The sequence below is a fragment of the Engraulis encrasicolus genome, chromosome 12 (assembly GCF_034702125.1).
Source record: "Engraulis encrasicolus isolate BLACKSEA-1 chromosome 12, IST_EnEncr_1.0, whole genome shotgun sequence".
NCBI classification, from domain to species: domain Eukaryota; kingdom Metazoa; phylum Chordata; class Actinopteri; order Clupeiformes; family Engraulidae; genus Engraulis; species Engraulis encrasicolus.
This window is the reverse complement of record NC_085868.1, coordinates 43,032,836-43,104,924: the sequence shown is the minus strand read 5'-3', so window position 1 is coordinate 43,104,924 and position 72,089 is coordinate 43,032,836. Positions and strand designations below refer to the sequence as shown.

The window sequence follows — 72,089 nt, the reverse complement described above, 5'->3', positions numbered from 1 at the left end:
CAAACAAGGTTTCCTATGGCTGAGGCTGCCACAGAATGATGCTTCCACCACCATGTTTAATTGTGGAAACCATGTTATAAAGTTTTACGGACTATCACTGTCTTTACCTGACAGAGGCAGAATTCATGCATCAAAGCAGGTGCAATTGAATCTCATAAGATGAAAGCAGAGACTTTCAAAACTCATTTTTGACTTTCAAATGTTCATAGGCAAAGCTCAATAACACTCTGATATGCACCGCCTTTAGTAAAAGGGTTCTTCTGTGATGATGGCCCCAAAGCCCAATATGATGACAAGCCCTAACAGCTGTCTGTCTTGAAATAAAAACTCCAGGTGAGGCCAGGTCAATAACAATCATCTAGGCAGGTGCTCAATGCTTCTTTGGTCTAATGAGACTAAGCAGTTTCCACAGTTACACATAGTGGTGGGGGCATCAAGTTTGTAGACTGTTATTCAGCCTCAGACACGGGGAGTCTCGGTCTGGATCTGGATTGCTGGGTCCTCCAACAACATTGTAACCCAAAGTAAACATTTAAATTAGTTCAGAGGTTCTTCAAGGACACTAAAACCATGATACTGGAATGACCTGCTCATAGTCCAGTCCTCAATCCCACTGAGAGTCTGTGGCAAATGTCTATGCTCAGCATCCATGTAATTTGGACCAGCTAGAACACATTGCAGTGAAGAAATGGGCCAAAATCCCTAGTGGGGCATGTGCCAACCTAGGTAACAACTGATCAAAGTCCCTGTTGTCAGTTTTGGTTCATAAATGGCGTCATATTGACTATTAATGATCAGGGGGCTAATAATTTTGTCCCTGTCATTTTTGCCCTTTTTTTGTTTAAACTCATTGTAACGATAGAAAAATGCAAATTCAACTCATTGGACATTATCTCCATCACTGTATTTGTTTCCAGAATAACAGAAATGGTTCATAATTGTCATTCTCACTGAGAAATCAAGAGAAATGTCTAATTTCAGGAGGGAGGCTAATAATATCGTCCTCAACTGTAGAACAGATGCTGTTTAGAATAGAGGAATATGAGAGGGGAGAAAGACGATAAAAAGAAGCAAAAAACTGGAGAAGGAGAGCAAAAAAGAACGGAAACCAAGGAGGAAGAGGAGATGGAAAGAAAGACGACAGGCCTAGTAGTACTACTGACAGGTCTTAACCATCCCTCGACCCCTCAAGTGTAGTGACATACCCTTCTGCTGTCTGCCTGACAAGTGCAGCTTCCTGCCAGCTATTGATCTGGATTGGACAATTCCCATGATTGCACTCACTCCCCCAGCATCCGGGACGTGTCAAGTCACCTAACACCCTGCCTCACAGGAGAAAGAGGGAAGATCGGAAAGTGCAGAAGGGAGAAGAAAAAAGGAGAAGAGGAAGAAAAAGTAGCGTAAGAAAGGGAGGATATATTGTATGGTGCTGGCAGGCTCAGTGTCAAGACCATTACATGGATGGAATCCAGGTGAATAGCAAACCATTAGGATGCCACTGTGGATATACAAACCCCAACTCCGATGAAGTTGGGACGTTTGGTAAACAGTGAATAAAATCAAAATGCTATCATTTTCAAAACATTCAATCTATTCATTAGATGGAGAATAGTAAAAAGACAACATATTAAGTGTTAAAACCAAGAAAAAATATTGTTTTGGGGGACATATGTACTCATTTCTAATTTGATAAATCCAACATGTCTCAAAAGAGTTGGGACGGGGACAATAAATGGCAGCAAATGTCGAGGAAGACTAAAAACAAAACAAAAGACAACACTTAACAGTTAAATACATTAACCGATGAGATGATTTTATATAAAAAACAGTGCTAATTCCTATCTTGTAAATTATTTCACCAGCTTAAATGGTGGGTGTATTCGTTGTCATGTTTTGCAATGTTTTCCTTTCTGTAGTGCTTACAGTGTGACAGGTCTTGACCAAAAACCCACCATTTTATCACCTGCTGGTCCTTATGATGGAGCCAAACTGTTAAAACATAGTAGAGAATGCAATTTGACCTTACTATGTGGCAGTAATCGAAGATCTCCCTTCAAAATATAATGCATGAGTGGCTTTTCATGCTGTTTAAAACCCATTTATACCATTCAGCACTGTATTTAACTCTACAGATGAGTGAGAACATCTTAACCAATGCACTACTGCACCCGCACGCCATCATGGAGGCTGACTTTTGAAGCTAGCACTAACACAAGTTGGATGGTCCATTTTCACTGTAGCACAGGATGTGCAATGCTCTATTATTGTCAAAAAGAATGGACTTCTACAACTTCTGCTGACTTCTGTAAGCAAAGGACAGTTTCCCATGTCTTCTGGGTCTATTTCAAGTGAGCTCAGGTGCTTAGGAGAATGTTACACCCCTGTCTCATTTTCATGCATTAAGCATTCTTAATATGGTCAATTTTCAATAGCTCTAATTCCTGGAGTGCTAGAGTGAGACTACAGCCAATATATATTTCATAATGTCATGAACCTATACAATGATTTTATTAACAAAAATATGTCTTATATACACTCAATCGTGGTAAATCAAAGGGAATTCAAAAATGTATGTAATAACTATGGTAATTATTCCCTTTGCATCTTTAATTCTGAGTGACTCAGCCTCTCTGTGATGATCTTATACCTGGACACCTATATTGTCCGTCAGTACAATTCATTTTGAAATGTTCTTCTTTGTTGTTTTATATTATTTGGATGTTTACTAAATTTCACTGGTCCCCGTCCCAACTCTTTTGAGACGTGTTGGATTTATCAAATTAGAAATGAGTACATATGTCCCCCAAAACAATATTTTTTCTCGGTTTTAACACTTAATACGTTGTCTTTTCACTATTCTCCATCTAATGAATAGATTGAATGTTTTGAAAATGATAGCATTTTGATTTTATTCACTGTTTACCAAACGTCCCAACTTCATCGGAGTTGGGGTTTGTATGTCGTATACCCACAGGGTGTCTCTTGCTCTCTGCCTTTCTCTCTCTCTCCGTCCAGTCAGATGATTTAAGTTGTTTCACCTTCCACTGTCAGTGGCTGTTCAGGGGCTTAGAGGTCTACCAGATAATTAGTTGTTTACCCACCCCTTTAAGCTCCCTACATCAGGACCAAGAACATGCTCATATCCATTTTAGATCCAGAGCCAACAGCTACTCAGAAGAAAACAAAAACAATGCCAGAGATGATACAAGTGGAAATTTACAGAGAAAAGGAAACATCCAGCTGCGTAACTATAGCAGATTTGGCAGGTGCGGCTGCATCTGACCCTGTGACCTCCCCGGGATCCGTCATGATTGCCGGAATTAAAATAAAGTTAAACTTAATCAAATTCTGATTTGGTTGTGAAAACAAGTCACCTGTCTCAACTATAGCTTTTCAGAATTTCAGGCTGAATTTCCTTCTTTTCCTTCCTTCTTGTGTGTGTTGGTGAACTGTCCATTCATATATTAAATAAATAAGTGAAGGATTTTGAAGGAAGTGCCAACTTTGCCAACTTACAGAAACAAAACCCAACAGGCCATTTTATTTTTCTCTCTCATAAATGTGGTCATTCTCTACCCATGGGGAAGTAGAAGCTCTAACAAGCCAAAAGGAAATAAGAAAAAAGGAATATGAGATAGCAGATCAAAATTGCTTAAACAGAGCAAAGGTCTGGCAGAGATTGGAATAGAATATGATAGTGGTGTAGATTGGCACTGCCGTCACGATCCGATTCGATCACGATTCGGGAGGTAGCAATTCGATTCGATTCGATTCTCTGCGATTTGATCCGATCCGATTCAATTCTAAAATGCATTGCAATGCATTTACTTTTCTACTGAAAGCAAAGCAAATGTTTCATCAGTCATGATGAGGCAATACAAGTAGTCAGATACTGAGCAACAATGTATTGGCTATTTTCCGTATCAGTCTGCATCAGTCTGTATCAGTCTTGCAATGCTGTGAAGTACTTTTATTTAATTTAACATTCATTTGCTCCCGAAATATCCACGGAAGTAATTGAAATTTAAAAAAATGTCAGCATCGATTGTTGAACTTGCCGCATTGAATTGGATCGTCCATGCCCCGCATTGGATTGAATCGCCGGATCAATCATTGTTGACACCACTAGAACATGAGAGGAAAACAAAAAGATAGCCTGTCAGAAAGTACCGGAATGTATAGAAAGACGATAGTGAGTGAGTAGAATGAGTGACTGAGTGAGGTAAGGTGTCATAAAAATAGAATAGAAATAAAAGGTAAAAAGCAGGGAAGTTACAGAAAGAGAAGAGAAAGCAAGAGATAGAGAAAGAGATAGACAGAATGAGAGGCTGAAGGAGTGAGTGTGAGGTGTCATAAACACATCTATCGCTCCTGCAGCTGACAGATGCAGCTGGATGTCAAGCACAGTCCACATGTGACTTCATCCCCTTCACCATATACGGGACACTGACAGGGCCTGATACTGTCACCGTCCGCACGTCAACACCTACTATATTTGGAGCACACTGTCCGGTTCAGGCAAGATAGAGAAACACTTTGCCAAACACCATTAATCCATAGCTATCAATCTCGACCACGCCACGGTGATGTGAGGATTGTCAATCAAGTACCAAGGGGGAGAGAAACTGTGACACAAAGCGCACATGTATCAACACTGTCTGTCACGAGTCTGCTGAGCATGGCCGCTGACAGCTTTCACTGGGCCTGGGACAAAGACATCTGAAAGGGCCCCAAACCTCCAAAAAATTACAATGTAGTGAGGATTAAATTCTGGGCTCCATCTCTCCCTGGGCCTGGGGCAAGTGACCCCTTTGTCGCATTGCCTGCTGCTGATTGCACCACTGCTTGGGTAATATTCCACCACACTCTGCCTGCTATCCTATGATGTCACACTCACACTGTCTCATTATTTGTTTCATTTGTTACATTGCCAAGTCGTTTGACTGGATCTAAGTTCTGCATAATAAGTTTACATCCCCTTTTGTCCAGAGCCCTCTCAGTTACAGCACAGCCATGTCTATTATATTGCCTTGAGTACACTCTAACGAGATCAGGGGTATTGTCCTGAAGTATGGGGACACAACTTGATCAGATTGCTATGGCAGACAAAGAAGATCTTTAGGGGCAGACACATCATTTTATCCCCAACATTTTCACCATACACTCGGGAAGAAGTTAAATAAAAGAGTTGCAAATGAAGTTGAGCAAAATGAACATGATGCAGCCTGCTGCTCTGATTGCCTGAGAGTTGCTGACACAGACACCTGTCTCATTAAAGCTTGGCAATCTGGTATACAGTACGTAAATCCTCCTTTTGGTCCCAGTCCATCTATTTTTATGTTCCTCTCGTGTTTTCCAGTTGGCTTCCCTTATATTCTCAATGCATGGTTTGGAGTTCATCTTTGCAGAGCAAGCAAAGTTCAAGACAAATCTCCAACCAAATATCAAAGTCCTCACCCTTAATGGCTTGTTTAGTGTACAGTATCTGAGTGATTACCCAAGTGCAAGTGAGGGAGAGGGGAAGACAGACAAGACAAATACAGTTCTTTTATCAGGTGCTGCAGTAAGAAGATCCTTGCAATTTGGAAGGCCTTCAGAAGGAACAACAGTGGGAAGCACTCTCGCATGCACGCATGCACACACGCACGCACGCACGCACACACACACACACACACACACACACAGACACACACACACACACACACACACACACACACACACACACACACACACACACACACACACACACACACACACACACACACACACACACACACACACACACACACACACACACACACACACACACAATTTTGGTGCCAATGAGCCTAAAGTGGCATCCTGTGATGCTGGTCTTGTTCTACATTTAACATTCCACCCAGCAACACTCACACAGACCAAGTGCTTGGGGACATCACAATGTGAGAGCATTAACATTCCACAGCTGACACTGTGGGATGAAAGGGGAAGGGGGCAGAGAGAGAGAGAGAGAGAGAGAGAGAGAGAGAGAGAGAGAGAGAGAGAGAGAGAGAGAGAGAGAGAGAGAGAGAGAGAGAGAGAGAGATAGATGAATAGATTAATTATTGAGCGAAAATGAGGGAGAGCGAGTTTCACCTTCCTACACACACACACACACACTTGCTATCATCCATGCACATGGTGCACATGAGCACAAACACATACAGACACAGATGAACAAACACGCATTTACAGCAGATATTGTGTTGGCGAAAAACAAAACAACATTTTCTCAGTGAGACAGGTCTCTTTTGTCTTGTGCTCCCCTTTCTCTTTGTGTGAAAGGAAGTAGTGTGGGGTTGGGAGCAGTGGTAGCGGCGTCAACACAGAGTGTGTGTGTGGTCGATAATGCAGCACGTAAGCGCTCACCATTAAACAACGGTTAATTACTCTGCACAAGGATATGAAATGCTCATTTGTGAAATGGCCTCCAATCCCCACAATGAGCAGCGGCAAACAGAAACAACGCTTTCAAAGTTTACAGAGAAAAGCAGAATGTGAGGTGGAAATGGCGGAAAAAGAGAAAGGAGTTTGGGAGTTATTATCTCTCTGTGCGTATGTTTTCAGTAGAATCTGAAACATTGCGATGTGAATACCAGCACACGTCACGTCACTGCCCAGCGCGGTTCAACTCGGGTGCTGCACGAGCACAGAAGCTCAAGTTATTTGTGATTGTGGGGAGGACTTGTTTATGTTAATGGCCCAATCTTTACAAAGGGAATAGGAAACAAAGTATAAAAAGATGTGTTGATGTAGTAAGCATGAATAATGTATGTATACTTGTTATAGTATATTGACTTCTTTTTTTATACCTGGTGAAGCTGAATTTTAGAGATAACGTCTCTATTACTGATACCAGGGTGATTGATTGCTGATCAGTCGATTGCAGGGACTCTGATGTAGAAGGGTGGCAGCACAAACCCTAACAGAATCCAAAGTAGAGGACACAACATAGCTATGGATGTTACCTGGCCTTTTGGATGGGTTTTATTGTTTGACCGCATGTATTCAAGGTCAACAAAGTTCTGGCTTCTCATACACCATACAAATCCATGATACGTGATGATATAGGTGATGATACTGGGCATGTTGACATGGTTGACCCTGAGCTGAAATGATGAAAAAGAATAGTGATGTGGTTTTACCAGCAAATAGAGTAGAATATCATTTATTGATCCCGAGGGAAATTAAGGTGTCAAGTAGCATACATATTAAACATTGTACCAAAGACAAATATTGCAATATGTACTGTATGTTGGTATGTGTGAATTTCTGTATTTATTGAGCGAATAGAGTGTGATGGGTGATTCATTTGAGCCATGAGGAATTAAGTATGACAAATGAACAAATAAATGCCTTGTTTCCATGGCAACATAATCACACGCAGGGTGCCACAAAAGACCATCAAGATAAAGGTTTATGTGTGTCCGGGCACAATATGCACACGGTTGTGTTTGTTTTGAGCTTGTTAAATGGTAGTTGGGTGTCAAAATGTGGTCCGGAGATTTTGAAGATTACACAGTGACACTTTATGGAGGCTCTTTTTTTTCTCGGGGAGCCTCCAGCTAAGTGGGATTTGATTATTAAGATTTCTCCATTCAGATATGTTAGTTTTGTTGTTGTGATGACTTGCAAGAATTGGATGCCAGTCATTCATTGTCACAACTATTGAGTTCAAATGTTACATGTAATTTGCTGACCATTGGTATCGTGCAGAGAGAGACATGTTTTGATGCGGTAAGAGAAACAAATTCAAGACATCTCATTAAAAATCAGGTTTTGAGGTGGCAGGATACGATGAGATGGTGAGATTGTTCTTTCTCTTCTGCTCTCTCTCTCTCACGCACACACAATCTATCCCTCTCACTCTGTCGTGTGTGTGTGTGTGTGTGTGTGTGTGTGTGTGTGTGTGTGTGTGTGTGTGTGTGTGTGTGTGTGTGTGTGTGTGTGTGTGTGTGTGTGTGTGTGTGTGTGTGCGTGTGCGTGTACGTGTGTGTGTGTTTGCACTCCATTTCTTTGTTTGTTTATTTGTCTGTGAGTGTGGTGTGAATGGTGGAATCACCCCCCACCTCCCCTAACTCTCTCTCTCCTCCCTTCCCTTTCTCTCTCTTTCCCCTCTTGTCAACCTGCCCCACTGAATCCAAATCAGCCCTATTAGTAATCCATCAGTGTTATTTCCAGACAGGGTGCGCTTGCAGGGGGGTGGGGGGTATGTAAGCTAAACAAAACATTTCTAAATGTTTGAAATGATGAATATTATTTACGGAAGTTAAAATGATTAGATAAAAATGCAGAGAGCATAATTTACACAAGGACTAGGAACGTAGGATATTATCCCAGTGGTGTTGTCATTCAAGTGTAAAGAAATCCTGCACACTGTCCATTCCACCAACAAACTTTAATACAACATGAAGAAGGTCGGATGACCGAAACAATGTATTAAAGTTTGTTGGTCGAATGGACAGTGTGCAGGATTTCTTTGCTCTTAAAATAATGAATTCATAGACAAAACCTTAGCAGGTGAGCTGGAAAAATTTCAGCGCGGGCTGCACGCGCATTTTCTTCCTCTGGGGCTAAGCCCCCCCTGTCTCTCAAACCTAGTGATACCTGCAAGGAACAGTGTGAGAACAATACAGGAAAATACCATTGGAATTCCATAGAAATAGCCTATATTGAGGGAAGACAATGGGCGAGGAGAAAGAAAGGCATATTTGTGTGTGTGTGTGTGTGTGTGTGTGTGTGTGTGTGTGTGTGTGTGTGTGTGTGTGTGTGTGTGTGTGTGTGTGTGTGTGTGTGTGTGTGTGTGTGTGTGTGTGTGTGTGTGTGTGCGTGCGTGCGTGTGTGTGTGCTTGCTACATTGTTTTAGTGCTTCTTCACCTGACACATCAGGGCTTGTTAGGTGTGAAACAGCCAGTGTGTAAGAGAGTGAGGCAGGAAGGGAGACTAGCAAGAGACTAGCAGGAAGGGAGAAGGAGTGGGTGATGTGTGCACTGTGAGCTGCTGCTCTGAGAGCTGTTACCCACCAGCCTGGCAGCATCCACATTTACAGTATATCCTGACAATTATGCCTCTTTTCCACTGCTGTTTTCTGGTAGGCCTACAGCTCGACACAGTCTGACTCGGCAGCCAATTTTTGCTTTACATTTGAGCTGTGTCATGCCTATTCGAAAAGCAAAATAGTGGTGACCGAGTCGCGCCATCTGAAGCTGCCTACCAGAAAAACAGCAGTGGAAAAGAGGCATTAGTTTCTTGAGAATATGCTCCCTTGTCTTAATTGAAATTAATGAATTGGGGCAGGGAAAGGGCAGCATATTGCTGTGTGTTTGAGGGTTATAGCATGGCTATAACTTCTTGAAGCATACCAAAACATTTTGGACAATTACATGCTCCCAACATTGTAGGAACAGTTTGGAGCGCGCTTCATAAGGACATGGAGGACAGAGTGTGGTATGGATGAACTTGACTGGCCTGCACACAGTCTTAAACTGAAGCCAATGGAACACCTTTGGGATGAATTAGGGCGAAGACTGGGAGCCAGGCGACACAGGCATCCCATGCCAAGAGCCGATTTAAGGGACCGTGGCATGGGATTGACGTTGACATGACATGACATGCTGTACAGATTACTGCCATGACAGAGAAGAAAGAAGAAGAGGGGTAGAGGGTGAAGAAGAACAGAGGAGAGAGAGAGAGAGAGAGAGAGAGAGAGAGAGAGAGAGAGAGAGAAAGAGAGAGAGAGAGAGACTAATGCATTTAACATCCTTCCTTTCTTTCTCTGCACTCAGTGCTCTGTGAAATGTTCTTAGAGTTTAACTCTCTGTGTTTTATTTTGTTCCGTAAGAGGTTTAAAAAAGAAAAAGAAGAAAGAGAACACCATGAGCTCATTTTCAAGCCTCATTTTCTGTGCGCTTATACAAAGACTTTTCCCATAAGTCCCTTCACTTGGCTGCCATCTTGGCGACACCTTAGGGCAGCTATGCTTCAGATTAGAAAAACCAATAATTTATTACAAGATGAGAAAAAAGTTGTTACGAAATGCGTTCAAGAAATGTATTACGAAATGGGTAAATAATTACATAATGTGGAAATTGTCACCGCTTTATGTAATATTTCTTTACACTATTACATATTGCACCATTATTACATAATGCGGTGTAACAGCATCTCAACATGAATTGGCAAACCAGCAATGGGACAACTGAGTCATACACAAACCTTATGGTTGGAATCGTAATGAAAACCACGTTATGATGGTTATGTAGGATTGACCTATAGCCTAGTTCTCAACAAATGGTGTGTGTGTGTGTGTGTATCTCCAGAGCCCCCTGGTGGAGTGGAGCTAGACACACTTCCGTCTGGTACACAGCCAGAGAGCACGCAATGGCTCCAGCCAGAAAAAAAGATGAATCATTTATTGCTTCTGCGCGGACTCATCACCAACAAACTCCAACTAGGTAACTGGGAGTGGCTTGATTGGCAACACCTGACCCTTCAATCAAGCCCTATAAAAGCGGCAAGGTCCAGTTGCTCATGGGAGGCAACTACTGGCTGTTGCGTCTCCAGCCTTGGGATTGTGGCGTTTGCGTATGACTTAGGGGTGCAAATGATCGATTAATTTATTAATCATTAGTTGATAGCCTTATCGATCGACTTATGATTAATTGATAAGTGGCGTTTCCCCCCCGAAATCTCAATGTTTCTCGAAAAAAACTACTACATTTAAAAAATGTAATGAAAAATTGAGATAAAATCCACATTTAAATCAATTCTATTTCAATTCTTTAATCCAAAGGCGATATAAATATTCCCACTATTCACTCCCCTCTTCACACACACTCTTCACATGCCCATTTCGCCTGGGTCTCTTGTCAGTTGAATTGTCGATTAATTGCGATTTATGGTTTTTAATCGATCAACGCATTGATCGATTAAAGATGAATCGATTAATCGTTTGCATCCCTAGTATGACTTGAATTTTGGTTTTGGTGGAGTTAATGTCCTTGTTAATTTGCACAATTAAAATCCAACTGGTTGGGCGGTACTTTTAAAAGGTGTTGGGATATTTTTAAAAGTTAAGATTGGTTTTATGGTTCACTCCATAAGGGCCATACTGTGTTGGAGCGTAACATGGGGGCTCGTCCAGGATCTGAACCCAGGACCTCTCCCCCTCTGGTACTGTATGGGTACAGGAGGCCCAGCCAAGCTAAGTAGTTAATAAGTCCTCGCTCGCTGGCTGCCCAGTGCAGTGTTACGAGTTAGTTGTCGAGCTGAGCTGCTACTCCATTGTAATGTGCATCAGGCTAGGATTGGGTTATGTTAACAGCCTACATTTGTTAACAGCCTATTGTTACCTCATCTCGATGAAACAGCCCATATCGACACGACACCGGTTCTTCTGGACTGGAGGGGTTAATGACTCACTGGCTGCCCAGGCCAGGCCCCGTCTGCTCATTAATCTTCATTTCGTTTGTGCCGTAATCCAAGGCTGCTTAATTATAAATCTGCTCAGCTGTCATGGTCCACTGAGGGGCTGAGGTGGTGGTGATGGTGGAACTGGTAGTGCTAGTGCTGAGCCATTTTTGGGGCGATTATAATCATCATATCAATGTATATGTAACGGTGTGTGTGAAGGTGAAAGCATATGCATGTGTTTATATGTGTGTAATGGTGCATTCTTTCAAAACTCGGTTGTCGAAAACTTTGGCTTCCGCCTCGGGAAAGTGCAATAGAATGGGTACTCAAATCGGGGTTCTGAAACACAAACTCGGAGCAGCTTTGAGTTCATTTAATATTGGTGTTTTCAGACATGTGTATTGTCCTGAACTGTTGCAATAGAACGTATTTACAACGGTTGTCGGTACAACAAACTCAGGTCTACCGACAGCCGAGTTTCAACAGAATGAGCCATAAGTCTATGGCTGCATACAGTATGTGTGGCTTGCATGCATTTGTGGTTGTGTATGCGTGGGTGCATACAGTACATTCATGCATGTTGGTATTTTTGTGTGCATGCTTGTGTGCTTATTTCACACCCCTTTCTCAGTGGACAAGTGGACAATCACCCACATTGGGAAGTTGTAAGTTGAACGGTTGATGTCACAGGGATTTTTCTTTGTTTCTCTTGTACATTAAACATAAATGCTTCACCTCCCTCTTTCACACACACGCAAGCATGCACGCACGCAGGCATGCACGCACACTCACAGAGAGACTCACTGGAGAGTCCTGGTGTTTTTATATTGTTTATGACTTGATTGTCCACTCCTGCCCTGTTGAATTACCACTTGCACTCCCACACACACACACACACACACACACACAATCTCTATCCCTCGATCGCACACACATGCGCACACACGGCTGCATACGCTATTTCTCTACCTACCTCTCTCTCGCTTCGGTCCCTTTCTCTCTCTCTCTCTCTCTCTCTCTCTCTCTCCCTCTCTCTCTCCCTCTCTCTCTCTCGCACAGACACACACAGACACACAAACTGATCCTTGTGCTTAGTGCACAGACTTTTGATGTCGCTGTAATTCTCCTCACTTGGTGAGGGTAATTAAATGTTTCAGTGGTCCCACAAAGCTTGGCAAGCGAGACCCTATCACGTCCATCTCGTTACCTTGGAATTTCACAATCCCTCCCCTCCCCTCTCACTCTCTCTTCTTTATACTTTAAGAGAAATGCCTGTGGGCAACGCGTGGTAATTAAATCTGTCCTCTTTGCTCACAAGCCCATTCGATGGTCTATTCAAACACATAGAGGAGAGAGAGAGAGAGAGAGAGAGAGAGACTTTCAGAAAAAATGAGAGAAATAGAGAGATGGACAGACAGCGTGAGGTAAAATAGCCTGAGAGAGAGAGAGAAAGAAAGACACATAGAATGAATGGAGGTGAGATGAAAAAGTGTTTCAGTTGTAAAGCAGCTAGTGTCCCAGGCTGTCAGTTGGAGACAGTGGGGACTGTTTGACAGTCGGGGAGAGTTGGGGAACGGGGGCAGAAATAAGGGGAAAAGGTGATTCAAAGATGGATGAAACAAGAGAACCGAGTGATGTGAGAAGAAAAGAAAATGAGGAAAAGAGGAAAATGAGAAAAGTGAATTATTGGCTTTTTTGTTCTTGGTGTCACTCAAAATAATTAATTTGGATTGTTAATCATTTCTGTTGGACATTTTCAAATGTAAAAAATCAACCTTAAATAAGAGTTAATTTTACCTTGAATAGCACATAGGATTATCTGTCATTTTCAACTGATTTCCACTAATTTTACAGTGAGCAGCTCAGATACATCAACCCCCACGTTTCTTTACCAACTTTAATGAATAGACTGACATGTTCAAAGTAAATTAGAAAAAAAGAGACTGGCGCAGATCAAGAGTCCTAGAAAATATTTTTAATCACAAATGTATGTACCAGTCTGTGTGTGTGTGTGTGTGTGTGTGTGTGTGTGTGTGTGTGTGTGTGTGTGTGTGTGTGTGTGTGTGTGTGTGTGTGTGTGTGTGTGTGTGTGTGTGTGTGTGTGTGTGTGTGTGTGTGTGTGTCTGTGTGTGTACGCATGCGCATAAGTGCATGGAGGGAGAGAGAGAGAGACAGGGAGAGACGGAGAGAGATTCTGTCTCTACTCCCCCCTCCTTGCCATGCTCGCGTCCCAGATGCCTTTGGCATGTTTGCCACATCAAAAGGACAGGAGACAGGAGACAAACTACAAACAGGTAACAGTGAAATGGTTGCAGATATACACAAAGCTTCAAACAGACCACAGGCCACAGGCTCCTCGGGGGCCTGGACAGGAGGGGCCACACCGCTTAGGCTGGTGCCAACATTACAACTCCCACCCCACCGCTACCGCCACCGCCACCGCCACCGCCACTGGCCCTCCTTCCACACTCCAACACCACCGCCATGATGGAGGGACAGCAGGGGGGAGAGTGGAGGAGGACGAACCACTGACCCTTCATCATGACCCTGGAACAGGCATCTGAAAACACATGCAGACATGTCAGCACACATTCACACAACAGTCTGACACATACAGCACTGGAGACAAACTCACAAAACACTCTCCTGAGGACTGGCTTAGCCAGCGGTCAAACATCAAGCTGAGCTTTACATGAGTGGAGGTGTGAAGGGAAGTAGGGTGAGGTGAAGTGACGTGAAGTGTATGTGTGTATCTGTGTACATGTGTGCTTCTCTCTCTGTCTCTGTCTCTCTCTCTCTCTTTCTCCCTCTCAGCCCTTATCTGTCAGTCAAAGACCATGTGCATGTCTTCTTTGTAAGCCTGTGTATGTGACTCTAAAGCCGAAATCAAACTACATGTGCTTAAGTGCTTAGATATTTAATACAATCATTTACATAGAAACAATTGCCAAAAAAATCCATCCAGGAATAAATAGCATAAACATCAATATGAGTTGTTTACATCTTTCAGTATAAAAACAGGATGATGACCACATGTTGGTTGTCACTAAGGTCAGTGGGAGCACACTCCACATGTTCTCTGTTTGTCATCTAAAGAGAGGGAATGAGAAAGGTGTTGGTATAAAAAAAAATCCTGATAAATTCAGTGATTTCTTAAGGTATGACGTACAAATTCACACCTTGACGAATCTTGAATGAGAGCCTATTGTCTTTCTGTTCATCTTTCCACATCTCTCTCTCCCTGTCTGCAGGTGAGGTGTCTGCTTCACTGATAACAGTCTGGCGCACTCATGCAAACAAGGGAATTATGCCGTGCGGTTAAACATGGGCCAAGGCCTTGAGGGACCATTTGTCTGGCGCACCCGACAGCTGGCGAGTTTCTACTAGCCCCTGGACAATACACCACATCCCTCCCTCTGTCTCTCCCTCCCTCCCTGGCAGGTGACATCAACATCACTATAATGTTGGATCTATGCTGTTCCACACGTATTCAAGCCCACCTAACAAACACCACAACCCCACGCTCCAAGATTAACTACTGAGGGAGGGGAAGGAAAGGCGCTCGGGGAAAAGGGTGAAGAAAGAGTCCATAGGGAAATTGGGAAGCAATTGGATCTGTGTGCACGTGTGTTCGTGCCTGTGTCGTCAGCATAGGTGTGCACAGATAGGAACAAGGTGGTACTAAATTACCTTCCCCATTTCCCTATTGGACAAAAAGTGCCCTTTTTTGATGTTCTTTTTTGAACGCTTTTTGTCAAAAGTTACTGTGGTTCATGTTGCCATGATAATCTACAAATGCAGCACGATCAAAAGCATGTTACAATAATGTTACAATATAATATATAGCCTCTATCAAGGCAGCCGGAAGTCCCCAACACCCCCCCCTCAGCACCTGCCCCCCAAAATGTCTGTGCACGCCACTGGTCATCAGATGCCTGCATGACAAATCCATAAAGCATTTCTTAAAGCAGACAGCAGAACTCCCTTGCTGTTATGGAGGACTAACCCATTTGCAACCTGTTCACTAGTGTTATGCAGATGCCTATGCATTCGAGTCTAGGGAAAGTGCGAGCCCAGCATCATAATAATTACTGTGAGATTACAGGTGAAGGAGAATGTACCCTGAGATCTGGGAGCATTGGCATGATTGAGGAGGTGAGCAGACTAAGTGTCCCACATTTGAGGGTATAGCTAGGAGGGCAAAAAGTGAACCACAAGGTGTTATAATGCAAGATGTGTCATAATCGTCCCACCACCGGCCTCTATTACGCATTGGGGAAGGTGATAGAGCAGCTTGGCTCTCCTGGAAAATAGCCTGGTTCTCTCTACCCTGTGATGGATGTAAGGACCCTGGCGGTTGCCAATTGGTGAGCCGGTTCAGTGGCTGATCAGGTGGTGGGGGGTGTTTATACACATATATATTCAACCGTATCTCACTCATTTCGTGAAGTATTCACGAAAAAAATAGAGTAATTTTCGTGGTGCATTCACGTTATTGCTCGCATTTCGTAAAGTCTTCATGAAAATAATAGATTAATTTTCACGTTGCCTATTCACTTGAATTGCCCCCTAGCGACCCACTAGTTTGATGCCCTTTCGGTAGCCTACCGTCACATGTTAATCAAACATTTCAAACAAGCAATTTAGGGTTAGGTTTAGGGTCAAGGTTAGGGTTAAGGTTAGGGTTAGGGTTAGGGTTAGGTTTAGGGTTAAGTAGGGTTAAGGTTAGGGTTAGGTTTAGGTTTAGGGGACATAAGGCGTAAGTTCCGAAAGGGCGTCGAATTAGTGAGTCCCGAGTGTATCAGCAGAGTTCTGTCAGCACCCCCTCCCCGTCCCTGCAGACGTTTGGATAACCATAGCAGCAGTGGGGCAATTCAAGTGAATAGGCAGCGTGAAAATTAATCTATTATTTTCGTGAAGATATTACGAAAGGCGGGCAATAACGTGAATGCACCACGAAAATTACTCTATTTTTTTCGTAAATACTTCACGAAATGAGTGAGATACGGTTGGGCTAGCGCCTTCTGTAACAGGGCTTGCTGGGAATTGTAGTTAAGCTATCGCTGCAACCCGCGATCGGCCTGTTTTATGAAAAAAAGGGTCACATCTAGCGTTAATCTCGCGATAAAAAAAATATCGCAGTTAAAGAGGGGTTGAGTTAACGCGATAATAACGCTATAATTTTGACAGCATTAATTTGTATTTGATGTTGAATGATTATGTCCTCTTTTGAAAGTCGCTTTGGTTATAAAGTGTCTGCCAAATGTAATGTAATGCAATGTAATGTAGATCAGAGGGTCGCAGGTTTGAATCCCACTCTTCCACTCCCTATCTCACTCCATGGCTGCTGGTGTCCTTGAGCCTGACACCTAACCCCACATGGCTCCAGGGACTGTAACCAGTACCCTGTAGAATAACTTGTTAGTCGCTTTGGATTTAAAAAAAAAAGTGTCAGCTAAGTGTAATGTAATAATAATAATGATACTTGTACAAAAAGGCGGGGATGGGGGGGGGGATTAGAAGCTTTGGGCTGTATGGTTTAATATCCTGGGATTGTTTATAAATGTCCTCCAGTGGGGTGCATTGAGACTTGTCGATTTGTCACGGTCAAAGGAGCGGTTAAGTGATACTTCCCATGCCGACATCCGCCCTCACAGCTGGAAAATAGGATGTCGTGCTGATTGCACACAATCACTCTGTTGGGGATCTCAGATGCCTTTTGGGGGGATCATAAGTGGAGCACAGGGTGGGGTAGAGAAAAGGAACACTGCTGCACAATAGGGCTGTTAGAGTACACCAAACTCTGAATTCGGTTCGCATCACGATTTTTGACCTACGGTTCGATACACCTCACGATTTCTGAAATGTATCTCATTTGAAGCTTGGAAGCATTATCACATAGAATCATATGGTTGTTTTCCAGACTGAAGGATTAAAAAAAAACTTTGAAAGGGCGTATCACAATACTGCCTCCCTACATCACGATACAGTATTGTGAGTATCACGATTTCCCGGTTCCATCCATTATCGTTACAGCCCTTGTACACAAGATGGAGAAGTTGAACAATAAAAGGCAACAGTTTAAAAGAGGTCTGTTGCAAACCTTCCTCTGTGTATAGGTCTGAGGACAAGGGAGAAAGAGCAAAGAGAAAAAGAACGAGGAGCGAGAGATTAATGCGCAACAGTGATGTTAGCACTCACAAATCCCTTAGAGCAGGACTTCACCACCACGCTTTCCCCTGAGGTAAGATCTTCACCGGCTCAAGTTGAAGAGTAGACAGACGAGAGAGAGGGAGAGGGAGAGAGGAAGAAGGAGAGCAAGCGAGAGATCTTCACCAGCTGAAGTTGAGGAATAGACAGAAGGAGAAAGAGAGACAGACAGAGAGGGAGAGAGGGAGAGAGAGAACAGAACAGTGCTGTGAGTGCACACACAATGGATGGATGTGGTGGAGGGCAGCCAAGACATGGCCCATTATCTTCAGCCTACAGTAGGCCTCTCTGAGAGTGGTCCCTGCCCATATTGCTCCATCAGCCTACAGCAGGCCCCTCTGAGAGTGGTCCCTGCCCGTCTGCCTCCTTCAGCCTACATGTGGGGACACAGCACTCCAGAGAAGGAAGCCCTTTGGGACATGGGAACCATTTATTGCCTCTTTTCCACTGCCGGTCTTGGGGTAGGCCTACAGCTCGACACAGCCGCCACTTTTTGCTTTTCGATTGAGCTATGTTGTGTCTATTCGCCGAGTCATGCTGTGTCGCGCTGTCGAGCTGTAGGCCTGCCAGAAAACCGTCAATGGAGAAGAGCCATGTGTCTGTTTGTGTGTGTGTGTGTGTGTGTGTGTGTGTGTGTGTGTGTGTGTGTGTGTGTGTGTGTGTGTGTGTGTGTGTGTGTGTGTGTGTGTGTGTGTCTAAACCAGTCACAAACCATCCTCAAAAAAACATCAAAACCATGAATAACCATGATCCATGGTTAGTTTTCATAGTAAAACGGTGGTTAAACCACAATCATGAAGCACTGTTTTCATGGTTACCCCAAAAAACATGGATAAGCCATAGTAATATGGTTGGTTCATAGTACTTAACCATGGTAAAACATGGTTACTACATAAAAACCATGGCCGATTTTCGTAGGGGTTTTCTGACGATGATTAGGACACTGTTCCCTAAAATGATCTTTGTCACACTATAAATGCAATTACAAAGGGACACTGCGCTTGTAGTGGCTATGATTACTTATCCTGCCACAGAAAATGAAAAGGTGCCATTAGGAATAAGAAGTTAATGCTTAAAAGGCAGATGGGGGAAATTGCCTTGGGATGCTTAACAAGAGCCTGATTCAAGATGGTTTCTGTTTTTAATGTAATGAAATTTCAATCTAGCATTACATTCACTTTCCTTTGGATCTAAAAAAGTGCAAAGAAAATGGCCATATTGAGTATAATGCAACCAAATTAACATTAGGAATAATTTCATTCAGATGCACTGTACTAAGAGGTGAAGGAACATTTAAATAAAGGCCAATGGAATCAAATGTTGTTGGAGATGTAAATCCATTGCCTTAGTGTGGGGAATAGCTGGTGGCACTCTCACTCTTACTCTGTGTTTTCATTTGAATATCAAATCTATTCCCTCGATAAAAAAACATTTTAAAAGGTGTTGAGGTCTGGCCGGCCGTTCCAGGACCCCCAATTAACCAGCAGTCTGTATATGCAAGAGGAAATACTGGCATCAATTAGACACCTCTTTAGCAATCTCAGGAGACAGTAGTAGCCATAGTAGCTGCATACACTTTTTTAAAACTTTCATGTCTGTATAATCCGAATACTGAAACCCCTAAAGTACAGACCCATGGCACACACCATGGGAATTCCAGTTCCATCTGGTAATGTATTCCATCATAACAGGGCTCTCAAGTCTCACTCTTTGAGAGTGTGACACATTCATCTGAGCGAGTTCACACTCTCACACGCCACACATGGCATTTCACTCTCTGAAGTTTTGATAATTTATCCAATCGGCGCACATTAATTCATCCACAGACGTGTCAGCAATTGGTAACAGCGCTTCTGTGTTCAGACTAGTTACCACGCTATTCAGCCAAACAGAAAAGAGATTGTTCGGTTGTGGGGCAGATCAGAGTAGTGGATCAGAGTTTCATCCAATAGCACGTGCAGCAGAGTTCAAAGAGAACGGTAAAATTCACGAATCGCAAACAGCAATCGTACACAACCCAAAATGACACAGAATTTTCGTGGATACAGTGTTTTGATTTCAAATGGTTAAAATGTTGTTTTATTCTGTGGCTTTTTTATATTTTCTACTGCATAGTTCCTTCTTTTCTTCAATTGTACAAGTAATCAACACAGATGAATGAGGTCTTCATTTTACTGAGTAAATGCCACTACAGCATCCTCATTCCAGGAGGCAAGTCAGGCAGGTGAATGGGCTGCACTGGAGGAGAAAATGGGCCCAGGCACTTTTGGCTTAAAAGGGCCCCTCGTAATTAGCGGCGCAGAACTGACTCACCGGTGGGCCCCGCACCCTCGTGGGCCCCTATTTTCAGAAATGTAAAACATTTTTTTTTGTTAACCTTTCTGAAAAAAGGGGCCCACAAGGGTGTGGGGCCCCCCGGGAAATTCCTGGTCAGATCAGGTGGCCAATCCAGCCCTGGGCGAATAGAATGAGGAGTTCACCCTTGTGCAGCTGTTCCTGGTGTGCTCTCGAAGAAATCTTGATCCATCAAGTCATGCTTGTGGATGGGTTGGGGGTTGCGGACAGAGCAAGGCAATCAGAATGGGGCCATTACCAACCTGGATTTCCCCAATGACACAATTTGAGTGACAAGTTACAGACACCTGGCTGCGAGATGAGATCGCAATCACCGCCTCTCACCAACCACCATGGCAGCAACAGCGTCGCAAATCACCAAAGATGAGAAGTCATGATCATGGCTGGATTGGTCATATGGCATACAGGGCATTTGCCCGGTGGACTGTTGATGATTTCAGCCTGGTTCTCCCCTCAGTGTTGTGGTATCATTCCTCATGCAGCTACAGCACAGCTCTCTGAGTCAGATTTACATATTCACTTTGGCTGTTGTGGCCAAAATAACTTGTAATAAACGACTATAATGTTGCCACATGCTTCATGCACTCTCTCATTGCCTGGCGGACCAGTCTTGGTTGAAAATGCCCGGCCTGATATTTTGTCCCAGGCCAGCCCTGGTCATGATCAGGGAGAAATGGAGAGAAGAGAGGGGACGGGAGGTGGGGGTGTGGTAGTGGTAGTGGTAGTGGTAGTGGTAGGGCCGCTGACAGCTTTTTCTGGGCCCAGGACAAAGTCATCTGAAAGCCCCCTTATCCAATACATACAATATAATGAGGACCCAATTCTGGGCCCCCTATCTCCCTGGGCCCGGGACAACATACCCCTTTGCCCACCCCCTGTCCACGGGCCTGGGTAATGGTAAATGGTTGTGCTGCAGAGAAAGTGAGATGAGTGATGTGATTAACAGCTTCTGCCTCATTTCAGGGTCACATTGTCATGACAAACAGGGTTGCCAGATGAGGCTGATGATTTCCAGCCCAATAAATGCTCAAAACCTGCCTGGAAGCACTAAATCCCGCCCAATTCTATTGATGTCTGTGGCCAGAGATTGAGCGTTTTTTCTGCGAAATGCCATTTTTACTCTCAGACGGTAAGCAGTCCGATTAGGCGCGAAACCACCCAATCTGGCAACACTGATGACAAATGGTACATGTGCAAGATGGGTTCTGCACCTTCACTGGTGTGAAATATTGAAACATGAATGGACAGGATGCTATGACAGATTTGTCAACATATCATGGTTCAATCGATCTGGCCCAGTAGCCGGGCTCCGCCTTACTGGTGACGCAACGCCTTCTGCTAAGCTAGAGCTAGAATCGAGGAACGAGATTTGCAGTCTATGGAAATCAGGCTACTGGCCCAGTGGCATTTGCTCACTTTCCTGCTTGTGACCTTATGATGACGACAGAAAATCAATTCAATATCTTGCAAAAGCACGATTCTAATGCCATGTTCCCATTTGCAATCGGGAGGTGAATGAAAAATACACAGTAAATTGTGTAGTGTTAAAATGACACTTAAAGAGTTAAAATTAACACTGTTCTAGTGTCTATTTGGTCCTGCTCCAGATCAGTGTTAAACACTGGTGTTAGATTTATAGTGTTAAGCTAACACTATAAAGAGTAAAGCAGTTTCGGGGAGCACCCTACTAACAATTTTTACTTCTAAGAAGATTCCTGGAACACAAGCCCTTGGTTCCAGTTTAGTTCTGGGTACGTCCCCAGAGAGTCATGTTTAGTTATTTTTCCGTTCTCACTTGGTTGGCAGGAAAGTTTAATTTTCGTTCCTAGAATGTTATATGTGTAGTTCCCATTCCGTTCCCTTATTGTTCTCTCACCGTCACTTTATTCCTGTTCATGTCATGTTTGTTCCCTTGCCATTCCCATATGGTTCCCTTAACCTTGTTGGTTGCATATTTGGTTCCTTAGATATGCTCCTGATGTTCCCCCAACCTTGTTTATTATTGTGAATGTGTTTTGGTCCTGCCCCACTATCTCTCACCATAGTTGAGGTACCCTGATCATGGTAATTAAGCACCTCCCATCCTCTACCATGACTGAAACACCCTGTGCCTGGCATCAGTTTGCCACACTGCTCTCTTGAGATTATGTTTAAAGTTGCTAAAAACATGTTAAATGTCTACATTTTATACATCAGTCTATACTGTACTGCACCACAATGTGAGAGAAATATCAGCTGAGCATGTATGAACACTATTTAGTGGGGATTAATACCAAATGTTTTCCTTAATGAAGTTTAAAATATACAGTAACCATACCATCTACATCAAGTGCACAATGGAGCAAGCAATGTAACATGTGCTGTTACTAACTAGCTCACAAAGCAAGGCACAAGATGTAGCTAACAAATGCCATAAGCCAAAAGCGCCTTTAGCTTGCTTGCAAACATCAAGTGCACAATGGAGCAAACAATGTAACATGTGCTGTTACTGACTAGCTCACAAAGCAAGGCACAAGATGTAGCTAACAAATGCCATAAGCCAAAAGCGCCTTTAGCTTGCTTGCAAAGCAGGTAAACAAGCGCTATGCTGTGCCATGCTGACCAGCCAGCAGGCAGGCAGGCAGGCAAATATTTAAAGCACTGTGACAGTCCAGGTTTATATACAGGCTCAAGAGTACCATGTGACCAGATTGATTAGGAGTTTTTCAGGTGCAAGTAATTGAGTCATGATATACCAGCCCTAAGTAATTAGGTTTGGCAAGGCGCTGATGGACAGATTGGTTGTGAGGGGCCTGCTTGTTACCGGCAAAGGTGTAACAAGTTCTCAAGTTATTTCTTTCACTCAACACATCTTTTGTGTGATGTTGTGTGCACAGCCAAACCTTAGATCAACCCAACCAAGTTGAGTTAAATGAATGAAATGGAATAAATGAAAAAAAAGATTGTGTGCATGATTAAATCTGGAGGAAATACTGTTACTAATATGTAGACGTATATGATTTAATCGGGTGGACAGTCATCATTGCTTATGCTCATTGCATTGCTTATGACGTGACCAGACCTATAATGTAACCATCAAGGTTATGGGAACCATATGAGAACGATGAGGGAACAAACATGAAAAGCAATAAAGGTACGGTGAGAGAACGGCGAGGGATTGGAATGGGAACCACACATATATCGTTCTGGGAACTTAAATTAAACTTTCCTGGCAACCCAGTGAGAACCGAAACAGAACAAAAAATGACATATCCGAAACGTATCCAGAACCGAACCGGAACCAATGGCTGCTTGGTTTTTACTGTAACCAAAGGGAACGTTTGTAAGTGGTAGATTTTGGTTTGGTAATAACCCCAACCTTTAGAGAACCAAAAGTCAAACGTTTTCTTTACGTTCTCTGTTACTAGGGCATACAATGGCGCAGACAAACTCCATCACCTCGAGGAGGCGGGGGCTCTCTGGAGTACTTCTAACTCCACACAATTTAACAACTTCATTTGTCACTGACACTGGAGAGCATCTCACTCCATTTGGTGTTGGAATTACTCCAATAGTGTTAATAACCCTTAACACTGCAAAATTAACACTGGCAAATTTACTGTGTAGTCCCCCAAAAGTTGTTGTAGTTAGGCTGACAGCTGGAAAACGTTATTGCTTTCTCCACGGAGGCGGGGACAGGAGGCGCGACAAGGCCATAAGCACAAGTGGAGGACCGGAGTCTGCATATTGGAATTCACCCAATATGTGACATCTCAAACTCCCACTCTCTCCTATTACCCAATTCATCCATCTTGCTCTCCCATCATCTCTACATCTCTTTAATGCTGCCTCCTGCTGTCTCTCTTTACCCCTCCCACCAAGGCTGGCAGTTTTGGCTGGGCCCAGGACAAAGTCATCTGAAAAGGCCCCCCACTCAAAATGTGTGTAAATGTAAATGAGGATGCAATTATGAGCCCCCCATCTCCTTGGGCCCAGGACAACTCACCGCTTTGCCCACCCCTTATCGGCTTCCCTGCCTCCCACTCCCCACATGCCCACCTGCACTGCACTCCAAACCTTCCTTAGTAGCTGTGCCAGAAATCACTGCACAGCATGAACATCATTGATTTCATGTAGAGCATAGGGTGGAATATATTTTTATGCTATTAAAAAATGAGAAAAATAACAATTGATAATTGATAGGAAACCATTTTTTTTCCATTTGGGTGCTTCAATGCAAGTAAGGGATGGGATGGGAAATACAAACTCTCTGCTCTTCTCTGCTCTGCTCTGCCCTGCTCTGCTCTCTCTCTCTCTCTCTCTCTCTCTCTCTCTCTCTCTCTCTCTCTCTCTCTCTCTCTCTCTCTCTCTCTCTCTCTCTCTCTCTCTCTCTCTGCATGCTTCTCCGTTTTCCCCGAATTGCTCAATACAATCTGACACAAGCTTTCATTCATCATTCCATTTTAACTTACAGAACAAGAGGAAAATGGGTCTTCAATAAAATCTCTCATTCGTTTATAGCAGGCATGTATTACTGTCACAACCCAGTGGAGTTAATGTAAATAAATGAATTCTCCATCCCACTTATGCATAGGCTTTTAAAAGGGAGCGCAACATAATTGTGTTTCTGATAAATTCAGATGCTGCGGCCAGCATTGCTCCTGGCGTACACTGTAGTGCCAGAGAAAAAGGAGAAGCATATCTATCTATCTATCTCATTGAGAGTAAATAGAATGGAGGCCAAAATTCTATTTCATTGTTGAAGCCAAGTTGGAGCCAAGGTTGGACCCAAAAAGACCAAAAAATGGCCAAATCCCATTCATTCCTATGAGAGACATAAAACCCTGTATCTCCCTTAAATGCCACTCCAGGGGGATCATTTTTCGCTCAACTAGTAGGTCCCCTTGCTCTCCAACTTACCAGGGTGGTGATTTTTTGTGGTGATGTTTTATTTTAGAGAGATATTAAAAGTTAAATTGACCAATGAGCATCAGAACATGGTTTGATTGACCGTTAGAAGTCTTGTTGTTGTCCAATCAGCACCTGCGTTTGGCGTTGCTAAGGTGGAATGTAAGTTGGAATGTTCCCAAATCTGGCTTCAAAGCGTTGAATGGCAAATAGCGTTGATTTGGCGTCCATTCTATTTACTGTCAATGATCTATCTATCTATCTATCTATCTATCTATCTATCTATCTATCTATCTATCTATCTATCTATCTATCTATCTATCTATCTATCTATCTATCTAGGTCTGACATACTGTACTGCAAACACAGTACTGTACTGCCTTGCGTCATGGTAGGATAAAAACAATGGGATTGGGGGGCGTCTAATACGTAAACAGTCTAACACTGTTGTCTTCATCAGATTCTCCTTGGAGATTTTTTGCCTTTTGTCTCCACACCCACAGTTTGACAACCCACTGTTTTGAAACTCATTCTCCTTGGAGAATCTGATGACTGTGGACAACAGTCGAAACTTCATACTATCCTGCCATGGAATAAAGAAACAAATAAAAAAAGGATTTTAAGTGTGCGGACTCCTCACTCTAAAAATTCACTTCTATAGTCTAATCTTTGATTTTCCACATTTCCTTTCTCATGCTAGCATTGGATTTTCTAGATCCTTCTCTGTAACTTTCAAAAGAGGACATATTCAAGCCAACATCACAAGCAAATACAATGTGCACAGGAGATATACAGAACAACAAGTGCAGTTGCAAACTAACCCCTCTGCAACTGCACTTGTTGTTCTGTATCTCCTGTGCACATTGTATTTGCTTGTGATGTTGGCTTGAATATGTCCTCTTTTGAAAGTCGCTTTGGTTATAAAGCGTCTGCCAAATGCAATATAATGTAATGTAATGTAATAAATACACAGTGTCCTACTTCAGGGAAAACTCATGCATGCAAGGAAGCAAGCAAAGGGATTTAAGTCGTTATTGGCATAAAGCAACATACCGGTAACTCTTATAGCACCTGTTTGATATGTTGATACTGTATGCAAACAGTGAAGCTTTTGCCGATAGCCATGCGCATAGTGAGGAAATGGAAGCTACGAATACATTACTCATTTAATTTATTTACTCAAGCGTGTGAAGGAACAGCAAACAGTAGCCTAAAATACGAAATAGGTGGTATATAAGAGATCATTAAATTACATTGATTTTAACAGCTGATAATTGCACTGATAAGAACACTCTACCTTAGGGCTGGCAAACCTGTAACCTACAGAGAGTGTGCCGTAGGCTACATGTTGTAATCTCTGTTGGCAGAGATGGGGATAGATAATAATCTAATCAGAGTAGCCTGAGTGTAAAATGCTTGCTGCTTACACCATGCTGTCTGAGGTAGGGCTACCAGTACAACATATGCAAACAGTGACGCTTTTTGCCACTATAGCCATGCTAATTGCATGTGAAGAAATGGGAGCTGTGCATTACTTATACATTTAGCTTATTTACTATATCCTCTAGCTTGTAAAGGAACCGCACAGTAAAAACTAAATTGGTGGTTTATAAAACATCATTAATTTACACTCTGTGTCATTGGCTTTAACAGCTGATGTATTGCTCTACAGATCTGATAACAACACCCTACCTTGGGGCTGTCAAAACATGCAGGTATATGTGTATAATCTTGTTGGTGGGGATGGGGACAGATCTTAACCGATCTTATCTGAGTAGGTAGGCCTGAGTATAAAATCATTGCTGCTTCCACCACCGTGCCTCTGCTGTCTGAGTTAGAGCTTTAATTTGAGAGCTATACGCACCATGCAGAGAGAAGTGTGTGCATGACTTTTATGTTCATCCCAAGGACAGCAAAAGTTGATAGATGTTTTTTTTAGATAGCCTAGATATTTTATATCAGAAATATACAGACTGATTTACTGCCTTCTGACTACTTATGCATTGATGCAATGCCATTTTATGGGGTTAGAATCAAAGGAAAATCCAAAAGGTCCCAACTTTACTATTGTTAATATTAAGATATTCACCCTTCTTTTGCTCTGATTTTTCACACCAACCATGCTTAAACATGCTTTAACACATGCTCTCTCTCTCTCTCTCTCTCTCTCTTTCTTTCTTTTCCCAGGCAATCCTGTCCAGAGTTGATTGTTAAGGTAGATTCAGGTGCCTGTCCTTTGGAGGAAGAACGCAGACCATGCAAATAAAACAGTAGGCGCATTCAGCAAGCAGTGCTCCTTAGGCATTCACAGTCTATCTGGCATAGTAACATTTCATGAGATGACAGGTTGTGTGCCCTGGCTGAGGAGGAAATTGATGGTGCATGTGTGAAATTCACCTGGTGTCATAAAGCCCATTCACCCCGAAGTGAATGCCTCTTTTTACCTCGCTAAATGTCGAGCAGGGGGAACAAAAAAGAGCACCCTGTGACACTGGGTGTTTCATAGGCTACAAATCAGCTGATGTCACAGTGCACCTGGCACTCTCATTGGTCATTCAGTGATCCCTAGCTGGGAGTTCGTCAGGGTTTACTTTCATCCATCACCCTCTCTGGATTTGTGTACATGGCATAAAGGTGGCTGGTTGCATCAGTGCCAGGGTTGCCTGCCAGATGGGACTGATGATTTCCAGCCAAAAAAGGCTCAAAACCTGCCTAGAAGCAGGCCTACTAAAATCCTAAAACTTGAACATAATATTATTGATTTCTATGGCCATAAATCTACAGAAAAACTGAGGTTTTAAACTGTTTTTACCCGGAGACGGCCATCCAACAGCCCAAATGAGCAGGAAACTGTCAAATCTGGCAACACTAATGAATGCTTGACCTTTTTATGGGAAAACGTGACACAGGTAATCATATTCATATTTATATTTCTGTCGTTGGAAAGGCAAATTAGCATTTTTCCTCCTCTTATTATCACACTTTGAATTCACATGAATGTGTTTTTGTGAATGCACTGCTGGTGAATTATTCATGAAAAATCCCCTTTCCTCGTCTCTTAGTGAGAGCCCAGATCAGATAGAGAATATTCAGCTTCTCTCTGCATATCACTGACTCTCACATCTCTCTCTCCTCCTCTCTCTCTCACATATCTCTCCCTCCCCCTCTCTCTCTCTCTCACACATCCCCACCCCCTCTCTCTGTCTCTCTCTCTCCTCTAAATCTGCGCCTTGTGAAAATGTGTGGCATGAAACTGCACCTCCTTTGACTCTGATGATAACACCACTCAACAGATATTGCCACGCTCTTCTCACACACTGAACTCTCTGAGCAAAATCTGGATGTGGCGGGTGGATACATGTTATTTGTCTGCAAAGACATACTGCATATATGATTAAGATAAGGCACAGCTCTCCTGATGTTTGATACGAGCAAACTTTCATTTGGTTTGCAGTTTGGTGTCATTTTCCCTGTGTTTGGGGTTGCACAGCTGCAAGACATCCAGGGATGTGTAATGCTAGGGTGTCTTATTTGGTCAGCACCACAACTCACTAGGGGTGTAAATAATAATCGAAATGTATCGATATATCGCGATATAATCTGACGATTGAATCGAATCGCATCGTATCGTGGGGCATTCTTAAGTATCAAAAATAATCGAATCGCTGGCCCCTGCCCAATGCCCTAGCTCCATAACGTAATAGAAGTAATTGGAATAAGTCGAATTGAATCGTATTGTTTTGTATCGTATCGTATCGTATCGTATCGTGGGGCATTCTTAAGTATCATAATGAATCAAATCGTATCGCATCGAATAATAAGAAATCGATATTGAATCTTATCGTCATGGAGGCTGTGATTTACACCCCTAAAACTGACTGGGAAACTGAAAAGGCAAGAGAGATAAAATGATGGCAGCAGCAGCAGCTGTGAAAGGGGGCTCTCTTGAATTCATATGCTGAGCTGGACACAGCAGTTCAGCTTACTGTGTAAAGAGATTGAAAAGACAAGAGATAAAATGAGGCAGCAGCCAGGGCTGGACTGGCCATCTGGCATAGCGGGCATTTCCCGGTGGGCCCTGCAGCATTTTGTTTTTTTAATTCTGGAAATAAGGGCCCACCGGTGTGCAGGGCCCACCGGTGAGTTAGTTCTGTGCCGCTATTTATGAGGGGGCCTTTTAAGCCAAAAGGGCCCCATTTCTCCCCCAGACCAACCCTGGCAGCAGCAGCTGTTAAAGCGGCATCTCTTGAATTCATATGCTAAGCTTGACACAGTAGTTCAGCTTACTGTGTAAAGAGATTGACTTTTTCGACCAAAAACACCCCACTGGTATGTACAGCAAAGACAGCCCTCTGTGCAAAACGTATGACACTCAAACACCATCAAAACCCCAGAGAAAAAATACATGGGTCAAGTGCTGGGGAGAGGTGAAAAGTCAAACAAGGACAAGCAGGCCATGTAGCAAAGGCCTTGTGACAAGTGGTGGGCATGGGAGCCTATATGAAGTGAAAGTGAAAGTGAAAGCCTAATTGGGGAACTCCAACTCCCATTGTTTTTGTGACACAGCACTCCACAACAAGTGCACGCAGCACACGGCACACAACGAAATTGCATTTAAGCCACACTCGTGCAAGGGGGCAGCCCTCAATGGCGCCCCAAGGAAGCAATGCGGCGGTACAGTCCCATGCTCAGGGTACCTCAGTCATGGAGGAGGATGGTGGAGAGCACTGGTTAATTACTCCCCCTACCAACCTTTTGGGTCGGGAGTCAAACCGGCAACCTTTTTGCTACAAGTCTGACGCCCTAACTGCTTACCCATAACTGCCCATATCAAAAAGGATATTTGGAGGACATTTGCAAGCATATTTGCACGCATATTTCCAAGACTCAGACAAGGGAAAAAAGCCCTGCCCTTGTCCTACACACGCACGCACGCACGCACGCACACGCACACGCACACGCACACACAAATAACCTAGCCTGTCAGTAAACAAATGTTTTTGTAATTTTAGTTTTTTCATCAACAAAACAACATGTTTAATGGTTGTGAGGACTGACCAAAATATCCTCACAATCACAAATGTCCTCACAGCAAAGGTGAAATGTCAGGTTGTGTTCCTCACAATAGTGGTATAACAAGTAGCCTACACACACATGCACACACACACACACACACACACACACACACACACACACACTTCATGGACATTAGTTAGATATTAATCATCATGAATCAGCCTTTTTTTTACAACTGAGCTACGAGTCTGTAAAGGTTCAAATGAAAGTAAATGTGAAACTGAGCGTGGCTATTAAATATATTTATATACTACACTATATTTAAATGAGGACTTGCACACGCCTGCTATCTTGCTAAATGTGCCATGAAGAATGATCAGGAGAACACTGTGGCACTCTGTGTCTGGGCTCAACAACACTCAGTTCATCACTGCCACCTCTGGCCACCCCTTCACCCCTTCACCAGCCAACCACCAAATATCCTGAGCTAAATAATGCATTCATGTGCAATTTATCATTCATAACACTAGCCCCAATACTGTATGCTTCAGACTCGAGTCAGTCTTTCTCACTTAGTGACTGTAGTTATAATTATCATCAGTGGTAACACTTTATTTTAGGGATACATCTATTAGCATTAATACATACAATGTGCCTGTATAAGTAACTTGTAAGGCATGTACAAAGCAAAATCAAACATTTGTTAGGCATGTATTCGCAAACGTCTTGTTCATGCACAATAAGGGATTTATTACCAATTTAACCTTAGTAAGGACCTAGTAGGCCTTAGCGTGTCATGAGCACTCTCTCTCCCTGGTAGCAACCTTCATTGCATTCAATTATCTGCCACTCTGCTCACTCTCTCCCTACTCTGCCTAACGAGCTCCACCTGGCTCCGCCCTGCTCTGCTCTTGTTACCTGGCCAGCTGCACTGCATTTCCCACTCACCATCCTCACCTTGCCTCACTCTGTTCTAATTACTCTGCCAGCTGCACTGCATTTCCCCACTAACCTCTCCCAGTATATCAAGCCCTGTTTTTCAGCCAAGCCCTGTCAGATCGTCTTCATGCCTGGACCAGTAACCTGCCTGCCTGTCTGCGCTCTGACTCCTGTCTGTGATTCTGATCCTTTCTTGACTGCCTCCTTGTTCTACTGCCCCGACTATCCCGACCTGCCTTCTGGATCTCGACTACCCTCCGATCTTCAGCCCCTCCGGTAACTCGATTCTGCCTTCTGTCTCTCACCACGATATTTGCCCAGCCCTGATCTGTACTTCTGCCTGCCATTCATATTGCTGTTGTGTGTGTGTTCCCCCAGGTCTCCGACCACCAGATGAGCGAGCCCAGACGCTTCACCACCCTCAGCCCGATACGCCGCTCCATCACTGGGACACACACACACACTAAGCACTTTGGACTGGACACCCCCGGACATTTGGTCACCCCCCGGAGCCCAGGTAACCCACAGGACCCTGAAAAACCCCAGAGCCCCAAGCACCCCTGGAACCCCTGACACCCCTGGCACTCCTAGCACCCCTGGAACCGGAACCTCCCAAGACCTCACGATCATCTCACTCCTCTTCCCCCCTGAACCCCTCAATAAAGAACTCTGAATTTGAACTTGCGCTCTTGGGTCCTCTTCTGTCCGTGACAGAACGATCTGACCATCATGGACCCAGCGCACTCCCTGACCACGATGGAGGAAGAGCCAGAGATGACTGCCCTACAGCGACTGGAACGCACTGAGGGAGACATCAATCGGATGGCTGGCGACATCGCTTCCCTTCTCCAGCTAGTCAACCAGCACTAAACAACCGTACCAATGGACATCAGCGGCTGACAAGGCCTTCAATATCCTCAAGACACGTTTCACTTCTGCCCCCATCCTCCAGATGCCAGATGCAGCAAGGCAGTTTGTGGTGGAGGTAGATGCTTCGGACGTGGGAGTGGGTGCAGTGCTTTCTCAAAGAGCAGCTGAGGATGGCAAGATGCACCCCTGTGCCTTCTACTCCCGTCGGCTAACCCCTGCTGAATGCAACTACGACATTGGGAACCGCGAGCTGTTGGCTGTCAAGCTCGCCCTTGAAGAATGGCGGCACTGGTTAGAGGGGTCAAAGGAACCATTCATAGTGTGGACAGACCACAAAAACCTGGAGTATATCCAAACAGCCAGGAGGCTGAACTCCCGTCAACAGCGGTGGTCTCTGTTCTTTACCCGCTTCAATTTCACGCTCTCCTACCGCCCGGGATCTCGCAACGTCAAACCTGATGCCCTTTCCCGGATGTTTCAGAAGGACGAGACCACTGCCATGACAGCCCCCATTCTTCCCAGCCACTTTGTCGTAGCGGCCCTCACCTGGGAGATCGAGAAGCAGGTCATGGAGGCTCTTCGGGACCAGCCAGGCCCAAGCACCAGCGCCCCCAACCGTCTGTTTGTTCCAGCAAATCTCAGGTCACCTGTGATACAGTGGGGGCACGAATCCCGTCTGGCCTGTCATCCCGGCATCACTCGCACCCTTCATCTGGTCCGCCAGCGGTTCTGGTGGCGGCGGATGAGACGGGATGTCCGAGAATACATCCGAGCTTGTCCCACTTGTAACCGAAACAAGACCCCCAACCAGCCTCCTGCTGGGTTGCTGCAACCCCTACTCATACCCAAGAGGCCCTGGTCCCACGTTTCACTGGACTTTGTTACGGGTCTTCCGCCCTCTGACGGACACACAGTCATCCTTACCATTGTTGACCGCTTTAGTAAGATGACCCACTTCGTGCCCCTTCCCAAACTACCCTCTGCTAAGGAGACCGCCCAGGTGGTCCTGGAACAGGTGTTTCGTATCCATGGCCTACCCCAGGATATAGTGTCAGACCGGGGCCCGCAATTCTCAGCAACCTTTTGGAAGGAGTTCTGTCATCTCCTTGGGGCCACCGCCAGCCTATCGTCTGGATTCCACCCGCAGTCAAACGGCCAAACTGAACGCATGAACCAGGAGCTGGAGAAGGCACTGAGGTGCGTGGCCTCCCAAAATCCCCGGGCCTGGGCTCAACACCTGCTCTGGGTGGAATATGCCCATAATTCACTCACCAGTTCCTCCACCGGGTTCTCCCCCTTTCAGTGTGTCTACGGGTATCAACCTCCACTGTTTGCCAGCCAGGAGGCGGATGCCACCTGTCCGTCTGCTCTTGCGTATGCCCGCCGCTGCCGCCGCACTTGGGCCCAGGCTCGCACTGTGCTCCTGAAGTCTGGAACCAGCTACGCCGTCGGTGCCAACCGACGGAGGACCCCAGCACCTACTTACCGGGTTGGTCAGAAGGTCTGGCTGTCTGCCCGGGATCTGCCGCTGCGGGTTGAATCACGAAAGCTGGCCCCTCGCTTCATTGGTCCTTTTCCTGTGCAGAGAGTCATCAGTCCAACAGCAGTCCGGCTTCAGTTGCCCGCTTCCATGCGGGTCCACCCCACCTTCCACGTCTCCAAGGTCAAGCCGGTCCATGAAAGTCCCCTGGTCCCTGCAGCTCCGGCGCCGCCTCCTCCGCGCCTCGTAGATGGCGGTCCTGTCTTCACCGTCCGGCGGCTGCTCCGCTCTAGGCGAAGGGGTAGGGGTCTCCAGTACCTCGTTGACTGGGAGGGATATGGTCCAGAGGAGAGGACCTGGATCCCGGCCAGGAGGATAGTGGACCGGACCCTCATCACTGACTTCCACCGACTACATCCTGATCAGCCTGCAATCCGTAGGGGCCGTCCAAGAGGGGTCCCTAGCCGTCCTGCCAACCCTGCTCCTGTCTCAGTGCCTGTCCTGTCTCCCGACCGTGACCCTCCAGCTCCTTCTGAGGATGAGGATATTCACTCGGACCGCTCGGAAGAGTTCTGACCCGCCGCCTGCTCCCCTCCACCCTCCCGGCATGATGTTGTTCTTGGGACTTCTGGGGCCGTCCCTTGGAGGGGGGGTCCTGTCATGAGCACTCTCTCTCCCTGGTAGCAACCTTCATTGCATTCAATTATCTGCCACTCTGCTCACTCTCTCCCTACTCTGCCTAACGAGCTCCACCTGGCTCCGCCCTGCTCTGCTCTTGTTACCTGGCCAGCTGCACTGCATTTCCCACTCACCATCCTCACCTTGCCTCACTCTGTTCTAATTACTCTGCCAGCTGCACTGCATTTCCCCACTAACCTCTCCCAGTATATCAAGCCCTGTTTTTCAGCCAAGCCCTGTCAGATCGTCTTCATGCCTGGACCAGTAACCTGCCTGCCTGTCTGCGCTCTGACTCCTGTCTGTGATTCTGATCCTTTCTTGACTGCCTCCTTGTTCTACTGCCCCGACTATCCCGACCTGCCTTCTGGATCTCGACTACCCTCCGATCTTCAGCCCCTCCGGTAACTCGATTCTGCCTTCTGTCTCTCACCACGATATTTGCCCAGCCCTGATCTGTACTTCTGCCTGCCATTCATATTGCTGTTGTGTGTGTGTTCCCCCAGGTCTCCGACCACCAGATGAGCGAGCCCAGACGCTTCACCACCCTCAGCCCGATACGCCGCTCCATCACTGGGGGACACACACACACTAAGCACTTTGGACTGGACACCCCCGGACATTTGGTGACCCCCGGAGCCCAGGTAACCCACAGGACCCGGAAAAACCCCAGAGCCCCAAGCACCCCTGGAACCCCTGACACCCCTGGCACTCCTAGCACCCCTGGAACCGGAACCTCCCAAGACCTCACGATCATCTCACTCCTCTTCCCCCCTGAACCCCTCAATAAAGAACTCTGAATTTGAACTTGCGCTCTTGGGTCCTCTTCTGTCCGTGACATTAGTACCTGCCTTACAAGTTACTGATGCAGGCATTAACATTGTATGTATTAGTACTAATAGATGTATCCCTAAAATAAAGTGTTACTATTTCGGTGTGCTTCTCAAATGAACAATTTCTCGCCTTCATCAGTGCCCGTGACTGTGTGCGCGTGTATATACAGTATGCTCCTGCACTGAGTTCTCACACATGGACCTAGGTGATTATTATTATTTTGATATTTCAAAGAAAATCTTCTAACATAAAAGTCCACTAATGCATTAAAGATCACAGCTCAAAGTCAGAGTTATTTTCTGATATTGAACTGCGAACTGCTTCAGAGTGGGTTAGCCACTACCGATCTGTGTGCAGTGTCAACCTTGAATATGTAGTCTACCAAGAGGGTGAAAATAGTTGGAAGCCGCAGGCAAAACTTTGGGAGCTAAGACCCCCTGCCTCCAGGCCAGGGCTGGATTAAGATGGCCAGATGCCCCTATAGGCTACAGGTTGCTGTAGGCCCTTGTAGAACCGAGAAGAATAAAGCATATTTGCCAACTAGTGGAATGAAGTAGGCCTTATTCACCAGATTTGCCAATCCATTGAAGATGACAGGCTTATTTATTTGGTACAGTGTATTATGACCATTCTACTTTTTTAATTACCGGTTCTTTGGCCTATTGGGGGGTCCCTGGTAGTTGACGACTCCTAGCCTATGTGTTAATCCGGGCTTGCTCCTAGCTCTGCTACTAGGCCAGAACGCAGTGGTGGTAAACACAGGGGTTATTGGAGGACACGGCGGGAAAGGAAGGCACCAACGGGAGTTGACTCTGATCTGCCAAAAACATTCAGATTTTCAGAAGCATCAGGCGTACCGCAACGGCTGTGATGATGATAAGGAAGTGACTGGGGACATAAACAAAAACAAAAACAAAAACAAAAAGGAAACGACAATAAAGCGCGTTGGTCTATTTCCAGAACTTTCTTGGATGGATATCTATCACTTCAAAGTTGGAAATCGTCTATTAAATGTTAAAGGATAAAGTTTCTGGCCTATTAGAACCTGGACAGATGTTTTCCATGTTTGGCAAGTTGAATATTTTTCAGTCAGCCTTCCGAAGAGAGCCCCAACATGTAACAGTCACATTTTGGTAATAACAGCCACAGTCATTCATAGCTAAGATGCCTTTTCCAGACATACCTACATCCATACATAGCACAAAAAATACACATTACAATAAATTCATAAGCATATATACACATGTAATGTACTGAACTACTATAATGCCTCATGAATGCACGTCAACCTCCCCTCCATTTAAAATGTATTAACTGAGATATCATAAATTCTCATTGTGACTCAATGTTGTCACAAGGAATTGGGGTCCAATGAGTGGTTTTGGTTAAAAGAGAAAATCTCCCACTTTTCATTAGAATAATCTACCATTCATGTGCATTCATCTTATTTATATGACTGGTTCTTATTAACCCTGATTTTTAACCACACTTCCTCTCTCAGGCTATAGCCTACATGAGTCTCATCTACACTGAAATCTCCCACTGTCTGGAAAGTATTCATCTTTAAAGTGATACTGTCCCATTTTTGGAAATAAGCTTATTTTACACCTTCCCTTGAGTTAAATAATAGGGTTTTACCGTTCTCCTGTACTTTCAACCGTTTTCTAGTTATGACAGTGCAAATTTTACCTCCAAGCTAACAGTTAACATTGAGTCCTATGAGACCAGTTAGCCGCGAGCTGGTCTCATAGGACTCAATGTTAACTGCTAGCATGGAGGTAAAATTTGCACCGCCATACCCCGAGAACGGTTGAAAGTACAGGAGAACGGTAAAAACCTATTATTTAAGTCCAGGAGAGGTGTAAAATAAGCTTATTTCCAAAAATGGGACAGTATCACTTTAAGTCCAGTTGTTTCAGTTGTTTCAGACAAAGCTAGAAATTATTGACGATGACACAGTCAAGAAAAAAAGGCTCCAGTCAAACTATCTAACGAAGACGTTTGAGCTTTTGACTTCTCTGCTGATCTAAGCCGAAAGGCGTTCGGGGAATAAAGGAGTGTGAAAGTTTTTCAGGAAATAGCTTCCCATGCTTCCAAGCCCCCACCCCTTGAGTTTAATCATTGCACCAAATGATTGATGTTGATTTCCTGATATGGTTGTAATAGGCACCCCGCTGCTTCATATCCCTGGAGAACCTCTTTATATTCAGCAAGGCACAGTAAGAAAAATTAGTGTTACAGCTTACAATATCAAGACGGAGGGCCCTGACCCGGGCATCTCTGCTCCTGGTAGCCCCTTAATGCACACCCTACCTCCAGTGGCACGCTGTAATAGTCATTGAAATGTAACTACCATAGCACTACAATACTATGACACAACACAGGCCCTTAAGTAATGCACCACGACTTGGTCATTACTATACTGGTAACAATAAATTTATGAAGCCGCGTCTTAAGGGGTTAAAGTGGCCACCAAAAGGGACTGCAGAGCGCAGCATGATGTAATAGATAGGCCTACTGTGTGAGAAGGAGGAGGAAATACATCTCCATTCACCGAATCACACATGCTTCAATTATTGCCCCATTTACTCCAAGAGTCATGAATAGGTTGTTGAAAAACATTTTAAGCACAACCACCTCTAAATTTCCTGCGCAAACTAAAGAAGGCAAGTGCTACACCCTCCATCATGACAACATTCTACAGAGGAACCATAGAGAGCGCCGTGTCCAACTGCATCACAGTGTGGGGAGGAAGCTGCACGGAGAAAAACAGGAAGACACTCCAGCGTGTTGTGAACACAGCGAAGAAGATCATTGGAGTACCACTCCCCTCCCTGCAGGACATTTACACCACACGCCTCACCCGGAAAGCACTGATGATCATCAAAGACACAAGCCACCCTGCACACAAACTGTTCAGCCTCCTGCCCTCTGGAAAGAGGTACAGGCGCCTCCGTTCCCGTACCACCAGGCTGGCGAGCAGCACAATGCACCAAGCGATCAAGATGCTGAACACTCAACCCACTCTCCCTCCACTGTCAGCCTCTAGCCAGCAAGGCCACTGACAACCCCCCCCCCCCATCCCCCACCACCATATCTGCGACTGAACATTTCACCTGCACTACTATACTTGTGACTGAACTTTCAACCTGCACTAACTCAAAACATGCACACACACACACACACACACACACACACACACAAGCACACAAGCACACTGCACTTTCTGCACTAAACCCAAACATACACACACTGACACACACTGACACACACACACACACACACACACAGACACACGAACACACACACAGACGCACACCGCACCTTCTACCTGCACTAAACACATACACACACATACACACACACACACACACACACACACACACACACACACACACACACACACACACACACACACACACACACACACACACACACACACATTGCTGCTGGTGTACTTGACAGACCTTTTTAATATTTATTTTTCTTCAAAATGCTACTATTACCATGTCAGAACGCTATAAAGGACTTTTTTAGGAAAAGCACAAAAGCACAACAATACCTCTTAATGTATGTCCTCTACAAGTCTTCTGTTGTCCAGTCTTGCACTTTAAATGTCTGTATGAGCACTGTCTATGTCCACACTGTCTTAAGTCCATGTATAAGTACTGTCTATGTCTATACTGTCTATGTCCTTACCTAGATTAGTCTATGTATGTATGGGAAAGCAAGAAATGTAATTTCAAATTCTTTGTATGACCAGTGCATGTAAAGAAATTGACAATAAAACCTACTTGACTTGACTTGACTAAATTTGTAATGCACAATTCACTCAAGACAAGTCTGACACAGTGTGACAATTGGCCCAAGACACAAGACTTAAATTTAAGTTTTCACAATTGTATTTCATTAACTATTCATCCCTGCTATTACTTTAAATAATTCAGGATCATCAATATTTAACTATTTTGGCTCGAGCACAAATCTGTTTGGTTTTTGCTGGTCAGGAGGACAAGGCCATATAACATCAGTGACATATGTATGCTGCCCAATCACATTATTCATGATAATGAACATAATATAATTACATGGCGCATTTGTCATGGAGCATTTCCACTCCTTGGAGTCTTCTTAAAGGCAGTGGAATACTGTTTCTTCTTAAAATTACTTTTCAATAACACTATTTCAATGAAATATTTGCATATACTGTAAAGTAGCGTACAATTAAAAAACCATGGCCTTATATTTTGTCAGAAAGCAGGATTGCATGCTATTTACCCCTGGCTATGGACTGGACACATTTCTGTTAAAATACAAATTCTGATTAAAAAAAAAAATCATACTCTGTATGTAAAGCCCAATACTGAGAGATCCCAACAGCACAAGCTTGCATGGACAAGGGTGCACACTCACAAAGGTGCGCCTGCGCGCCTGCGCGCCTGCGCGACAGCCCGCCCGCCCGCACCTACGCACGCGCACACACATTCATTTGTTTTTCTGTTGAGGCCACAGATGTTGCAGCTGAGCATCTGTCCAGCGCGGCATATCTGTTAGGATGCCTACTGACTACAGCTGTCGACCGGCCTCGCATCCAGGACTGGACTGGCCATCTGGCATAGTAGGCATTTCCCAGTGGGCCCCGCACCCTTGTGGGCCCCTATTTTCAGAAAATAGGGGCCCCCGAGGGTTCGGGGCCCAACGGGAAATGCCTGCTCTGCCCGATGACCAGTCCATCCCTGCATGTTGTCTCCTGGTGCAGTTGAAAATGCTCCATGCTTAAACATTCTTATTCAGGTTAGCCTCACATGTTTTGAATCAAATGCAAACTTAAGTTGACCTAATTGAATTTTATAGTTTGTTGACATAAATGTGTCACGGAGAGAGACAACAAAAAGCCCCATCATGTGTGGTCGACTGAGCCCATGAAGGTGGTCTGGTGGAGAAGAGTGGCCTGCAAGTCTTAAATTAATAATTTATTCATGTATTTACTTTTTTCAAAGCTGAAAAGGGACAGATGGGTAGTCCATGACACCATAAACATGCCATTCCTCTAGGGGATCTGTGATATTTTATGAAAACCAAACAGACTGTCGGAAACCCTATGCTCAGGGTTTGTGCATCACACCATCACGCAAGGCAGAATTTTATAACTGAGTAGAAGAGACAGCTGGGGTGATTAATGTCTTTTATTTTTTGATGGACTTTTATTTATGATGGAGTTTTTATTTAGACGTTTATTTTACTCAGAAGCATAATGTTTTTTTTTAAGATTTCTTTCTTTTCCTTGCACAATGTAGCACTGAAAGAAATTATTTTTCAGAAGACTTGAACCCTAAAAGCTTATATGGATACATCTCAGGGTCAGTGATGAGTAAAAGATGATCTACTGTACTACAAAATGGGGCAGGAACTGTCAGTATAGCCACATTATGACAAAATATGAGTACACTTTCTGTTTCAGTGCTGGTTAAACCTCACCTTAAAGCTCAACCTTGAAAGAGAACAGTTAGATTTCAGGTACATTTTTACAAGTCAAGCAAGCTTCCCCCCACACCACCCTGTTCCTCGCCTGCTCTAATATCATACCTCACAGCTGTAATTTATAATAACAGTCTGGTTGTCCTGGTTAAACAGGTGCTGTCTAATATGCTTTTGCAAATTTGTTTTGGAGGATGCCAGACATGAGAATTAGGCCCAAAGTAAACACATCACAGACACAGCCTCTGTCCCTAGAGGAAGTGGGAACAGGAACACCAGAGCTCAGGGTACTTGGATGGCTCATCTTCATAGGCCTTGGCATGTTCCAAATGATCAGTTGCACAGTGTTCTACTGTTTTATTTTTTTGTATTTTGTTGAGTGTTTTTTGACATCTAACTGAGACCATTGAACCACATCAGCTGGCAAACGCTCAATCTTTTTTTTTTTTTTTGGCTGATGCAAACCTGCTGCCATTCCCAGTTTTTTCTATGCCATTGCATCCATCGGAGCAGAGGGAGATCACCATCCATTGTTAATTCATCACATTGTTGGCCATTTTAGTTTTCCTTCTCTATAGGTCACAACGAGTTTAAGACCATATTCTGTTTTTTGTATGCATTAGGCATATATTTTATACACAATGTGTTGGATGATGAAACAGTTGTTATTCACCCACTTCACCCACTTCTGGTCTACCGCTCTACAATGTTGCCAAGGGTTCATCTTTGGTTTGATTTGTTTTCTGCCCTTACTATGCTGATCATCTCTCTTCTGTATGTTTTGTAGATGTGTTTTTTTTTCCTACAAGGGACTTAACGGCCTTGCCTAGTCAGCCTTAAACAGATGTTATTGCATCGTCAGAGGAAAATAGAACATTTTTGCATTAAACATTTGTAGATTTTATTGCTCAGCATCTAGCAAATATTGACCTATTTTGCATGATGTAATTCACAACATCATCACTGCATATCCACAGTTTTCTATATTACTTAGTGTTTTATTAAGTTCATGAAGAACTAACTGCATAGGCTATATGTGCAGTACTCTTTGCTGCTAATTGCTGATGTGTTACAAAATCTGAACGCTCATTGCATTGACTCTCTGCAACACTCCTGAAAGCTGTGCTTGTGTTTAACTCGGCGGCATACAGTGAGTAGTTCATCTAGCAGACAATTGGCACATTGCAAAGTTATCTCAGTGACACATGACTTCAGACTGTACCGGGACGTGCTAATTGGGTGAACAATAGCCTACAAAACAAAACAAAAAAAGAATAGATTATCAGGGATCTTTGAACCCCTTTTCGTCTATATATTGTATAACTGTTTTTTAGAAGATCAACCAACACCAAACTAAACAACCCACATAAAAAATGCATTGAGAAGGAGGATTTTTTTTTATAATGTATTGTTTAAAACTTTTTTTTTTACTCCACTCCTGTATCTCATAACGATGTTATTTTATTTGGCAACCCTCATTCTCGCTGTAAGCTTGAGTAATAGATGATGACAGAACGCAATGCAGGAACATCTGGGATCTACATGGAGGAAAAGAAAAAAAGAGAATGAAAAGAGGTGGAACATGAAAGCCAAAAGAGGGGCTAATTCAGGAAGAATTTTTTCCCAGTGGACAGACTCTGTGCCTGTGTGACTTGCACTTTGAGTTACATTAAGACATAGCTGTGAGCCTCTGTCCTCATACATGTCAGATCATCACACGTCCCAATTATTGTTCCAAATTTCTCCTCTAAATCCCCCAGCAGTTGTGTGCAAACGAAAACATCACTTCACTCCATGAAAACAAGAGTGGATTTATTTATCAATTTATTCCCCTCCACTTAAACAGATTTGAATTCTCCTGACTTCAACAAAAACAAAGGCTCCCGCTGGCCCAATTATTATTGCACTTTTTACTTTTCTGCATACATGGAAAGTTTCTTTCAAACTGGTGGTGTTTAGCAATGCTGCCAATGAGTGCCAGACCATTGGAAGGCATGGGGTTCCTGTGTAATAGTCAAGCATGGAGACAGTCAAAGGCATCTACAGGCAGGGATGGACTGGCCATCTGGCATAGCGGGCATTTCCCGGTGGGCCCCACACCCTCATGGGCCCCTTTTTTCAGAAATGTAATTTGTTTTATTATTATTTTTTACATTTCTGAAAATAGGGGCCCACAAGGGTGCGGGGGCCAATGGTGAGTCAGATTTGCAACGCTAATTATGAGGGGCCCTTTTAAGCCAAAAGTGCCCAGGCCCTATTTCTCCCCATCTAGCCCTGTCTACAGGGCCCTTATTATGGCTCAGAGCTGTAGTCTACCAAGATGAGAGGTGTTTGAAAGTTGAGATGGTTGGTGGAGAAACCTTAGGAGAAACCTTATTTTTATGTTGTAGAATAAACCTGAGTAGCGTGGAGATGTGGCACTGCTTTTTGATGGCTCTTGTGGTGCCTCTGTCGTAAAAGTTCTATTATAGCTTCTGTCCCAGTACCAGAGACAGCACAGTTGACATTGTAGCAGAGTGGAGTATAGACAGACAGAGACAGACAGACAGACAGACAGACAGGCTGATGGGGCTAAAAGAGGAACAGAAACCTAAGGAAGAAGGATTGGCGGGTAAACTGAGGAAAGAGCAACAGTTAAAGAGGGGAAAGAATTGGGGAAATGAGAATGCATGTGTTGAGAGATTCCTGTGGTTAAGCTGCTGTCAGATGTCGTTCAGGTGGTACAATCGGGTCTGATTACTAGCTGGAGTGGTGACACTGACCTCTGGCACTTCAACGCACACCTGTGTTTGAAACCAGGGGGGAAGGATTTGGCTGGTTAGCTTCGCCGATTAGCAATTTGCCATTTTCGCATTTCCGACATCCACTTCGCTCAATGATGATTGGTGGGTACGCGAGTTTAGTGTTGGACGCACAGACCTTTACAGGTCTGTGGTTGGGCACCTCCACGCATCAGCTTTCTGGTCGACCGTATGTCAGTCCGTAAGGTGGCACGTCATTGGATAAAACTAGTAAACTGTCGGCGGAAATAACTCCATTTTGGAAGCTGTAAAACCGTTCAATTTTGGCTGAATTCACTAGCCTAGCATTTCCCATTGAAATGACTGGAGGCGGGACTTATTCACTCTCTCCAGTTCTTATACTACCTCCATGTTTGAAACCTAACGCTTTGGCAGCAGCCAGTTAGCCCTTTATCTTCCCTATCAAGGAGCCTAATTAGGCATGATCAACCCTCCCCTTTTCAAGATGCCTTCCAACATGGCGACATCTTGAACCAGAGAAAAATAGGGGTTCAATCAAATGCGTTTCTCGAAAGCGCAGTTGTTAGCCAGTTAGCAACTTGAGTAGTTGCCAAAGGGAAATTGCATTGAAAACAACAAAATAGCTAACATAGTTAGCAACTATGGCTTTGAGAAATGCACCAGTGGGGGTTCAATCAAGTGCAGTTTACCTCCCTAAGAGAAAGTGCGGGGGTAGGTCTCTGATGTTGAATGCACTTCAGTGAAGTGAAGTGAAAGTAGAAGCTGAACTGCTAAACTCCAACTCCCATTGTCATTGTGGCACAGCATTCCGCAGCACACAAGTGCACACTGCACACAACAACATTGCATTTATGCCTCACCTGTGCAAGAGGGCAGCCCCCAATGGCGCCCAAAAGGGAGCAGTGCAGCGGGACGGTACCATGCTCAGGGTACCTAAGTCATGGAGGAGGATGGGGGAAAGCATTGGTTAATTACTCACCCCACCAACCTGGCGGGTCGGGATCAAACCAGCAACCTTTGGGCTACAAGTCTCACGCCCTAACCACTTACCCCTGACGAGGACCGTAAAAAGACATTGTCAAATACTGAGGTGAAATGCGCGCTCTACTGCATGCTGTACATTTACAATGCTTCAAACTCTTCAGTCAAATTCTTAAGTTCTTTGTCATTAATTACTGCCTTGAGGATAACTGGGGGTGGGGTATACAGACTGAATTTACCATTGCTGATCATAGATTGATTTTCATCATAGATAAATTTTACATTTCTAAAAAAAATACAGAGGAAATGACCTCTGTGTCCTCAATGGTAGTTACGACCATGCCCATGACTACATCTTTTTATTTAAGAGTGGGTTGGTTCAGTCTGGATGACATAAAACCAATATGTGCAACCTATTATTTGAACAAATCATGATTTTTTTGTTTCTAAAATCATATCCTGGGCTTCATTCGGTGGGTAGGGTAAGGATCAATAGTGGTCCTTTTCATTGGGAAAAAACAGCATTCTGTTCTGTCCCTCGGGCACCGTTTAGACTGGTCTAATAAAAAATGTTCAAATCATCTCAAAAGCAATTACTGCTTGCAGGTATTTACTGAGACCACTTTATTTTTGACAGATGTACCACGTCAAAAAAGTCAATCGATTGAAACACTTCACAGTTTCCATTGTCTTAACTATCCAATGATCTGCGTTATTTTAGAAATCTCTGTCTATCTCACTTTAAAGATTTTTTTTCCCTAGTTCATGAACCAAAAGATATCTCTGTTGCCTGGGCATGTCCATGATTCCCGGCTTGTGAGGGAATAAGGCTATAAAACAAAACGAAGCAGAGGTGTTTCTGGCCTTTGTGAGCCACACACTGAAAAAAGTCACAAATAGTCTGCAGTTTTATCACCAGAGCCCATGCTGAACTGAGATTCCTCCTAACTCAGTTTGGATCATTCAGCTAATGTGATCAAAGTGTAAGGCCAAAGCAGAGTGTCATGTGTCATTGGGCAGCCGTGGCCTAATACCAATACCCTGAAAAATATTAACTGTAAGTCGCTTTGAATAAATTAAAGCGTCATCTAAGTGAAATGTAATTAACACCTTCATCATGGGATATACCGTACATTTGTTATTGTATACTTGTTTATTTTACTTTGGCCCAAGTACAATTGTAAGTCTTAAAATAGTGTAGGCCTAACCAGTGTACAGTAAGTGTAACTGCAACCCGTTTATCTATGGATACCAACAGGGCTCTAAATTAACACCAGCCAACCGGCCAAATGCTGGTGAAACTTCAGATTGGCTGGTAGAAAAGACCAACTTACCAGCCACTTTGACCCATTAGTGAGTATGTGTTTGGCTGGTAAGATTAACATCTACCAGCCATGTTGGCTGGTGATAACAAAAGTTAATTTAGAGCCTGGATACCAATATAGTAATACGACTCCGAACATGAATCCGAACCCAATGCAGTTTAATCAGGGCCGGCACGAGGCATAAGCAAACTGTGGCCACCAGGGGCCCCCATGAGCAGCAAAGTTCCAAGAAGAAATGAAATTTCCACCATTTTCACTATATCTCTTTCTCATGTACCACTTGCTGCCTCAATGGAAACAGGAGCCATAGGTGATGGTATATTGGGGGGCGTTGGGCTGGATGAAATTTTGAGGCTTGGGCCTTTTTATCTAGGGTCAATGTGACTCTTCACACAGCGGCAATAGAGGGAAGTCCTGACATATTGGGTTGAAAATTCTGAAATATACAGTATGTAACTCATTGTGGACACTGTGTGGCGTTTTCCACCATGACCATTAAGCGTATGATGAAATTGGAAAGAGAGGGAATGTGTGTGTGTGTGTGTGTGTGTGTGTGTGTGTGTGTGTGTGTGTGTGTGTGTGTGTGTGTGTGTGTGTGTCTGTCTGTCTGTCTGTCTGTCTGTCTGTCTGTCTGTCTGTCTGTCTGTGTGTGTGTGTGTGTGTGTGTGTGTGTGTGTGTGTGTGTGTGTGTGTGTGTGTGTGTGTATGTGTATGTGTGTGTGTGTGTGTGTGTGTGTGTGTGTGTGTGTGTGTGTGTGTGTGTGTGTGTGTGTGTGTGGTAAGGGGGTATCACCCAATGCTGTGTTGTTTTTTTATGATAGCTGTTTATCAAGAGTTTTTTTTGAGGGCTTCAGACTGATTTATACCTGATTTTAAGATGAATCTCTCTCTCTCTCTCTCTCTCTCTCTCTCTCTCTCTCTCACACACACACACACACACACACACACATACACACACACACACACAAACATACACACTTGCGCACGCACGCATGCACGCACGCATGCACACACACACACACACCGCAGCAGATAGGGGCGATATGATGGCTGGCTGTATCTCTGTATGGCACTCACTTACAAACCACTTCAATATTCCCTCAGGCGTTTAGCTGATGCACAATAAAAGTCAGCGGTGTAATACATTGCCACACATTGCCACACATTCATGAAGGAAAGATGCAGAGAGAAAAAGAAGAAGAGTTTAAAAAATACTTAACCTTTCATTACTTTGTGTGAACTCCATCCTTTGTGCCATCTGTTTGTTGCTCCAAACACGACATGGTCAACAAGTACCACCTTCCAGTAACTTACAACTCTGGAACAACAATAAGCTCTGGCAAAACAATCAGTCCTGATGTGGCATACAGTAGCATGTGGGGTGAAAGCTGTGCTCTCCTTTCGTATTTTAGGATGGACTGATACACACCCACTCACCCTCCTCCCCAGGCAAAGCCACCTATAAGCTTACCATTGCTCAGCAGAAAAAGTGTGATTCAAAGGAACATCAATTTTACAGTCCCATCTGCAATCCTCCCATCCAAGCCACACACCACCCCTTCCTCTTCCGCTCCCACCAAGTCTGAAGGCCTTATCAACATGACCAATCCTTTTTTGCCTCTGAAAGCAGGGATTGTATTGATTGCCCCGGGTGTGTGACAAAATAATAGTCTTTTCTTTCTTGCCCTCATGAAATGGTGGCTTAAGCTGAACAGTCGGCCCACCAGCCCACCCCCTTATAAATTTAAGGCATCCTGACCCAAGTGCTTTCAATGATTCTGAAAGGGCTAGAGGAAAGAGGGGATTTGGTTTGATCAGGGGTACTTACAGTAATGAACATAGGCCGGAGAATCTCCTCTTTGATGTAAATGTCAAAAGAAAGCCTATGGCTGCAGACCGTGGTAGTAGGGATGAACTTGGTTGAGGCATCCTGACCCAAGTACTTTCAATGAGGCAAAGAGGTAGAAGAAAGAAGAGCAGATTTGGTTATGTTAGGAGGATAAGCCTCTTTTTTGGTGTATTGTAAATGTCAACAAGAAAAACCTGTGGCGAGAGAGAGAGAGAGAGAGAGAGAGAGCATACACAAGCTGTTCCGGATGATGACAAAGCGTGTGAATTTAACCCGTTAAAACACGGCGTTATACATTTGTTGTTACCAGAATGGCAATGACCAAATCGTAATGCTTTACTAAAGGCTACTAAATGCTTTACTGTGCTGCGTCATAGTAGAGTAGTTCTATGGTAATTAAACTTTCAATGACTACAGCGTGCCTCAGATGGTACGGCATGCATTAAGGGGCTACTGGTCTGATAAAGGTTTTTGGTTTTTTTTTGGAAGTACTTTACTGTAAATCTCATGCCTCTTTCAGATGCAAGCCAATATTGGTTGGACTTCCTAGCGTAGTAAACTAGCCCCCTCCAACCAAAGGAACATCAATTTTACAGTCCATCTGCAATCCTCCTCCCCGAGCCACACACCACCCATTCCTCTGGCACTGGCCCCAAGTCTGAAGGCCTTATCGCCATGACCAATCCTTTTTTTGCCCTGAAAGCGGGGATTGTATTGATTGCAGAGAGTGTGTGACAAAATAATAGCCTTTTCTTTCTTGCCCTCATGAAAGGGTAAGGATTAAATAAGTTAAGGCATCCTGACCCAAGTACTTTCAATGAGGCAAAGAGGCAGAAGAAAGAAGAGCAGATTTGGTATGAATATGGTAATAATAAGAGGATAGGCTGTAGATTCTCTTTTTTGGTGTACTGTAAATGTCAAAAAGAAAAATCTGTGGAGGGAGGGAGAGAGAGAGAGAGAGAGAGAGAGAGAGAGAGAGAGAGAGAGAGAGAGAGAGACAGAGAGACAGAGAGACAGAGAGAGAGAGAGAGAGAGAGAGAGAGAGAGAGAGATAGAGAGAGAGATGAGCTGTTCCGGATGATGACAAAGAGCATGAATTTAACTTAGTTCTGATTAAGGTTTTTTTTTGGAAGAGTACTTTACAGTAAAGCCCATGCCTCCTCAGCTGCAAGCCAATATTGATTGGACTTCCAAGCCTTGTAAACTAGCACCACCTGCCAGCGGCCAACATTATTTTTGCCTGCGAGTGGTTCTAGCCTCGGACCATACCCCAATGCACTGAATCTGGCAGACCAATCACAACGCAGGAGATTTGTTTTGATTTGCTTTGAATCTTTGGATGCAAAGCAGACAGGATTTTGAGGAAGTGACGACAAAGCCAATAGTCACAGACACCGTTTGAAAAACAACAAGTTGTTCCCATCAACAATCTCTAGATGTGTCATTGATCGAGGCCAGACCAAACATTCACATTTAATCTCTCTCTCTCTCTCTCTCTCTCTCACACACACACACACACACACACACACACACACACACACACACACACACACACACACACACACACACACACACACACACACACACACACACTAATTCATTCACACTCTCATTCACACACGTTGCACACACGTTACACACACACATGGCCATAGTTACATTTGAGGCTAGCGAGGTCCGGACCTCGCCTATCGTGAGAGGTTTTTTTTTATTATTATTATTTTAACGGCAAATATGACCAACTGAAACACACAAAAACATCTATAAACCTTTGTGAAGCGTCCTTTGCAAACTGTGGTTAACATCCATGTGCTATGTGTTCTAGTTTTACCTTTGTGTTCTGTTTTTGAGAGTAAACAAGATTGATTAATATCGCAAGTGGTGCGACTCGTGGGAGAGAACGCAACTCAGCCGACATCGCAAGTGTTTGGTCGCGTTCGTGACAGAGCATTGCGCAAAGCAAAATTACCATGCTTTCTGGTTGGAAAAATGCATTGAAATGACCAAGTGTGCGTGTGCAGCCTGCGCAGTAATGTGCCGTCACGAACGCGCCCATTAAGCACGCGCTTGGTGAGATCTCCGCTATCAGAAAGCCCGCGCTAGGTGAGATCTCCGCTAACAGAAAGCCAACCGTTGTATAGCCTACATAAAGCTCATGCGTAACAAGTAGGCTATGGTGTCTTAAAAAGCCATTTGAGTCAATATTTTAAGAAGGCCAGCTGCTGCATCAGCTGCTGCATAAAGGTAAAAGCAGGATATCTGTGAAAGGTAATTGATTGTAAATTGGAAAGCATGTGATAAACACTGACAGAGGAGGTCATCGGAACATCTTCAGGTGTGGATATTTTCCTGTTAATTTGGACAAGTGCTAAGACTATCGACGTTGCCACGTCTTCGTCAGAGTCAATCGCAGTAAAATATCCACACCTGAAGAGGCTCCCGTGACTACTGTGTCTGCATAGCCGTGACGCATCAGATGGCTCAGGAGCGCGGAGGATAGGCTACTTTTCTTTCTCGTTGATATACTTTTGTCTTCTGCGCTTGTGAAGAACTATAACAACTAAATAAAAACAAAACGTTTGATGCGACTCTAGGAAGAAAAAAGTTTACTCCAGGTAGTTTACTCTAGGTGGTTTGCACTACAGAGATAGCTATCATTGTATCTTTGGAGGAAAAAAGCTGAAGTGTAATTTCATTGGGAGAAAAATATTTATTATTATACATGTCTACATACTTACTATTTCACATTAGGCCTATACATTCATAGAGGAGGGCCCTATATATAGGCCTGTGTAGCCTATATTTATTTATTTTATGAATTCATTTTTAATTTATATTTTATATTAATAATAAAATTTTGCGCGCGCATCATGGACCTCGCCTACTTCACATGACTGGCTACGGCCATGCACACACACACACACACACACACACACACACACACACACACACACACACACACACACACACACACACACACACACACACACACACACACACAAGTAGCCTACATACTATACGGTGAGCGGCAACACAACGTATTAGCAGGGCCGCTGACAGCTTTGGCCAGGCCCGGGACAAAGTCCTCTGAAAGCGCTCCCTCTGCCCAATAGATGCAATGTAATGAGGAACCAATTCTGGGCCCTCTCTCTCCTTGGGCTCGGGACAACTGTCCCCTTTGTCACCCCCTGTCGACACCCCTGCAAGGCTGGTCAGTCCACAGCTTGAGCAGCCAGTGCTTTGGTGAGAGAGCAGGAGATAAGCCAGGCGAGAGAGCCATTGTCCCTTAAACAGGTGACGGTGTGGCCTCCGAGTAGTCATTTGAGCCCCAATGAGCAGAGACAACATCAGACACGGATTAAATCAACAGACCTGCTGACCTACAGCGTCTGTGCAAGCCAGCTAGACAGCTGGAAGGGGATTGCAGTGTACACACACACACACACACACACACACACACACACACACACACACACACACACACACACACACACACACACACACACACACACACACACACACACACAGACACACACAGTGTTGACAGATTGAGCAGAAATTATGTAAAAGTACATTCGCGCTTGTGTGTGTTTAGGTGGGAGGGGTGGGGTGCAAAGGCTTTCCATCTTTCGGTTCCCAGTGAGATCACTAGTTGTAGTCTATTCTAAGGTGCACTGCCCTTGTTACCTCTATATAGGGGTCATGTCATTTACAAGAAGACACACACACACACACACACACACACACACACACACACACACACACACACACACACACACACACACACACACACACACACACACACACACACACACACACACACACACACACACACACACACACACACTGCCACCACTGCCATCAACCCCTTTCCTCTCTCTTCTCTCCTACCCTCAACCTCCCCTCCCCATTCTCCAACTGGTCATCCCCATCTCTCTCCTCATCCTCCAGCCAAGCAAGGAGACGGCCTATAGTTTTTTCACAATGTGCAATGCCACAGGTGTTTGCCATACATATAGTGTTAGTGAAAGCCCAGCTGAGAAACTCCAACTCCCATTGTCATTGTGACACAGCACTCCACAGCACAAAAGTGTTCACTACACAATGCACAATACGAAATGGCATTTATGCCTCACCCGTGCAAGGGGGCAGCCCCAAATGGCACTGAAAGATCTAAGGGAACTCGGCGGAACTATTTAATTCGGAATTATTAATTTGGAATTAAAAACATCATGTAAATGTAGCCATTGACTCCCCGCCTGTGTTACCCAGGGACAGCTGTGGCCTAATAGTTAAAAAGGTGGTCTTTGGATTGGTCCGTTTCACGATCGAATCCCACCTGGCCAGCAATATTGAACAGCCTGTAGTAACTTTAGACTGCTTTAGATAAAATAGTCTGAAACGTGTAATGTAATGTAATGCCATAATCATTATAGAGACTAAGTAATTTCAACCAGGTTGTGAAAGAGGAGAGGACTCCATTCATTTACCCAAAGTTTTCACCAAGCTAGTGGACTCACACATAAAGATGAAATAAATAATTTACATCAGATTTAAAAAAAATATTTAGTTGATACATTTAGAGTGTCAAAAACTACATGAAAAGAGGGGACTTCGTCTTCAGAAAATGGTGAGTTGAGAAAAGATGTGGTTTGAATAAATTAAATTGCCAAAAAGTGTGCTCATTTCTGAGACAACCAGGGCAGAGTCTTGTAAATACGATTCTAGTAAATAAAATAAGTTTAGTATTTAGTATTATGAAAGAGTTTCATAGTCATACATCAGTTGAATGACTAAGTAAAAATATCCACTAATTATTTATTAGGTTCAATTTTACAAATGCTGAAACATGGAAAACATCGCGTGAAAAACATGAAAACAGACCAGAAGCATACACAGCTTTGAATTTCCTCAAGGGCTCTTGATCCACTTGCATTTTGGAAACACTTGGAACACTTGCTTGTTCTTGTCCAAAATTCAGTGATCGGGTAATTTTTTTCTTTGTTTTATTTGCACAGCTCAACATCTGACTTTGCAGGTCGATGGGGCACAACAGAGAACAGGTTTCACACTCAGAGAGAGAGAGAGAGAGAAAGAGAGAGAGAGAGAGAGAGAGAGAGAGAGAGAGAGAGAGAGAGAGAGACAAAAAAAAGGACACTACAGTTGCCCAAGGGGGTCATCTGTCTGTTAAACATTTCAGATTCAGCCTTTCAGCTATTCCTCAAAGACAACCTCCTTTCCTGCTGCTCCTACCAGCTCTTCAGCATACAGTAGCTCTAGGCATGACTGCACCCATCAGAGTGTAGTGCAGCAACGGCTGGACTGGGGGAGAAATAGGGCCCTGGCATTTTTGGCTGAAAGGGCCCCCTCATAATTAGTGACACAGAACTGACTCACCGGTGGGCCCCACACCCTTGTGGGCCCCTATTTTCAGAAAAGAAAAAAAAAGTTAAAAAATAGCGGCCCTCAAGGGTGTGGGGCCCACCGGGAAATGCCCGCTATACCAGATGGCCTGTCCACCCCTACTGCAGCAACAGGGATTTTAAACTTGCTGACTAGGGGAAGTTTCTCTTCCTCTTCTTGTCAAGGATGATTCTGTGAGTCGTCTTCTGTCCTCTGAAAAGTTGGTGAATGATTGTGGTGTTGATATGAGAGACTGGAAGCTATAGCAGTACGTTCATATCAACAGGCAGCTTTAGCGTTGGAGTTGGGTGGTGAGGTACACCAGATGTCCTGTTTTGTACAGAAGTTGTAGCTCTGGAGGTAAACTTTTCAGAAAAAAACTGGCACTATAGTCAACTGAGAGGTAGTGGCATCTTCCATAAAGCTAGAGAGAGAGAGAGACAGAGAGAGAGAGAGAGAGAGAGAGAGAGAGAGAGAGAGAGAGAGAGAGAGAGAGAGAGAGAGAGAGAGAGAGCAGAGTGAGATGGGCAGGCAGTGCACCTAATGAAACTGACCTTTGAAGATCAAATGGCCATGTTGTCCTTGGATCATGATGTCTCTACAAATGATTTTCACATAGTTGTCTATGTGTTTGTTTGCGTAGCTTTTTTATTTACACTGCTTTTGATTGTATTTATTACATGGTGTTTTATTGCATCTGTTGGCTTGCCTATTCATACAGTATATACTTTGATGAGGTCAAGTGAACAAGCGTCAGAAGCCAGGATCCTTGCTGGGGGAACACAATGTCTTAACATATTGCATTCTCTTTGATGACACTCCAGAATGGCATAATTAATGGCGAGAATATCAGTGCTTTCTCTCTACGCCTTGGAGGAGGGGCCCAGTTCAAAGGCCTTTAATATCTGCCTTGCATCATAATTACAGTTGGTTGAGGGTTGATATATTGTGTAGAGTAAGTAGAAGGTAAGAAAAAAGAGTAAAGGCAAGAAAAAGAGAGAGAGAGAGAGACAATTCAGGCGCACAGGAGGGAGATGGTGTGTGTGTGTGTGTGTGTGTGTGTGTGTGTGTGTGTGTGTGTGTGTGTGTGTGTGTGTGTGTGTGTGTGTGTGTGTGTGTGTGTGTGTGTGTGTGTGTGTGTGTGTGTGTGTGTGTGTCTGGGGGGGTGAGCTGTTAGCATTCTGTTTGGTAGTTTAGTAGTTAGTCCCGTCATGGTCTCATGACGATTGCAGCGGACACCAAGGAATTCACACAGGCTGGAAGGCAGTTGTGGTGGAAATACAAGGTTGAATTGTTGGTGGGGGAGCTAAGGGACTGAGGGCAGTGGAAGGACTTCAAAGGTTTGGAGATCATCTCCTCAGGCCTGTCCTGGATAGAGGAGGGAAAAAAATATATATATTACGGAATTAAGTGCATTTTGACAAGCATAGAAAAGATCTGTTTAAAATCGAAATCGAAAAATGTCAAGAACCATTTAGTAATGAAGTTTCCACTTGGCCTTGCAATCAAGAAATACATAAATGCAAATCTCAAAAAGTACCCTATCTTTTATAGATCCCAGGTAACGATGTTTCAATGATTGAATTTTGATATTAATATTTGATTAATACAATGGACAAAACATGTACAGACTTACAAGTACAAGTAAAGGTACACACACACACACACACACACACACACACACACACACACACACACACACACACACACACACACACACACACACACACACACACACACACACACACACACACAGTGTTGCCAGATTGAGCAGAAATTACGTAAAAGTACATTTGCGTTTGTGTGTGTTTAGGTGGGAGGGGTGGGGTGCAAAGGCTTTCCATCTTTTGGTTCCCAGTGAGATCACTAGTTGTAGTCTATTCTAAGGTGCACTGCCCTTGTTACCTCTATATAGGGGTCATGTCTTTTACAAGAAGACACCCCTGAAGTCCCTGGAGATACACAGCAACATTTTTATGGAGTCTTTTTTATTATTATTTATTTACTTTTTCACCGCACAGTTCCTGTATGTCCAGAAACTCAAACTGACGCTCATTGAAACCTGAAAGATATCTATCCTACTCATCCCATCTGTGTTTCCACAATACTCTAATCAATATAACAAGGAAGTAGGCTACATAATCATGCAAACATCAGGGACAAGCATGTGAAAACGATGTTGAAGATGTTCTCTTTCATAAGCTATCATTTATAATACAAAACACTCCTTCATCTTGTAATGCAAGATAACATGACAATATTGATCACAGGTCGTTCAGAATGTCAGCACTGACGGTGCATCTGGGGGAAGACTAGACTGCCTATTTGGGTTTATGTCTCCCCACAGATTTGCATCTCATGTCAAATGGGCAGCCCTTATCACATTTACCGCCATTATTCCTCCTCATCGCAATAAACCTTTCAATTATGCTGTCATGGGGGGAGAGAAATGGACATCGACTAAATCGAGCATAGCTGTGAATTACGCAAATGCATGCACTCTCAGACGTCATGGCATGTGCATGTTGGATCCACATAGGCTGACAGTCCTATGGGCAGGTCATGTCCCTGGTAAGTCATGTCTGGGATTCAGACTAATGCATGAATGATCAGTGTTGTATAGACAAGATAACTATGCAACATGTCCACATTCTCATTTTATGTTAAGACGAAAGCACGTGTCAAGATAAAATCAGTCACTCAACTCAACATTATTAAATTCTAATGTAGAGACGACACCATATGTAAACTCATTTGTCATTTGAGCTATTTTGCGTAATCATGTCATACAAGCCCCGGCAGCCGTGGCTGTAATGGCTGGGCACTGGACCGCTACGTGGGCGATCCGGGTTAGATTCTCGGCCGGGGTCATTTCCCGGTCCTTTCCCAGATCTCAATCCCATATTGTTTCCTGTGAGTCCCCACTGTCTTTCCTGAAAAATAATCTCCCCCCCCAAATTTAAATAAAAAAAAAATCATGTCATGCAAGATACAGCAATAGCATTAGCAATTAGCAATAGCAATAGCAATCACACAGTACCGTTAATAGCATTCACATTTGAGGATGCATCACCATCAGTTCCTGTTTTTATAAGTGATCTATTAGGATGCCTACAAGGGCATTGATTGAAGCCCAAATACCAATTAAAATAAATATGAATTGGTATTTAAACTTGAAACCAGATTAGTCTGACACATGATTTACTGTAGATCTGGCTTCCTTAATAACAAAAGATAAATGTGGCTTTTGCTTTGCTGAAATAGTGACTTGTGTGACTTGTGTGACAGTCGCTAAAAAAATGAGTTAAAGTGATGAGGAAAAACTGTAAGGGCATGGAAGAGTTGTCACAGTGCAGGATATCACGATGAGTACATGATGGATGGTGGTAATAAATTAAACGGAAAAGAAGAGGTGAGGTTTCTAATTTCTACAGTGCGGACACAGAGGTGTTAAATAATGTGTTTGTATTTTAGGAACGTGTGTGTGTGTGTGTGTGTGTGTGTGTGTGTGTGTGTGTGTGTGTGTGTGTGTGTGTGTGTGTGTGTGTGTGTGTGTGTGTGTGTGTGTGTGTGTGTGTGTGTGTGTGTTTGTGTGTGTGTGTGTGTGTGTGCGTGTGTGTGTGTGTGTGTGTGTGTGTGTTAGGATGAGACATGCCTCTCTAGGTGTTATTCCAGATACGTGCTTGCTCCAGAACTGTCAGGTAGTTTCACGTTGCCATGGAGACCGTGATACAGAATACCCAGTGTGGATCTGGGGCACAGCGAGCACATTAGCAAGGCATCCAGCTCTCCATGCAAACTCATGTAAACACAGGCTACCACTCTGGCAGAATCACAGCAGAACAACCAAAAAAAGGATCATTGTTGTGACGTAGGTGTGATGCTTTGAGGTTGCCGTAGATGCCCATTCTGATGCTGCCTCCTGGAGCAGGAATTACATAACTTTACATTACACTTAGCTGCCGCTTTTTTATCCAAAGGGACTTTAGTCATTTATGAACAGAATGCAGGTTTTTAGCCTCCAGGAAAGTAAGGTAAGCCTCCAGGTAAGTTGGCAACAAACATACACAACTCCAAAATGTGTGTTGAGCAGTAAAATATTATAGGCCTATAGCGAGAGTGAAGTGAAAGTGAAAGCCCATTGGGAAACTCCAACTCCCATTGTCATTGTGACACAGCACTCCACAGCACACAGGTGCACGCTGCACATTGCACACAACTAAATTGTATTTATGCCTCACCCGTGCAAGGGAGCAGCCCTCAGTGGCGCCCCATGGGGAGCATTGCAGCGGGACGGTACAATACTCAGGGTACCTCAGTCATGGAGGAGGATGGGGCAGAGCACTGGTTGATTACTCCCCCCACCAACCTGGCGGGTCGGGAGTCGAACCGGCAACCTCTGAGATGCAAGTCTGACGCCCTAACTCCTCCAATATGGTCCAGCTGCGTCTTGTCCAGCTAATACCGCTACGCCCATTCCTCCTTACTAGACCGCCCTCACAGTAACGCCCCTTTGGCTGTTCAAGTTTCTGAAGTCAGTGACATGCTGTCGAATGACAACACAAGCGCCGCGCGGGACTTATTAAAACGACTGGATGGATTTCGCTGGATGGATTTCGCTGCAGCGATCACTCAACTGTCGGTAAGATTTCGAATAAAATGCATGAATATACATAACGGTTACTTTACGAGTTGACTTAGTCGGAGTGCGAACAGAAAGTCGGAGGTGTCATATTTGTTCAACCTGGTGTTAAACGTAATTTCAATTCTTGACCAGTGCATGTAGGCTAAAGAAATTGTAAATAAAACCGACTTGATGTAGTAGTGCTAAAAATAAACCTTTATATTTTCTCTTAGTGAACTTCTCAAAATATATGGGCTAATGTAGATACCACTTGGGATGGGTTTATCGTTACCTATTGTTTCTGATGGGGCGTTAATTGGTGTGGCACCCGGAACTCTTCCTCACTTCGGGAAGATTGGCAAGGGGTAAGCTGTGTTTTTTTCCTCCGTGTCACAAACTATTTAATGATGTTTCTGTACTTTAATTTCTCTGCTACTTTATTGATCTTTGATGGGAAGATATTCTGTTACGTTTGTGTTGATATTTTCGTTGTAATTTTCGCTCAAAGTATGTACATTAGCGCCATTAATGTCCGCGATCGTTAAGTTAACAGGTGCTAACGAGCAGATTGGGAAGTAAATAAATGCTACTGGATCGAGGCCCCTCGTCATCTCTCCTGCCTCTTCAATCATCCAAAGACTGTTTAGTCTGTTATTTTAATGTAATGGTCGGTTCATGTCCGTTGCATTGACTTGACTTGTCATTGGGTCTGATTTTAAATGTGCCATATAGTTCAATGTGGGAGCAGGTTCACACACTAAATAAGACACTAAGGTCAAGCACAAGCAGATTTTTTGTTTTATTTTTCTCAGAGCAGAGTAGAGCAGATGTTTCAGGTTGCTGCCATCAGAGAGCAGTGACTTGACCTCAGTGTCTTATTTAGTGTACTCCCACATTGAACTCTACTTTTTGGGTCCACGCACCTACTTATTTCTAAACATCTAGAGTGCAACAATACCCATGCCTCCTAATGTGCCATATAACCTGTATCTCGCCTATTGTGTGTGTGTGTGTGTGTGTGTGTGTGTGTGTGTGTGTGTGTGTGAGTGTTCGTGAATGTGTTCACGCAGATATAAGAAGTTGGGGTTGGGGTTGATGATCCACATGATGGTGATGGACCAGGACAGCTCTGGACCTCCTGACTGGCAGCTCCATCCTCAACCTCCCTTCCTGTCCTTCACACATGTGCAGGTAAGGCCAATTTTTAAAAACTCACTGCATTGTCTGAGGCAAAAGTAGGATAAAAGGAGTGAGTGAGTGAGTGAGAACCCGGCCATTACATGTGATGTGACCCTTAAAGGGCGTGTGTGTGTCCTAGAACCAAGACAGTGGCAGTGTGTGTCTGTCTGTCTTTGGTTAAGGATATTTTTAAGATACTACCTTGTTGTGTTAACATTATTTTGCTATTTCTGACAGGCAGAGGCAGTTTTCTGAAGGATGGTTAATGTCAGAATCAACATGTTGTGATGGAGGCTTCCACCTGAGCTGAACACAGAAACTTGCACACAGTGGTGAGTAAAACACTGAATCTGTTTTGTTCTGCACTAGACCAATAAGTATTTCATACAGTAATTCCTTTCTGTGCTGTGTTTATTTATTGAAAAAAAATGTGGATAGAGGATAATACAAAACACTGGCACTGTAGTGATCCCTGCACAGGCCAGAAGCTGTGTATCTCTTCAGCCTGGTGTTCTGCATTAAAATGATGGGTGTGATTTTTATGTAGTGTATTCTATGTATCCCTCTCGTGTGTGTGTGTGTGTGTGTGTGTGTGTGTGTGTGTGTGTGTGTGTGTGTGTGTGTGTGTGTGTGTGTGTGTGTGTGTGTGTGTGTGTGTGTGTGTGTGTGTGTGTGTGTGTTTGTGTGCATGCGTGCAGATGGAAGCAGTCGTTCCTGTTCAGCATTGATATGCCGGTAATGGGTTTGATGAGCCACAGCGTGGTGATGGGCAATCAGCATCAGGACCAGGGCCGCTCACAAGGAGAACCTCCTGCCCTGCCTCTTCATCCTCAACCTCCAATCTTCCTGCTCTTCACACATGTGCAGGTGAGGACAACTACTAAAATGCACACTTGACTTGAGGCAAAGGGGGGAGAATAGGCGTGCATGCATGCACGTGCACCAAACTTTAAGACAGTAGCAGTGTGTGGGGGGGGCATGTGCACAAGCATATGCACGTGCTCATGTCATGTCCTTCTGTAGGTAGATAGGGGTTGGTTGTTTTTGTCTTAATTGTCATTCATAACATTAACATGCCTTTTTTTGACAGGCACAGAGCCAGTTTTCAGAGGGAGGGCTGATGACACCAGCAACTTCGGATCTGAACCTGATCAACCCAGCACCAACCACTGTGCCGCTCCTCCTCTGCCAACTGCACCACATGGCTCCACCATCTCAAAAAGGCACAGACACTACTCCACTTCCTGCGAAGGATGAGAGAAGAGCCGACCTCCCCACAACGGCACTCACCACCTTCTACAGGGGTGTCATTGAGAGCATCCTGACCAGCAGCCTCTCTGTCTGGCATGGCAGCCGTCAAGCTGAAGACTAGAAGGCAGTACAGAGAGTGGTGAGGACAGCAGAAAAGCTCATAAGATCACCCCTACCTGTTCTCCCTACTACCATCAGGGAAGCGCTAGCCCAGCATGCGGTGCTGCAAAAGCACACTGGGAAACGACTTCTTTCCACAACCCATCAGACTCCCAGAAAACCACATGAATAACCAAGGACACGGGAGAATATTCCATGAACACTTCTTTCACCATGCCACTTACACTTTACTCATTGCACCTTGTATACAGCATCTTCACACCACCTGTATGAACTCCTCCTGCCGTGTGTGTGTGTCCACTGTGTTTGTGTATTTATTGTCCATCAGTATGTTAATCTTATTATTGCACACTGTTTGGGTGTCTGTATTTATAGTATGTATCAGTCTATATTTAATGCCAATGCCTTATTTTTAGTTATTAGTTAAATGCACATTGGAGACTGGTCAAACACAATTTCAAACTTTGTGTTAACCCTCTTGTTGACTGTTCACACTTCATAGTGTAAAAGTAAACAGAAATAAATTCACATTTCATTCCTGTCTCGTTCACTTCTTTCAGCAATGTATGTGGCCTACATGCAGGGAAGCTGACAGGGGGGACAAAGGGGTCCGTTGACCTGGGCCCAGTGAGACGAGGGGTCCAGGAATGGGTCCTCATTACATTGTATGTAGTCTATGTATTGAGTGGGGGGCCCTTTCAGATGACTTTGTCCTGGGCAAAGCCAAAGCTGTCAGCGGCCCTGATTATGTATGCACAAACACTGGTTATGATGGTAGGAAAATTTTTCTCTGTTTTCTGATGGCCTTTGAATTAAGACAGGCCAATCTGGAACCTCTTTTGGATAAAGAGGTAAGCTTCAATGGTGTGGTCACTCCTAAATCATAGACAGACATGGAGTATGGTAGGCCTATGGTAATGAAGAAATAGTTTTCTCCAATAAAACAAACAAATAGCCTATTGCTATTTCAAATACTATTTCATATTTTTTCATTAATATCTGCTCTTTTCAAGCTGGCCACATAACTGTGGTGAGGTGACACTCATTAGGCCTACTTCAAAAAGTCGGGAATGTGTTGCTGATGTACATCGTACAACTTTTCTAAGTAGCCTATATCATGTCTTACCAAGTGAACAACCTCGCCTAAAAGGGTTTTTTTAATTATTATTTGTCGGGGTGTGTTAATATCCTGGAAAGGATAAATCTGTGGTTTAATCATATAGCCTACCCAGTGTTAACAGTGACCTCGATACACAGCTAGGTGAGGTAATGCCAACGCATTGACAGTATATATTTAGGCAATATATACAGTATTTACTGTCAATGTGTCAACGTTGTGTTGAAATCAAAGCATTTTGGCGACCTGATACGTTATGACAAATCTGTGCATAGCGACACGAGTTCTAAACAGTAGGCTACAATGTCCGAGGTACGGGAAGACAAAGCAAAATACATATTGGGATTAGAAAACGTGTGATTTATCTCACTTTCTTACATAAATTGTTGAGAATATTATGTCAGGGGAATGTTCAGTGAAACGTTTCTCTGGAAGATAACAATTTGCACGGGATATCTTTGAAAACATGGAGCCTTCATCCGGAAATGGCCTTGAAAATGACATCATGCAGTATCCCTTCACGATTGGCCAATACGGCAAATGCCGGGAACGCCCATGGGCGTGCTTGCATTAGGGGTGGAACTGTTTTACTGCAGCTGGACCCTTCTCAACCGCTCACCCATGACTGCCCACTAGCCATACGCCTTTGATTGTTAAGGTCAGTATACCATTATTGACCCTTCACACAACCACAAGGGCCTTTGTGCATATATAATTCAAATAAAATACTGGTCATTGTTATGATATTGATAATGTTGGTTATGTACGGTATATCAGTATGTCAATGCAAGTAATGCCTACCCCCCTTCCCACAACCCCACAGTCCTATTCCTCCTCCTCCTCCCTTTTCTTCTTCTTCTTCTTCTTCTTCTTCTTCTCTCTTCTTCTTCTTCTTCTTCTTCTCTCTTCTTCTTCTTCTTCTTCTTCTTCCTCCCCCTTGAGGGCATTCTATATAAATCACAGAGAAGCCCCCAACCCACCCCGCCCCCGCCCTCTACAAAGGTGAAGTAGAGGTCGACTTACAGTGCCTAATATCTTTGATCAACACTGGGGGCAGTTGCGCAGAGAATTGATCCATGAAGGGGGCAAGCTGGTTAGCTTTCACTGCACACACCAGACCAGGCCATAGCCCATCCCCGTGCAGTAAATTAGAGGAGTGGGAAGGGCTGGTCTTTCCCCCTGGTGCAGTATGGCATTGGAGAAGAAATGCTAAACGCTGTCATGCATGGCCCTCTGCCCACTAAGAGATTTAGAGGGAGTCACCCACCACCAAACATCACACAGCCTTGAATTAATTTATAATATGGGAGAGAGAGAGAGAGAGAGAGAGAGAGAGAGAGAGAGAGAGAGAGAGATGTGGAGGAAGAGGAGACAGAATGAGAGCCCATGGGTCGGCAACTCAGAGGTCGCCATTGAATAAAGGAAAATAAAGTACAATGAAAGTAAGGCAAAAGCGCTTCCTATAGGCAAAGTCAATCTAATATAGAGAAACACATTGTGATGGTTAAGAGAGGAGAAAAACAGAGAGGGCGCTCATCTGGGAAATCCCATGCTGCTTTGCACAATCTTTCCGACCTCAAAGATAGCATCTGATTCTATCCCTAAGCGAGGGTACCAGATCTTGGGCTCCAATCAGAGAGCAGGGAGGGGTGGATGCAGTGGCAGATGCAGATGGAGATGCAGAGGCTATGACTGCAGTTTGTTTGAATAGATACAACTGACACGATTGGCTATGGGCTTCGTATGTCAAATGACACATTTGTAACGTCCAATAGACGGCCATTGGCAATAGCAAACCACACCTATCCTACGAGAAACTGTATTGGTAGCCTGTGGGGCACCTAAGTCACGCCCTTCTACTTCCGAGTCGTGGGGCTGAAGCTCTCAACATTTTGAATGGGAGTTAATGGAGAGAGTCAAGCTAAATCCCCATCCTGTTTGGCATGTGCTCCGGATTTCACATATGATGGCAGTGAATTTTAAAGGTTTGGATTTGCGCCGTAAGACCACTCCTTTTCGGCACGCAAGAAAGGTTATTTTAGCTTTAGCGCAAAGCTGTGTTAGAGACTACAATGTGCGCCTCGCATATTTGACGTGAACCGAGGCACAGCCAACCCTGCCGCTGCATTGCGGCTTAAGTGGCTGCACGTCGGACATGCAGCTTATGTTGTGTAGTCCAATAATTACATATTTCTGCATGCACACAACTCAAAAAACGCTTGTCAAGTGAAGTGAACAAACACACCATTGGTTATCTTTAATTCTGAGGTACAGCATATGTGTGATCGACGGAGGAATGCGAGGCGGATCGGAAAATAGCTTTGATCAGTCCATTAAAGCCCAGTCAAAAATTTTGGCTTTCCCAGCCCCATGAGCCGTCCGGAAGGGGTGGAGACTTAGGTGCCCCATAGACTCTCACTCGTCTGGTGTTAACCATGCAAAGAGGGAGCATTCACATAACATACATACAGCACAAGGCGCTAAGTTGAAGCCCTTACATGTGCATGCATGCAGCACCTATGAATAGCTGACCTTCGCTGAAGGAGCTGCGATTCTCTCGAGCGTAGGCCTTGCTGCAGTGTGTTCTTGTGTGAGAAAGAGAGAAAGAGTATGAGTATGTGGATGTACAGTACATCACTCCACAGAGACAGAACACCATGGTTTAATGATTATGTAACGTCTATCATCAAGATACACAAACTCTGAAGCAAGGCGGCAGTATTTATCTGTCGGCCTACATAGCCTACGTGTGCCTGCGACTTAACTCCCCCCACCCACCCACACACTGATTTGTGGTCATTGGAGCTAAATAGCAGCCTTGAATGACGCCCCTCTATTGGATTTGCATCACGTCTTAATGGAGCAATTAGCCTGGCTGGGCTCGACTAGCTTTATTGCTTAGCATGCCCCTGCCTGTCACTAATGCACTGTGTGATGGAGAGGCACGACAGACAGCCGTCAAAGACTCACATATGCCGCCACTGAGCCGAGACGTGCAGTGCATTACAGCATGGCGCCAAGTGCAACTCCTCATTTTAGTTTGTTTGTTTCTTCATGGATTATAAATCTAGCCTTATGTGCAATTTGCAAGGGTTTTAATCCCTCTATTGATTGCTGTTTAGACAAACAAATGAGGCGAGTTGATTGGTCCGCTACAGCCTTTATGATGGCACTTAATTATTTACTACTGAAGTGTATACTTTGGTTGCCGTCACAGTTATTATTGTCATCTGTCACTTTCAGTTTCGCTTCAGGAGGCTCTGAACTGAAGCATGTGTTATGAGAGCAAACAAATGATGCGAAATATGATTAGTTTGCTTTATCATATAATTATTAAAGCAATGCCTCTCTTTAATAGCCTTGCTCTCGTCAGATTCGTGATTTCCCACTCAGCTTCGCAAGCTACTTCTGAATGTGGATTTTCTTTCTCGGCCAGCTTCCATGCAGGAATTTTGAGATGTGACGTGGTCAAAGTTTAAGTGGAGAAGTGAAAAGCGACAGTTGTTTCAGATAACAATTCCCGCTCACATGTCAAGATCAATTCAGCAATTTGAACTGTATTGTCGAATCTACATATGAGAATAATATAGCACGTTATTAATACAAGCAACACAAAAAACAGGTAAGCGCGCACGAACGTGTCACACAAAGTGTGTGGTTCGAACACCAGCATAAATTAATTAATTACCACAGTTGGAAAAATGGAAGAGTCAAGATAAAAGTTTTACAATTTATTATATTGTTACAAAAGACTGAAATCCCGGGCAAGAACATATAAAAAACACAATTAATAAATATCCCCAAATAAACAAATACCCCACGGAGCCACCCCGAGAAGTTCAGTCAGCTTTGTCCATTTAAAAAAAGTATGCCAGAGCGGCAACAGTTCAAAGGATCCAAGATCGCACAAGTCTCAATAAGTCCGGATTTCCAACAACGCTACCCTATCATTTGTCCTTGAGCCAGCGGGAGCGCGCAGAGTCCACCCAACGCTAGCCCAGCAGCCCAGCTGAGCCTCAGATAAAGCTGGTCGTTACGCTCTCCCAAGCCACCTTCAATTCCCAGGAGGCGTGGTGCGCGTTGAGCCGGCTCTGCAGCAGTGTGAGACTCTGGCAGGAAAGCTCCCTCTACGACAGAAAACAGTCCTTGATCAGTGGTATATCAGCAGCAGGCACACACGCACACAATAATGGCAAGGCAAGCAAGATTGTGTACTCAACTTGGGTTGGTGCGTTGGTTGACTTCAACAACCAATTCAGTCCAGAACTCCTCAATCTCCGGCCGGCCGCCTCGGCGTTTCTGTCGTTCCTGGAGTCCGCCTTGTCCACCTGCACCTCCCTGCCTTGCTGCCTCGTCTGCCGATCCTCCCCTTCTCCGCACCTGCACACCTATTTGTTAATTCAGTCAATCGGTTGTTTCAGCGCCGCGCTCATGAGAGGGGAGTCAGCTGGTGATGATAATCAGCTGATGGTGGTAATCAGCTGGTTGCACGCAATTGTAGACCCACAACTAAAAAAGTCAATGACCTATAAATAGCTGTGGCCTAGTGGTTAGAGAGTTGGTCTTTCAATCTGGGGTTGCAGGTTCGAATCTCCACTGACCTCTGCCTACATCTCCATCCATGGCTGAAGTGCCTGTAACCGAGTGTTATTATCAGATTTTAAACTTACTACTCAGATGAAAAGGTGACTACGCCAGTCTCATTATAGGGCGAGACAACCCTGAAATTATGATCACACAATTTTCCCCGACAGGTTCAGAATGAGCTTGAGGACACAGTTGTTACAAAACATATATTTCTTTTTATTTTTCTCTTTTCATGTCTGTTACTCAAATGTGCAAATTTGTCAGAGGACAGGCAGGTATGGACAAAATCACAACTCCATTGGCATTATACAGAGCATTTTGCACTCATGTGAGCGGCAAAAGGTGCAAACCAAGTAAGGCTACAGAGTACTTCTACTGAGTGGCAGATAAGACAATAATTATTATTTCTTAGAGATACACTTACATCGCGGGAACAAGAAGAATGGACACAGCAACAAAAGTAATAACACACAAACTCAAAGTAAATAAAAATACAACTCAAATGAAGGAAAGCCACTGCACACTGTTAGTAAATGTTGTTCCCAATGCAGAGTATACCAATCAGGTTCAAGAAGTCAATCACTAAGCCAATCCCCAACTCAGGTAAATGTACCACACCAGATGGACTACACCAAGCCACACTATGTAAATGAAACGCTGCACGAGAGTAACCAGACCACCTCAACAGAGCTTGTGGTAGAAGTATAAAATAAACAAACAAACAAATGAAAAGAAACCCCCAGGAAAGACGGTGGTGTCCCCCCAGTCCCCAACACGCTGTTAAACGTGTCTTAGTCCTAAAGGGCATGGCAGAGCGGTTCGGGAGTCAAGCACACCCTCCACCTTGGAGTCAGACCCAGCGAGAAGCTTCACTTATACTGCACACAGCACAAGCAATGACTGGAGAATTCCCACACAACTCCACAGCAGCAACACAAACTACTGGCCAGATAGCTCCAGCAAGCCCAGGTGAGTCAGGGCCTGTCGTCTCGCAGGTGCAACCGTTTACAGAAATTTAAACACTAGAAGGGGGTGTGCTCTTGTTACTCAAGCTTCCACTGGGTCCTAGTGCCTGCCCTGTCAACCCATAGGTAAGTCATGTCAAAGGAATAAAAACCTTTACACCCGTTACCTCCATCCAAATAGGACCACAGGTCTCACTGGTTACATGCCCTTGATCAAAGCACCTAACCCCACATTGCTCCAGGGACTGTAACCAATACCCTGAAAAAAATAATAACTGTAAGTCGCTTTGAATACAAATTAAAGCGTCAGTTAAGTGCAAATTATAATATTCACGACAAACAAGGCACAGCAAATTAAATAAACAAAAGGCAGAAAACACAGCAAAATAAATGTCCACTGCAAATCAAAACACACCATATAAATAGGAATGAAGACACAGCACACACTAAGGGTCAACAGTTACATAAAACCATGCTGAGGGGAGCTTACTTTTGACACACGCACGCACGCACGCACGCACGCACGCTCACGCACGCACACACACACAGGTCTCAGCAGGTCTCTACATTCACAGGAAAAAAAGGGTTATCATCCACATGGTATTTTTTGCCTTCATTTTTCAGCACTTAATTGAAAGCACAGCGGCTCTTTTAGTAGAACTAGAGACTTTCTGGTAATTGGGAAGGGTCTGGAGGCAAGAGGGGAAGCGGGGATAAAGGGATAAAGAAAATTGTGTGTGTGTGTGTGTGTGTGTGTGTGTAGAGGCTCTTTTAGATCTTGTTAGGAAGACATCAGACCTGACTGAGACCTGACTCAACCCTTTGCCCCATTCTAGGCACGATCAGGCCGCCTGAGCACTGTACCAGTACCCGTTCTCGCACCTAATCTCAAACCAACTGGCGTGTTCATGCTTAAAGGAGCACTTTTGCCAATTTCAATATGCTGTTGTATTGCACACGCTATACCCTTGACTTGTCAGTACCCGGTGATGCTGCATTTTTCGGCTCAGCCCTTTCCAAGATCTGAACTATTCTAATGGGGGCAGCCTTCGTTTACATGAACACAGGCCTATTCCAAATATTATACCCAAAAGGTATCGCTGTTTGCTACACAGTAAATTCTGCAGTGCTCATTTAACACTTAGAGAGTTAATTTGCGTCCAAATGACGTCAAATCAACTCTATAAGTGTTGAATTAACACCACACCATTTACTGTGTAGTTGTCTGCTGATTTTGCATAACTTCTTGGATGCTATTAGAAATAAATCAAGATATATATTTTTTTCAAATGTAAACGAACTCTGCCCCCATTACAAAGACCAGAATCTCGGAAAAGGCTGAAAAAAACTTTCAGGTACTGACAAGTTCAGGTTAGTGTGAGCATTACAACTGCATGTCCAAATTGGCTTAAGTTATCTTTTAATATCTAAGCGTTGAGGAAGAGGAAAGTTGGTTTGCATTGCAAACCAAAAAATATAACTGCTAATCATGATGACAACATGTCAGCAGGTTCATCCGGGTAATATAGAGTCACATGGGGTAAAAACAAAACGAAAAACCCCGCAACCTGGTATGAATGCCGGTGCTTCACAGGTACGCACTTTGGTTTGGAACATCACTGGTGAGGGATCATGCACCAGCACCGCTCTAATCCCCTGGAAAAGATTGGCTGTGTGTGTGTGAGTGTGTGAGTGTGTGAGTGAGTGAGTGAGTGAGTGTGTGTGTGTGTGTGTGTGTGTGTGTGTGTGTGTGTGTGTGTGTGTGTGTGTGTGTGTGTGTGTGTGTGTGAGTGAGTGAGTGAGTGAGTGAGTGAGTGAGTGAGTGAGTGAGTGTGTGTGTGTGTGTGTGTGTGTGTGTGTGTGTGTGTGTGTGTGTGTGTGTGTGAGCGAGCGAGCGAGTGAGTGTCATAGAGAGAGAGAGTGAAAGAGAGTATACATGTATGAATGCCCTCCTGTAAGCATCATCATCTCTAAGTATCATTTCCCATGTAGTTGGTTAATGAGTTAGATTAAGCTGCCCTTATGCCTAAACATCCGTATTAATTATCAACTATTGATTATGGGATTGAACTATCCACCTGATAATTATTTATTTATTCAGACCATTTCTTTATTCATGTATTTATTTACTTTCCCTGTACTGACTCAGGAAAGTAACACTTCAACAGCTCTCCAATATAAAATCAAATATTTTAAAAAGTGTGTGAATATCGACTTTCACAAGCACACATCTCCAGCCCACCCCGGCATCGTACTGTAGGAGGGGGTGACCAGGGCTGCTCATTAAAGCGGCGCCTCCCGCTACTTAGGGCAGTGAAAAAAAGTACTTAATACATTGGAGTTTTTGATTGGTGCCCTAATAAAATTCTTTTTTTTTATCACGTTAACATTAGTAAAGAGGCCTCCCTTTTCCCTTGGGATTCAATTTATCTTGGCAAGGGGCTGGCAGCTTTAGCATACAAACCTTTTTCATGACTGATAAAGTCCCATTTACTGCGCTAGGTGCTGCGTAATCTTGTGACTGATTGGAAACATCTGGCTGATGAATGACTTGCATGAAATTAACTGCTGTCGACGACGGAAGCAAGAATATCAAACCCAAGAGGTAGAATCATGCAGCTCACTTTTTTTTTGCTAATGACCAAAAACAGATTTAAGAAGAGGAATGAATAAATAAAACAAAGTGAAGTAATATGAAAAAGAAAGACATCCAGTGACTTGCCATGCAAACACATTTGCTGTGTACAGGGCCACCGCTAGATATAAGCAGAGTAAGCAGAGCGCTTAGGACCTCAACCACTTCGCCCTCAAAATTAGGACCTCCTAAATTGAGCCAGACTAAAAAACATATTACTATTATTATTATTTAGTAATGAAGGGGGCCTCCTGATCAGTTATGCCTAGGGCCTCAAAAACCTAGCAGCTGGCTGTGTAAGCAGGTAGGTGAGCAGAATGCAGGAATGTGGTACAGCAAGTACATTGTGCAAATGGGTGGTTGACGGTTAAGGCCGTAATACATTTAAAGGAGGAAACATATTCCAATTCCTGAAAAAATGGGTGGAAAAATTGGAAAAAACTAGAAAAAAATGGGGATGTTAGTGGTCCGTACAATTTCGCCTAATTTATGCCATTTTTGGGAAAATATGTCCTGCGGTGTGACATAATTGGTGTGACATGTCTGTAAGATACAATAAAATGATTAATATTCTGCACAAACATACCCCCAATGCTCTTTCTGCTATTGTTCCTTTAATCCCCACCCCACACACACACTATTACCCACCTGCACCCACACCCCCACCCACACACTCCTATGCATCGTACTGGCAGACAACTGTGATTTCACGGCATGGTTTCACGGTATTACTTGTAATAATTGTGTGAATGTGACAAATAAATCTCCTGCATCCTTATACCCTTGCGTGTTGCATGAAAAATAAGTGAGGATTGAGTAACATAATGCCTAAGCATGTCACACCACAGGACATGAAGTCACACCACAGGATAGTCACCGCATTGTGGCCTTTTCAATCCTTTTGTATTCGTGACTGACCTCCGAGCTCATGCTAACTAGATAATGATATTGTGTTTAACCTTAATATGTGTTTTCACTCTTAAAAAAAAAACTTTTTTTCCATCCATAAGAGCAGTCACACCACGGGACACCATAAATGAACCTAAGTATTGTGTGACAGAAACATTGCAATATGTCATATTAAGAGGTTAATAGTCACCTTAAACTTCCACACCACTTTCCAATAACTGAGGTATAACTAGGAGGTTAGGAGCCTGTCTTTGAGAACCTTGTAGTTGGCCTTGCAGCTGCCCGTCCACAAACCTGACTTACATGTCACCCCGCAGGACGCACGTTTGTGTTACGAAATTGAACTTGTAGTTAATATTACTGTATTTAGTTTTTTTCACATTCATATTTTTTAATATAAGGTTAATATTTATGCAATCATAGAAAATGCTTTATAAATAATTCAAAATGTTGTTGGTTTATTTTATAGCTGTATATATTCCAGGTTAAGTACTGTACTTGATAAATAGAGTGTACTTAAAATATACTTTCAGAAAATTAAATATATTTAAAGTACACTTAAGTACACATTTTTTTGACCTGGGTAGGCCTATATATACACACACAATATTTTGACTGCATTGGATGGAAGCTCATGTGATTTATATTATGAAGTTGTGCTTTTGCTTTTTTGATTTTTTTGTTTTTTCACTTTGTCTTTTTAAAAACAATGTTCACATGCTTGATCACAAAAACTGATCAAGGTCACCAATCTACAGTACATGAGGAACTCCAGGTGTTTTTGGACATTACATCAGCCTGTTTCCCTTCAATAGCAGGCCATGCCACTGCACTTAATGATAGAGGATATTGAACATCTGTCATGTCACGCAGTCACAATGAGTCAGACCATACACTATTGGTGCTTTGGCACTGTGCTTAGCCGAGCTTTTAATAAGCACCGAAAACGAGGACTTCTATTGGCTGGGTGAGGCTGATCTGATCTCCACACCCCTCCATTTAAAATTTCACCTAGCTCAACTCATTTGCACAGAGCACGCATGACAGTGCTTTGCATTTATAGGGAAGACAATAACTCTTGTCCTTCCTCTCTCCATATGACCTAGTGATAAGGTCTGGTGTGCACCTGTTTATCACATGCAGGCAGACTGTATTTTCTATTTTATTATTTCATCCATTTATGAAATAATAAGAGAAAACAAAAAGGATTTTAAGTGTGCTGACCTCTCACTCAGAAACTCCATTTTTTGTTGAGTGATATGGTGATAGCTGAGCCACAGACCCTTATCATGACTTTCCTACTGGCACAGAGGTTCATCGTTATTGGTATCTGCTCAACCTGCTAAATGATCTGACTCTCTATCTGTATTAATATAGATGTGTGGACGTCAGAGGGGTGATTACCAGAAGTCGGGTTCAATTTGACAAGTGTTGCATTTGCTGATCTGAAACGCGTTGTTAGTGCAGTTGGTTTACACTCAAAGCATGCATTGGAAGTCAAATGTGTTGTCCACCCCCAATGCCTTCATCCATTGTTTTTTTTTCATCTAAGCTACATTTGATGGGCCTCAGTTTACTATATAGCTATAATTGAGAGATACATGAGCACAGGGCACTTTCTAACACTCTAACAGCAGACCCACATTAAATGGCCCTCAGCATGGCATGCAGCTCATCAATGTTAAGTAGAGTGGTTCTAGGTGATTGGCTCTATTGTTATGAGATGTTTACTGATGATGCTGTTCCCTTATCCTTGCTCCTTTGAAAAGGTCCCATTGCGGCCCTACCATGGCTTAACGGGCATTCGTCTGCTACACGGCCGACCCAGGTTGATTCCATTGCCATAAAAAGGAGAGATAGGACAGGGCAGAGCCATACAGAGAACAGAGTCAGGCAATCTCCGCTGTGTGCTAGGGCCGACTTCCTCATTAGCAAAATTAGCTGTTTTAGCTTCTCAGTACTGCTCTGCGTTTCGAATGTTAGTGCCTAGTAGTGGGCGTAGCACATAGCAAATGCAATGCGATGCAATGCAGGGAATATGACAAGACGTGCTGTTCGTAGTAATAACTTCAGATAAACATCACAGGTGGTAAAACTGTTGTGATTATCACCACCAAGACAGTTGATAGTTTACATATTCGTGGTGATTACCCCGCAGTATAGTTCGTTAGTCCTTACTTTTGGCTGTTAATGTGGTGGTTCTATGTT

General features: G+C 43.9%; 1 long non-coding RNA gene across 4 annotated transcripts; it reads left to right on the top strand.

Annotated features, from left to right (window-relative positions):
- Window positions 1-57,058: 57,058 nt before the first annotated feature.
- Window positions 57,059-60,203, top strand: LOC134460294 (uncharacterized). 4 transcript variants are annotated; one of them, XR_010037050.1, is made up of 5 exons: window positions 57,059-57,136; window positions 58,189-58,309; window positions 58,535-58,629; window positions 58,996-59,164; window positions 59,388-60,203. It is a non-coding gene; the product is annotated as an uncharacterized LOC134460294 (long non-coding RNA). The 4 variants fall into 4 exon arrangements; XR_010037048.1 differs by having other exon boundaries at window positions 57,068-57,136; window positions 57,352-58,309; XR_010037049.1 differs by lacking the exon at window positions 57,059-57,136 and adding an exon at window positions 57,291-57,483.
- The last annotated feature ends 11,886 nt before the right edge of the window (window positions 60,204-72,089 follow it).